Raw genomic sequence first — 71,817 nt, 5'->3', positions numbered from 1 at the left:
CAAAAACGGAATTACTAAAATAGAGCTCATTCTAAGGCGGGACCTGAACTCCACAGCCATTTCGTCACATATACAGACTACGTTGCAATGGAGGAAAGGGGTATTCATGTCTACTAGTTAAAATGGATACTAATCATGATGCATACCTATTCTCTCCAGGATCAGAGGAGCATGCCTATTACATTAGGTATTTTGGAACACAGGCAGGATAATGCTGCTGCAGTCGTTTGTGGGCTTCCTAGAGGCACCAGGTTGGCCACTGTGGTAACAGACTGATGGACTTGGTGGGCCTTGGTCTGATCCAGCATGGCCTTCCTGATGTTCTTATGTTATGTTTTCTCTATCAAAGAGACCTTGGGGCAGTCACTCTTTTGCTCAGCCTGACCTACCTGACAGGGCTGTTGTAGGATAAAATGGGGATGAAATGGGGATAATCTCAGCTCAATCAATAAGTATTTTATTTATTTTGAACATTTCTATGCTGCCTTTCCAGGAAACCTGCCCAAAGCGGCTTATAACATATACGCTATTACTACTCCTGCTTGGCCCGTGGGTACTTCCACACTGTAAGCCAATTACTGAAGGCAAGCAGGAGGAATCAACCACACCAGCATTCAGTTCACTTACCTGTTTCTCTTGGGCGGGGCTGTCGAAGTTTCCCATCCTGCCCAATTAACATCTGTCCATTGCAAGAATACTGAGAACATGCTTCCGGTCTGCCTGCTGCTGGATACTGTGCAATCAGACAGGCTCCCACTGTGCTTCCATCCCACTTGCTATCCATGTAAGCTTGGGCTCCTCTGAAAAGCAGCTGTTTTGTTTTTTCTGCGAATGGGCAAGAATATGTTAAGACAGACAACAGTAAACTGTTCCCACTTCTGAAGTAATCCTAATGAACATCAGCTTGCCTATGAAAAAAGAAAAGCCCTTTCAGGTCCTGGAATTGCCAACTCTGAAGCAAACTGGGGACTGCAACTTAACACCCCCTGACACACACCATTCCAGCTTAGGAGCCAGCATGGCATAGTTTTTAAGAGCGGCGGACTCTAATCTGGAGAACTGGGTTCGATTCCCCGCTCCTCCACATGAAGCCTGCTGCGTGACCGTGGGCCAGTCACAGTTCTCTCAGAACTCTCTCAGCCCACACAGAGGCAGGCAGTGGCAAACCACCTCCAAACGTCTCTTGCCTTGAAAACCCTGCGGGGTCGCTATAAGTCAGCTGTGACTTGACAGCACACACACACATTCCAGCTTATTTATTTACTTCCTTTATGCCCCACTTTTCTCCCCAATGAGCACCCAAAGTGGCTTAGAACACTTCCCCCTTCTCATTTTATTCTCACAACAACCCTGTGAAGTAGGCTAGGCTGAGAATGTTTCACTGACCCAAGGTTACCCAGTCAGATTCCATGGCAGAGCAGGGATTCAAACCTGAGTCTTCCAGAGCTCAGACCAACACTCTAACCACTGCACCACGGTAGCTTTCAGTGACAGTCCACAGCTGTGACACTAATGATGCTTCACAGGTACATTTTCTTCCACACACATGGAACATGTTCAGTGGTTCAGAACCCGGCTAAGACAGCGCGATGCCAGTACACCCCACTGACACACTTCCTTGGCCAGCTGCTAACTATGCACTCCCTTGCCATTCAACAAAATTATTATCCCCCTCCTGTTATATTAATAATGGCAACGGAATGGTAACCTGATGCAAACATACAGCAATACGAGTTGTGGTTAGGCGCCATCTGTAATTTTGTATTTTAAGTTTTAATTGGGATGTTATTGTTTTAAATTTAGATTTTTATTACTGATGTATTAATGCTTTTATATGATGTTACCCGCCCTGAGCTGGCTTCGGCCGGGGAGGGAGGGCTATAAATCACAAAATAAAATATATTTTTAATTGCCCCTGTGCTAAAAAGGGCCTCTAACTTCTTCCTCAAACACACCCTCTAAAAATTTAAAAATAAAAAAGAGACTTGCTTGTGATGTACCTAAGCCCCACACCAACTATCACTTCCCCTTTCCTTACTACAGACTGTTAAGAACTCTTCCCCGCCTGGCTGCACTGATTTATCCTGCAAGAAGCCTACAAAGATCTTTGCCACTATTTCAAAATACACTTCAGTATATGCAGAATGGAAATGACACTGCATGATGCTTTTGTGTGGGGGCTGACATATTGGTCATTTTAACTTCTAGGGAGAGTTCAGCTTGATTTGATCTAGAACCCACTTTTTGGCGGTTCATGGTATCTGTACAACTCTCCTTCAACACCATCTTTCCTTCCTCCCTCCCTCCTGTTCTTAGACCAAGGTCCTGAACAGTAAAACCATAAAACTTAAATAACACCCATCTCTAAAAACACCTCCCTTCATCTCATCTCTGCAGCCTCCAAAAAACGAGCAACAAAATAAGGACGCTGGGGACACCATATTTCAAATGAACCAACTTTCTTCTTTGTATAACATTCACACTCATACATACAAGCAGTTCATATACTAACAACATTTTAAAGCATCCCCCAGAGACAAAAAGAGAAACGAAATAAGGACCCAGGGAGAGTTGGGGCCTATGCCTCAGCCTACTTTTGGCATTTCATGGGAGCACTAAAAACAGCTGATGGCAAAAATGGGAACTGTATTTTGCATATGCTTTGTAAAGATTATATAACTAGAAAACGTTGAAAAATAATAAATAGTGTTGGGATTTGTGGTTTAAAGCTCTTTTGCCTAGATAAAGACTATAATATTAAGCTCTCTATAAACTACTGGAATATAGATGATAGGAGACAAAAGCGGTAGATAGATAGGTTATAAGCGGTAAAGTAAAAACAAAAGTATAGATATGATGTGATTGTAGATTGGGTCATAATTTTACACACAGAATAATTAAGAAAATATGCTCCTATTAGTAAAGTAGATTTTGGTATGCCATAATGTTAGAATTGTTTTGGTGTTCTGTCTGTGAGATATGTCGTTTGTTTGTTCGTTTTAGTGACTGCTTGTTAAATTTGTAAAACAAAACAAAGTAATGTGTATTATTTTGTCATGTCTGTTTTTGTTTGTACTATGTGGAACTGAAAACAGAAATCTATTTTTAAAAGTTATAAAAGCTGACGACCAGCCAGCTTTTGCAATTCTGAGAAAGGGCGGTGGGGAAAGAAGTAGAGCATTGAGGCAGGATCACATCCTGGCAAGACTAGGGGAGGGGGTTTTTTCCCCTAGCTTAACACCCCCCTCAAGGAAATGGAGCGCAGTTCTCGCGAGAACTAGACTAGCTGTCAACAGTTGGGGGGGGCTCTTGACCAAAGTTTTTTTTTCCCTCTCACCAGCTCTCGCGAGAACAAGACTTGCCCCCCCCGCCTCCGTCTCTTCCACTCCTCCCCCCCCCCGTTTCCTCACCGAAAATTTCCCGCCGGTACCTCTCGCCCATGACGCCCTGGCTCAACTCCCGCATCCTCACTCGGGTTTTCAGCTGCAGGGGGGCCGAGTCCCCGAACGGGCAGGGGCGCTTCGGCATCCCTTTCGCCACCCCCTCGCCGCCAACGGCCACCGGGTCCAACGGTTATAGCGCGCGGCCGCCCGCGCGGGAAAAACTCAGCGCCTTCAGATAACAGACCGCCACGCGCCGCCCTCCTCCGATACCCCGCCCCCTTACGTCATCGGCGCGCCTGCCAAACGGGGAAGTGGGAAGCCGGAGGGGCGGGTCAATGAAGAAGCGAATGGGACTTAAAGGCTGGTTTGGGCGACGTCATCGGACTGGGCGGGGAGGAGGGCGTAACCGCGCGACGCAACTAACTGAGACAGCCGCTCACGGCCCGCCGTCGTTTAAGACCGCCCACCCTTAACGTCATCGGCATGCCTGCCAAACGGGGAAGCCGGAGGGGCGGGTCAATGAAGGAGCGAATGGGCGAGGCCGGCTTGGCGTCACGGGATTTAACGGCTGGTTGGGTGACGTCATCGGACTAGGTGCGGGGGAAGGCGTAACCGCGCGATGCAACTAACTGAGCTAACCAGACTCATGGCCCGCCGTCGTTTAAAACCGCCTGCAATTTTTCTTTTATATGTATACTTTTTTTTTTTGGATTTATTATAAAAAAAAAGCAATAAAAAATTTATAAAAAAATAAAATAAAACCGCCTCTTTTTACGTCACCGGCGCGCCTGACCCAAACGTGAAACTGGGAAGCCGAAGGGGAGGGTCAATAAAAGAGCGAAGTAGGCGGGGCCGGCGCCACAGCATTTAAAGGCTGTGTGACGTCATCGGATTAGGCGGGGTAACCGCGTGATGCGTTGGAGTCCTATTGGTTGGAGGGGGCGCGGAACGTCACTCGCTCTGGAGCTTCCGCCTGCCTCTGCCACCCGAGCGCCCTTCGCTTTCCCAGTCGCTCCCTCGGGTTGTCCGTGCGGAGGTCGCCTCCTCGTTCTGAGCGAGCGCGCATGCGTGGGCCCGGACGGGGCTTTCTTTTCCCGCGCTCCGCCTGTCGCCGTGGAACAAGCCCGGGCTGGACAGAGAGGCGGCGGGGAAGGATGACAGCCCCGTGTAATATGGCGTCGTGGTTGGAGTGGTGAGCTGGGACCGGAGAGGCAGTGGTCCAAGACCCCTTTTTTCTGGGAAGCTTGCTTGGGTGACATGGGCAAGTCTCATCTCACTCCGCCTAACCCACCTGGAATCATACCCGAAGCTGCCTTCTACTGAATCAGACCCTTGATCCATCCAAGTCTATTCAGAGCAGCAGCGGCTGACCAGGGTCTCAGGCAGAGGTCTCGCACATCACCTACTTGCCTGGTCCCTTTAAGTAGAGATGCCGGGGATTGAACCTGGGACCTTCTGCATGCCAAGCAGAGGCTCTGCCACGGAGCCACAGCCCCTCCCCTAATCATAGAGCTGGAAGGGGCCTCACAGGCCATCTAGTCAACCCCCAACCCCACTCAACGCAGGATCAGCCCCTAGAGCAGTGGTTTCCAGACTTTTTTAGTCATGGAGCACTTTTCAGGAGAGAAGCACTAATTTTCACCTGTCTGTGTAAAGTGCCATCAAGTCGCAGCTGACTTATGGCGACCCCTTATGGGGTTTTCATGGCAAGAGACCAACAGAGGTGGTTTGCCAGTGCCTTCCTCTGCACAGCAACCCTGGTATTCCTTGGTGGTCTCCCATCCAAATACTAACCAGGGCTGACCCTGCTTAGCTTCTGAGATCTGACGAGATCTGGCTAGCCTGGGCCATCCAGGTCAGCACCTATATACTAAACCAAATGACAGTAGTATTTTTCTTTCCAATCTCTTCACGGAGCACTAGGAGAGGAAGCTGTTGGGACCTGTGCTGTCAACACCCTCCTGGTGGAGCGGCTTCCCTACTTGGGAAGCCCCAAGCAGCTGAGGGATGCTGTCTTTGTCCAGGAAGAGCTGTACAACAAGACTGCCTTGCTGGTCCAGTTGCTGCCCAGAGATTTCATCCCGCACCGGGAGATCTACACCTGGTTATGGCCCCCTGAATGATGTTATAAATGAGCAAATGGCCCTTGACAGGAAAAAGGTTCCCCACCCCTGTTCTAGTCGGAAGGGCATTTTCTGGTATTGGCTGGTAATTGCTGTTTCCTGAAGTGTAATCCTGCAGTTACTGCAGGCTAAGAGGGGTGGGGTCAGGGAAGAGAGGGCCAATTTGTTCTCTGCACTGAGCGTAGAGGAACGCCGCCCAATCTCCGCTGGGCAGGACCTCTTTTAGGGATGAGCCAAACTTACTTCCAAACCAAAACACCGAGCCCAGAACTCCTCCTCAACTCAATGGGTAAGCTGCCACCAGCCCCTATGCAAACATTTTAGCCCTAGGCAGAGGATAAGGGCAACCTCTGCCTGCTAATTACCAAATCAAAGTGTAACGCTCTCCCTGCAGAGTAGGAGGCCCGACGGGAGAGTTATGCCAGCAAAGGGTTTAGGTTTGAGTAGGTGGTCAAACGCACTAAGGCACTCAGATTTAGGCTTGGAACCCCCCAAGTCAAAAGACACGACCAAAATATAGGTTAACTTTTTATTCCAAAGGTTTGGGCTCGTTACAGAAGACAAAGGTTCGTGAAGCAGTTAGCAAGAAAACAATAAAGCTTAGTACTTCTAACTACACATTTAGGTTCAAAGGTTTGGCAAGGCTTCAAACAAGATTCCCAAGAAATGTTACCCATTCCACAAAGTTCTCAGCATCTCATTTCAGCATGCAGAGTTCCAAAATTCAGTCTGATAGTCTCCCCCTAGAAAAGGGTAAATCAAAAAAGGTTTGTGATGAAGCAAGGGGCCTGGACCAGCCATTCCCCAAGCAATCATAACTTGGCTATGATGCTGGTGTACTTTTATCGTCACAATCTCAATGGCGTGGGCCCACATAAGCCAATGAGACTGCGCAGAAGTCCATAAACCAGTAATTGATTGACGTGTCAAATCATTTGACCCTCAATTGCATCAGAATATGTCCCAGATGCTTCAAGCCTGCAGAACTACCTGCACCTTGGCTTACTCAGCAAGAGATAAGCCATAGCATGACAGTTTAGTTACCTTGGAGACTAATGGCCTTCAATTTAGGGAGGAAGGAAAGCTGTAAATTCCTCACAGCTTGGTGTTATCTATTTCCCCTACACAGATGAGTCCTTCAAAAGTGAAACCATTCTCATGCTGGTAAATTTGCAAGCTGGTCAGTTTGCATTCCAGCCTGCCAGAGTTTTAGTATCAGAATATAGCAGGCCAAAAGGCCTGAACCAGAGAAATTGTGAACCAAGGAATTGTGGGAGCACACTACCTTGACACTGAGCACCCTGAATGAAGAGCCGCTGCTGCTGCTGTTCAGCATTAGTTTTGTATCCTGGAGGCAATAATTTCCAAACATGTCATTAAAGTTGTGGCTAGAGTACACATGAAGCTGCCTTATACTGAAACAGACCCTTGGTCCATCAAAGTTTTGTCTACTCAGACGGGCAGCGGCTCTCCAGGGACTCAGGTGGAGAAAGGTTCACATCACCTACTTCCCTAGTTCCTTTAACTGGAGATGCCGAGAATTGAACCTGGGACCTTCTGCATGCCAAGCAGATGCTCTACCACTGAGCCACAGCCCTTCCCCTCCGAGAGACTAAAATAACATTGTACACGATGCTGCCCATCTAACTCCGCCCCCAGTTTTGTTTTGGCCGCAACAGAGTAATGCAAAGTGTGCATGTGAGAGAAAGATGTGTGAAGAAATAAATGGATGTGCAGAGATTTAACTGGCCACATCTGGGTTCCAGTTTCAAACTCCCTTCTGTCCATAAGTAGGCTGGTAACTTTGCTCGTCTTCATTACAAAGACTGTAAAATAATCTTATTGTTGTTCAGGTTGTAGATCCGCTGTGGGCAGTCCGACAGTGGTGAGAAGCAAAGAAAGGTTTTCTTCTGGATCTCCCGAGCTGAGTGACAGCATGAGTTCACGTCCAAGACCAGCGAAGAAACCAAAAACTTACCACTTTCATGATGAATGGGAGGAACAGTTTTTGTTTACTTTTGTAAAATCCAAGTGTGTGTGCTTGATTTGCCATTTTAGAGCAGCTGAGCCAAGGAAATGGAACCTCGACCGGCATTTCAGGACAAACCACAAACTCTTTATCGAACGCTACTCGGAGAACAGTCAACTGCGAAAAGCCAAAGTCAGGGAGCTGAAGGCTCGCCTAGTAACAGCCGCGGGTCCGGGGAATTCCGATTGCTCAAAGTCCAAGGCAGCCACAGTGGCTTCGTTCCGGGTAAGCTATCTACTCGCTCAACATAAAAAACCGTTTGAGGACGGAGAAATGATTAAGCAGGCGTTCCTCGAGGCGGCCGATTCATTGTTCGAGAAGTCTAAATACAAAGCTGAATTTCTCGCTTCCATCAACGACCTTCAGTTGTCCCGGAGAGCGGTGATGTGCCACATGGAAGCCATGAGCTCTAATCTGGCTGAGCAGCTGCAGAAGGACATCAAGGAGTGTGCCTGCTTCTCTCTGCAGTTGGATGAATCCACAGACGTGACGGACACCCCTCAGCTGTGTGTTTTCATCCGCTTAGCTCTTAATGATTTCCGAGTAAAAGAGGATCTGTTAAAAATCATTCCCTTGAAAGGGAAGGCTTGTGGGGCGGATATTTATACGGCTTTTAAGGGATTTATACAAGCGAGCAAGTTGCCTATCGATAAACTGGTCTCTGTCACGGCAGGCAGCGCTGCCTTAATGTCTGGGCCGAAAAGCAAGTTTCTACCTCTCTGCAGAGCCGACAATAGCTTCCCTACCTTTCTCTCTTACCACTGCATCGTCCATCAGCTGGCCTTGTGTGATAAAATGCTGCACATGAAAGACGTGATGGACATCACCATGAAAATAAGGAATTCCACCGGAACAAAAAGCCTGCGGAGGCAACTGAAGGAAGAAAGCCCGCTACAAGGAGAACTTCTGCTCCATGGTGATGTAAGGTGGCTAAGCCGTGTAAGATTTTTACAAAGGTTCAGGGACTTGTTGCCGGAGATCAAGGAGTTCCTTTCCTCTCGAGGTGACTGGTATCCTCAGCTTGAGAATAATGAGTGGCTTCTAGACTTGGCTTTTCTCATAGACGTTGCCACACACCTGAACGAGCTTAACTCGCAGCTGCAAGGGATGGGCAAAGGGGTTGTAGAAATGATTAGTTCCGTTAGCTTCTTCAAAAAGAAGCTGAACTTGCTGTGTTCCCAACTCCAGAGGAAAGACCTCAAGAACTTTCCGAATCTCACCCTTGCAGTGTCAGAAGAGACAAAAATTAAAAATCTGCACAAGGTAAGATACATCGAACAGCTGGAAAGCCTGGCTGCCGATTTTCAGAGGTGTTTTCAGGATGTTACAAGGCTGGAACCAGTGGTTATGTTTCTGTGGGCCCCCTTTGAAAATATCGATGTGGAAGATATTGCGTCAAAAATCAAATCTTTATTTCCCGTGGACTACTGCAGTATTGAAAATGAGATTCTGCTGCTTCAGTGCGATTTGCAGTTAAAGTCTAGAAGTTCTGATCCCAACTTCTTCAACTTACTGGATGAGGCAAAGTACCCAGGACTCAGAAAAGTAGCATTGTACATCACGTCTTTTTTTGGTTCTACTCACCTTTGCGAGTTTGCATTTTCTACGATGAACACCATCAAGTCAAAGTACCACTCCAGTCTAACAAACGAACACCTGGAATCATGTTTGAGACTGGCTGTCAGCAATTATATCCCCAATTACTCAAAACTTGCAGATGCAATGCAGTGTGAGGTTTCTGATTGAGCATGTGTACTGGTTAAAGAGTGGCGTAGGTTTCTGATTGAATATGTGTCGTGGTTAAGAGCCAACGTGGTGTAGTGGTTAAGAGCGGTGGTTTGGAGTGGTGGACTAATCTGGAGAACCGGGTTTGATTCCCCACTCCACCACATGAGCGGTGGACGCTAATCTGGTGAACCAGGCTGGCGTCCCCACTCCTACATATGAAGCCGCTGGGTGGCCTTGGGCTAGTCACAGCTGTCTCAGCCCCACCTACCTCACAGGGTGTCTGTTGTAGGGAGGGGAAGGGAAGGTGATCGTAAGCCAGTTTGAGTCTTTGGCACTTAAAATGTTTTTGCATTTAAAACAATTACATTGTTAGTAACATAAACAGGCCTTTGTATATTGGTGTTTGTGTACAAGGGTATATATTAGATGTACATTTTGTACCACCTCTGATCATCTCTTGCCTTGAAAACCCTACAGGGTTGCTACAAATTGGCTGTGACTTGATGGCAGAAAAAAAGTTAGCATGCACACTTATCCCACGACAGGCATAAATTGTGCTTACAAATCATGCATCCAACGTATAGTATGAAATTATATTCACGATACACAATGTGTTCATGTATTTGTATATATGGAAATCTAGTCAATAGTAACAAAGGTACATATTGCATTTGTAATACAAGTCTTACAAATTAACAACTTTTAACCCAGACTAAATACAAAATAAACGTTCTCAAACTTCTAACAAAATTACAGAAAACAAATCAAATTCTGAGGAAGTTAACCTCTATGAAACAAGTGAATCCTAGGAGTTTGTTAACACAGAATTATCCTGCTACATGAAGGAGGCAACTTGCTGCACATAATAGATGAAGAATTGTATAAAAGAAAGAAAAAGCAATGTAGCCTCCATTTATTTTGTATTGTCTGGATTAAAAGGTGTTAATTTGTAAGACTTGTATTACAAAATATGTACCTTTGTTACTATTGAATTGGTTTTCATGTGTACAAATACACGAACACATTGTGAGTCTTGAATATAATTTCATACCATAAGTTGGGTACCAGTTGATAAATTGTTTGTCTTGCACATTTAGTTCCTGACTCCCCCCATTATTATTATACAAATCAATCAATAACTTTAATACGGTTCAAGACCAGCAGATAAAAATATATATACAAGATAAAAAATATATACATACAAATAATGCATTACAGGGGTGAAACAGGCTAACAAATATAAGTAAAACAGGAACATGGGGCTGCCCCTGAAGATGATTTGAAAAGTGCGGTTGGGGCAACACAGCAATTTACTTGGATCTTCTTGGCACTCGTTTTGGGATCTGTGCAGGGGTTGCCGATCGATTTCCCAAGTCCACTTTGAGATGCCAATGCTTACCTTTAAAGCCCTTCGTGGCCGTGCACCCACATATCTGAAGACCCCCTCCCGGCAGGAGCCCAAGCAGCAGATTGCAGCTGCTCTGGCGTAGGACAGCCAGAAGCTCTTGTGTCTCTCTTGGCATTTCAAAGGGTCTGTAACAGAGAGCCCTTTAGAAGGGCTTTTGGCCGTGGGTGCTTTGGCTTATAAAGATTTCTGGCAGCTGTTCTAATTGTTGTTTTTAAAGAAACCCAGCATGGTGTAGTGGCTGAGAGCAGTGGACTCTGATCTGGAGAACTGGGTTTGATTCCCCACTCCTCCACATGAGCAGCAGAAGCTAATCTGGTGAAATGGATTTGTTTCTCCACTCCTACACATGAGGCCAGCTGGGGTGACCTTGGGCAAGTCATGCTCTCTCAGCCTCACCTACCTCACAGGGTGTCTGCTGTGGGAGGCGGGGAAGGGAAGGTGGTTGTAAGCCAGTTTGATTCTCCCCTAAGTAGCAGAAAAAGTTGGCATATAAAAACTATTCTTCTATTGATACCTGTCTTGAGTCCTGGTTACTGGGGAGAAAGGCAGGTTTATAAATGTATATTAAGATAAGCACAACTTATAAATAATGGATACATTGATTTTTAAATTTTAAAATGTATGTAACTTCGGAATAAAACTGTCCGTTAAAAGTTGAACAAATGAAGTGGTACGAAAGATGTTCCTTGCTTGGAATGTGCCTTTTGGCCTTGAGGCAGCCCTGGTAGAGCTCAAATGTGTTTGAAAGTGAGCAACATCTCCTTTGAAAGTAGAAGCCCTGTTCCCTAAGGCTTGTACTCACATGGCTTCCTGGAGCTGCCTTATAGTGACTCAGACCCTTTGTCCATCAAGGTCAGTATTGTCTGTTAAAGACAGGCAGCCACTCTCTGGGGTCACATAACGAGGACTTTCACATTACTTACTATCCTATTCCTTTAACTGGAGATGCGGGGGATTGAACCTGTGGCCTTCTGCATGCCAAGCAGATTCTGCCCGAGAGCCAGCATGGTATAGTGGTTAAGAGAGGTGGTTTGGAGCGGTGGAGTCTAATCTGGAGAACCGGGTTTGATTCTCCACTCCTCCACGTGAAGCCAGCTGGGTGACCTTGGGCTAGTCACAGCTCTCTTCGAGCTCTCTCAGCCCCACCTACCCCACAGGGTGTCTGTTGTGGGGAGGGGAAGGGAAGGTGATTGTGAGCCGGTTTGATTCTTCCTTAAGTGGTAGAAAAAATCGGCACATAAAAACCAACTCTTTACCACTGAGCCACAGCCCCTCCTCTACCACAAAGATATTTTCTTTTGACTATTGCAGCATGCCGGCCCTCACCCACTGCTGAGCAACCATAAGTCTTCTCCTAAGAACGGGCAGATTTTGCCTGAGGTGTGGACGACCTCACATTCCTCAATTGCTGTAAAAACCTTACGCTTAGCAACATCTCCTGCTGGATGGGCCTTCCCCCCCACCCCATTTGTCAGCCAACAACCAAAGTGACAAAATCTGTCTTGTCCATATCCACGTTTTGTTGTGTTGGCAAGACAGCATGGCATGATTTGCTAATCAGTTGTTACGTGCATATATTTCTTCCACACACAGGGTGCTCACAAGCCAGTGACCATGCACAAGCAGTGGGATGGGCAAGCACCCTTGTGCCCGTTCCCGTTACATGCGATGATTCAAAGGCCACGAGAACCAAACACTGATACAAACCTTCCTGCCCACATCTGCCTAAGGTCATAGAATTAGCATTGCTGCCAGATGGCCATCTAGCCTCTTCTTAAAAACTTCCAGGGAAGGAGCGCTCACCACCTCCCGGGGAAGCCTGCTCCACTAAGAAACCGCTCTGTTAGAAAATTCTTCCTAATGTCAAGATGGAAACTTTTAATTTAATTTCCACCCACTGGTTTTGGTCCGACCTGGGGCAACAGAACTCAGCACCATCCTCTATATGACAGCCCTTAAAGAAATTCAGTGGGATATAATGTCCTGTGAATCAAAACAAACAAAAAGGAACAGAAGGACAAATCTGGCACAACCATAAGGTTTTATTGAGCAAAGGGAAGATTTCTAGGATACAAGTATTAATCTCCAATATACAAAAATAAACACAGTGCATTTGTTAGGAAGTTTGTGCTTAGCTGTCTTCAGCAACAGCACCATAGAAAGCATCATCAGAACTTAGTCCTTTGTCTTCCCCCTGTAGCCCTTTGTGGGGTTATCCTCTTAAGACATTAGCTCTGCCCCTAAACCCAATTCAGTTAAAACGGTGTCTTGTTTCAGGCTATAAATCTTGACTTAAAACTTGTGCCAAGCAAAGCTATGCTAAACTATTACAACCACGTTCCAAAACAAAACGATTCTAAAATATGGAACAGGAAAAACAGGCACAATGGTAAAATACGTTACTCACTTCAAAAATATACTTCATATCAAAGTTTTGTGTCACTGAGTGAACTGTACAACTCTCTTATAAATTAGAAAGGAACACATTCCTGCTGAAATAAAAACAATTCAAGAAAATTCTCTATTGCTGTCAGTCACACAATACAATTACAGGAACAAAAGGTTTCATTGTGATTAAAAGGCCCGATGACAAATGGGCTCTAGTCCAATTGCCACTCGTTTCAATGGTTCTTGCATGGGAGAACTTGCACAAGGAAAGAGCTGCATGCAGTAAAGATTGTTTAACTCTCCCACTGACTTCAACTAGACTACAGCCCTTTTTATTTTTTGCACCAGGCCTTGAACAGTAGAAGCAGTGGTCATTTAACAGAAAACATGTACGGGTAATGCAAAGATAGGTTAAATCAAGGCAACCATACTTGAAAAACAAAGCTTCATTTAAGAGTTGCTGGCTATATTTTATGGCTTGTTTTCCTGGAGCTCCTGCCACAAACCCAACCTTCGTAAAAGCAGGGACACATTTGTCAGTTTTGCTCAACAGTTTTGCCAAGGTACCATAGCTTAAGGGAAGGTCCCAGACTCTTTAATGACAGGAACTGGAGCCTACCAGAAATGCAAATGATTAGTACCCCCACCACTACCAACTGCACTGAGCCAGGTTAATAACAATTTCCAAAAGCACTTTAAGAAAAATTATCTGTTGCAAAGACTGAGTCAACACAACGTTAGTTTTAGGGGAGGCCTGGGGGAATTCTGCTGAAAGAGATGTACGGGGCCCGTTTGGGTGGGAAAACAGCCTGGAAAGGTTTTATATAAAACAAAATAAGTATTCCAAAGGGGGTCTGAGTGCAGCCAAAGTAGAGAAGCTGGTGACACCTTTTTAAAAAAAGACTACCTAGTTCATCGTGGCTATACCCTACCTTGTATATGTGCCGGAGGTGAGCAAGTATTACCTGCCATGTTACCAACGCTGAGCCAGAGATATTGTCCAGGGCTTGAGAGAGGCCCATGGATGCACCTGCTTGAACACAAGGGGGTTTCAGTCCCACTACACACACACACCCATCTATAGCAGCAGTCCCATACAGAGCAGCTCTCTTTAGAAGGTTCAACTTCTCCCGCTGCTACCCCAGTCTAGAAGAGCTTCTCTGAACCTGGGCATTAAGTGATGTATGTCAGCGAGAAAGGCAGGCTAAAAATGAAGAAAATAAAAATGGCTTAAAATATGTACTGGTAACAATCCCCCAGTGTGTTAAGGGGACTTTCGCCAGCTGAAAGCCAACATGCATAAGCATGTTTAACTTGGCACCGGATAGTGACCCTTAAGCTGAAATCCAGTGACTTTCAGTGCAGATCTGGTTTCCAAGGTCATACCAGTTTTAAAGAACTAGATTGTAACCTATACCCCACTAAGGTAATTGTACTGCAACTAAGAAAAACCCAGAATCACATAGTGCATATAGCATACCTTGACTGATTTTGTTCAGATAATATTAGACCCTTCAACTGGTACTAGATCAAGGGCCACCATCTCAGAAACAAGTACGTTTTGCGATACGAATTTGGAAGCAAAATGTGGCTCTGAAAAAAGCAAGAGTCCAGCAGCACCTTGAAGACTAACAAAATTTCTGGTTGGGTATAAGCTTTCATGAGCCGTGGCTCACAAAAGCTCGTACCCTGCCAGAAATTTTGTTAGTCTTTAAGGTGCTGCTGGACTCTTGCTCTTTTCTACTGCCATTGACAGACTAACACGGCCACCCATCATGTTGTGGCTCTGGTTTTTGTGACCTTTACGAGAGCCCTGCCTTGTCTGAAAGTATAAACAGTTCGTATCTTCCAGATGCCCTGTCCAGGTACCATGATGCTTCCACATGTACCAAGGATTGCACATGTGACCTCTCTGCTCCGTTTGTTGGTTTTCCAGGGCAACTGGATGGCCACTGTGTGAAACAGGATGCTGGACAGATGGACCACTGGCCTGAGCCAGCACATCTCCTATGTTTTAAGGATTCCCTGTTAACTCCTGGGTTGACAACAGCTCTGCAGACACTTTTATTGGATGTGGAGTTGCCCTATAAAGGGAATAACTCAGTCTGCATAGGAGGTCCATGAGCACACCCCCAAGGTACCCATGAGCCTCTAGCTCTGGAACAAAGCTATTATCTACCATGCTCAGAATTCCAGCAGAGGCTCTTGTGCTATGTTTTCTAGCGATAACACACAGCCTGCGTGGCTCATGCTGGCCACGCCTACCCTAGATAAGACCATTACCAGTAGCGGGACAGAGGTAGTCTTTTTTTCTTCTTGCATGCAATATTTCCAAAACAGAAGTTGCTCAGCTTCGGAAGGTTCTGCCTTAAGAAGAGGAGTTGGTTTTTATATGCCGACTTTCTCCACCACTTAAGGGAGACTCAAACCGGCTTACAATCACCTCCCCTTCCCCTCCCCACAATAGACACCCTGGGAGGTAGGTGAGGCTGAGAGAGCTCTAACAGAGCTGTAACTTGACCAAGGTCACCCAGCTGGCTTAGTGTGTAGGAGTGGGGAAACAAATCCAGTTCACCAGATTAGCTTCCGCCGCTCATGTGGAGGAGTGGGGACTCAAACCAGGTTCTCCAGATCAGAGAAAATCGGCATATAAAAACCAACACTTCTTCTACTACTACAATGGAGCTGATGAGTTTTTTGTTTTGTTTTTTTGCTTCGACCGGTAGACTTGGGAGGGACTACTCCATTTTAGTTAGCTTTTTAAAAAGGCGCTGCATAACCAGCCTGATGTTATATGCAGCATATGTCTTATTCTGCCGTCTTTAACAGCTTCCTGACACAGGGATAGCAAACACCCCCATTTACCACCATCTACAATCTGGCATAAATCTCAAGTTTTAGCAGTAGCTGGGAGAAATAATTTCATATGGGGTTTGTCCTTCGTTTCAGGGGTGACCCTGAATTCTTCCCCCAACACCAAGATCTGTCCTGTTCCTATTTTGTGTTCCTAGTTTTTTAAAATACAAACATACATACACACACACACACACACACATATATATATATATACTTGAAAATACAAGAGATGTCTAACCAAAATCTAAAAATAATGCTTCGGTTTTAACAGCCTCTTCATTTCTGCTTGGAAGTCAGAAGGAGCAGAAGAATGCTTAAAAACAGCTTCTCATCAAAGTTCTTTGTTCATTTAGAAGAGCTGGATCATCGACTCTCTTGATTTTCCAACTCCGACCCACTTCACTGCGGAGGAGAGACATAAATAATTATTGGAACAATTTACTTGGAAGTAAACACCAACATATTTTAGGCTGTAATCTCAAGTGCGTTAGTGCCGACTCCAGATCCCCCACAGACTAAGAGACGATGAATTTAGGATTGCGGTTCTATAAAATGAAAAAGAAGAGTGCTTAAACTTTGCCGGAAATGGGCAACAAAACTAAAACGATGTCTATAAAACCCTATCAATGACAATTTATTCTAATGGTTTGGCTCCGCACAATTACACAGAGCATTTTAAAAAAAGCCAAACTAATTGAGCCATAAACATAGAAAAGCTACAGTGTAAAAGCCTATAGGCAAGGCATGCTTATGTCCTTCTTAGCTATACTAATCTTCCATAATGGTGTCATCTTGGCCCAGCAAGTCCTCTGAGACAAAGAAGAAGAGCTAGTTTTTATATGATGATTTTCTCTACCACTTAAAGAAGAATCAAACTGGCTTACAATCACCTTCCCTTCCTCTCCCCACAACAGACACCCTGGGAGGTGGGGGTTAAGAGAGCTGTGACTAGCCCAAGGTCACCTAGCTGGCTTTGTGTGGAGGAGTAGGGAAACCAACCCAGTTCACCAGATTACCCTCCGCCGCTCATGTGGAGGAGTGGGGAATCAAACCTGGTTCTCCAGATCAGACTCCACCGCTCCAAACCACTGCTCTTAACCACTACACCATACTGGTTTACAAGATACTTCTGCAAATCAACAACTTGGCCGTAGCGCTTTCTCTTCCCTCGTCTCCACGACTGCAGCACCCCAAGCCTACGCAGTCCCAAGTTTGGACTCTGCACTGAACCCCTCAGAATTGATCATCCAACCCACTGTTCCAGCAGCCCAAGCTTATTCCACCTGGTTGCTGCTCCCGTTACTCCCACCCCCACCAAATTCTCACCCTTGCACCCTTGTAGTCAGGATTAGAATCTGCAGTTTGTAAAAGTAGTAGCTGCCACCCCCTTTCTTATGCATGTGGATCCAGATGTTCAGAGATTAGAACTGACAGCTCTGATGGGCGCACTCCCATATACAAGGCTATCGTGGGCAGTTCTCCAGCACTGGACAGGGGGAAGATGTCCATCATTTATTAGGAGAAAAAGAGTTGGTTTTTTATATGCCGACTTTCTCTGCCACTTCAGGAAGAATCAAACTGGCTTACAATCTCCTTCCCTTCCCCTCTCCACAACAGACACCCTGTGAGGTAGGTGGGGCTGCGTGATCTCTACGAGAGCTGTGACTAGCCCAAGGTCACCAAGCTGGCTTCATGGGTAGGAGTGGGGAAACCAACCCGGTTCATCAGATTAGCCTCCACCGCTCATGTGGAGGAGTGGGGAATCGAACCCGGTTCTCCAGATTAGAGTCCACTGCTCTTAACCATTACATCACGCTATCTCTATTAGTCAGTTTCTTGAAGGATGCGTATCAGTTACTCTCCCTACCCCAACCATGATCACATTGAGTTTGGCCCTTGACAGAACTAGATCATTGCAGGGTGCTGGCCCCACTGTTTGAGAATCACTGATTTAACCTGAAAAAATCCTGACAGAGGCAACATTCTGGAATTCAGAAAGTAAGCGGTAAACAGTTTCAAAATAAGATCCTGAATGAGGGTTTGTCCTCAGTGCTTAAGGACACAAATCTAAAATGTTCCCCTATTTTCTTCCAGATACCCTTTAACGGTATTTTTTTCCCCTTGCCATATTATTTCCGCTGGTTAGAAATCTGTAAGTTTAAGATGAGCTTTTTTATTGGCCAGGTGTAACGCCTTAGTCTCAGCCGAGATGCAAGGGAGAAACAAGATTATTACAGAAGGCGGCAAATGCCCATTTTGTCCAGATCAAGTAGATTCCCTGGCTCACATTGTTTTGCCGAGTTCCCAAAACAATACTGGACGAAATAAATATATCACTCCCTGGAAAAAACAGTTAACGACACTTTCTCAGAAGCAGATATTGCATTATAGATTGGGGAATTGTGTGGGAGATGTGGCACTGGCAACTTTTCTCTTTATAATGTCAAGAAGAAATTAATATCCCTAGATTTAACAGTCATTAATTATTCAACCACCATTTCACACTATTTTAAAATAAATAAATAAATAAATATAAAAATAGAGTGAAATGGTGGACGAATAAGTAATGGCTGTTAAATCTAGGGAAAGGAAATTTCTGGTCAACAAGTCTTTCATGTATAGTCTTGCCATGGAAGCTCGCTGGGTGACCTTGAGCCAATTACACTCTCTCAGCCTAGCCTACCTCAAAGGGTTGTTGTGAGGATAAAATGGAGGGTGGAGAATGATATAAACCGCTTTGTGTCCCCACTGGGGAGAAAGGGAATATATAAATGAATGACATACATGAATTAATACAGAACTGGCTGCCTTGGAAGAGCAAACGGAACGTACCTGCCACTCCAACGTGGTTTTCCACAAACCGAATGTAATTTTGTGCCTTGGGTGGGAGATCCTCCCATTTTCTGACATTAGTTGTGTCCATCTTCCACCCTGGCATAGTTTCGTACTCCACCTCCACTTTCTGCAGTATTTCTTGGTTAGCTTTATTTTATAAAAAAGAACCACAATTTAACACTGAAAAACTATACAAACGTTTGGCATTATTATTAAAATGTAACTGGTTGGGATGCAGCAGCCGCTTGTTAGTCACTGTCAAGTAAAGAAACGTTATGCTGAAAGAGATGTCTTTATCCCTTCTTGTGGAGATTTTATTTTATCTAGCCCCACACTTCCAAAAATATTCCCAAGGGGCCTACAAAACCCACTGACACCACAAGAAAGTAGACCCAAAACTAGAGGAACTGCAGCAAAATGAATTTCAGAGAAAGCAGCAGTAAAACATCAAGCTAGTGAAATATATAGATAGAGGGGGGGGGGGCTAAAAACTAATTAATTACAGCCTCAATTTAAAATAGGAAATCACAAAGATGAGCGTTCTGTTCTCAAAATTCTGGAATCAGTGTTACAAATGTGTAGCTACTTCGCTAGGCTGATGGTTCACAGATGCAGTTTGCATGTGCAGCCAGCACCTAACATGTGCATAAGCCTCATTACATGGCATTTTGAAAAAAAAGGTTGCAGCAATGCTAAGGACTGGTGGTGGAAAACGCTGTCAAGTTGCAGCTGACTTATGGCGACCCTGCAGGTTTTTTAAAGCAAGAGAGGAACAAAGGTGGTTCGCTATCACCTGCCTTTTGTGTATCGACCTTGGACTTCCTTGATGGTCCCCCATTCAAGTACTAACCGGGGCTGACCCTGCTTAGCTTCCAAGACATGATGAAACTGAGCTAGCCTGGACCATCCAGGTCAGGGTTGCTAAGAGCTACAGAGAAGCAATTTCTTAAAAGGTACAAAATCAAGATAGGTAACAACATACCTGGAAAATACGGAATCCTTTTCCCTCCCAGCTTGTAAGCAACACCAACTTTGATCTCGTCGAGGACGTCCAGAATATCCAGCTTGGTTAATGCCAGACTGCCCAGAAAACATTCAATAGTTATATTTAAAGAAGATATTCAAGTTCATGCTTTAACTCCCTTCCCCTCCAGAACCTGTTTTTTTTCTATGCTTTTACTTATAAGTCTTTCAAAAAAAAATGACCAGATATAAAATATGAATGTAAATAATTACAGAATGCATCATGCACAAACAGTTGCATTACCAGGGTTTTGCATGTTCTAAACCCTCGTTTTTTTAAAAAGCAGATACGAACCACACTGTAGTGGTCCTAGGCACATATAGCTTAAAAATATATCAAATACTTGCAATGTAGGTTAATTAAAGTGAATCTCCTGCCTGGAAACTGGCACGAATAGTGATTAGAAGTTTTGGTTTCATTGAAGGCTAGGCGCTAGATGGAAGCTAGGCATTCAGCCAAAGCGGCCTCCGAAAAGTATCAACATGAGATAAGAACGTAATTTTTCTGTCTTTTTGAATTCTAGTGTGTGTGTGTGTGTGTGTGGTGTAATAGACACGCATTATACCGAGTTAAGTAGCTTTGTTTTCCACATTTCCTATGTAACCTTCTCTTCATATTATAATTAATTGGTTTAACATTGACAATTTTGTTATCTATCTACATATATCTATATCAATTCACCTTGCTAGACAACCTTGCTGATAAACTTGAAGGCTGATTTTTGTTGTGGATATTTTTAGATCCTAGAAGAAATGTACTGTAAAGATTAATCACAGATTAAGGTTCCCATGAAAAAAGGTATATAAGGGGTTAGAAACTGTCCCGTAGTCGGGAGTTCTTTGGCAGACTATGCTGCAATGCTGTCCATCTGTCTAAAGAATCTTCCCCAGCAGCATGGCCCATCCAGAGGTATGTGAACTTGGTATTTCTACTGTAATTTTTACTGAACAGACCTGCTTAAACATTGCAATATTCTGTTAGGTTTTTTCCTACAATGTAACTTTCATATATTTGTAACTGATGTGCTTTTTATGTTTTACCCTTACATTTTTTTTATACTAAAGTTTCTACAATAAAAAGGATTTTTTAAAATTTAAAGCTTGTATCATTACTTACGGATACTGTGGACTGCCAAAAAAACAAATCAGTGGGTTATAGATCAAATTAAGCCTGAACTGACCCTAGAAGCTAAAATGACTAAACTGAGGCTATCATATTTTGGTCACATCATGAGACGACAAGAGTCACTAGAAAAGACAGTCATGCTAGGAAAAGTTGAGGGCAGCAGGAAAAGAGGAAGACCCAACAAGAGACGGACTGACTCAAAAAAGGAAGCCACAGCCCACAATTTGCAAGATCTGAGCAAGGCTGTCAAAGATAGGACATTTTGGAGGACTTTCATTCATGGGGTCACCATGAGTCGGAAGCGACTTGACAGCACTTAACACACACACATCATTACTTAAGAGGTAACTGGTTAAGAAAGATAACGTATTTTCTAGTAAAATACAACATCTAGAAACCTATCACAGTATTGACCACTTCAACACAGTAAAAGATTAATCAAATCATAGTAATTCTTGAGTATCAACATAAAATCTCAGCTAAGATAATGTATTACTCATCAGTGTCTGGTTATTTTAAAAGCTATAGGTAACATAGATAGATATTTTCCCCACCCCAATTATTTGCATATTAAGCTCCCAAAACTTGCTGTCCCCTTCCAGTAGATTTCACTAGGCTAATGCACATATAATCTGAATCCCATCCCATAAGTGTGATTCAGGGGATCAGGGATTGATCCCAGAACCCCTCCCTCCCTCCACACCTCTCAAGCATGTATTCTTACCACACTTCACCATAATCAAATATGACAACACCAGACTCATTAACCGTGGTTTGGGCTAATCATGGTTCTACTTTACCTGGTTCTTCAAAAATTGGTTAATCCCCGCACCTTTTCCAGGCTATCAATCAGCAAGGCGACACAAGGGTTACTCCCACTCTGGGTGTTTGGTTCAGCCAGAATGTGAACGTGAATGTCTTTTGTGGCGCTTTCACACACTTTCTAGCTTTTCTCTCGATTTTCCTGTGATCTTTCCTAAACCTCCTTTTTGGAAAGATCTCAGCACGGCCGGGGTGGATGCCATGTGGACAGGGAAGCCCAGATCTTTCCTGGTCCCACCTTCCTCAGTTCCATTTTCCCTCCTCCTGCAGCCAACATTTTCAACTCCCCAGCAACCACCAAATGGCCTTTTTGTTGGGTTTTTAATATTATAACACCCACGGTAATATAACGATAACTGAAATTTATTTTGAAGGAAGGGCAGGGAAAACCTGGGGAAATCAAATGTGAGGATACTGTATTGCTGCTACAAATGGTCCTACGTTTTGCAGCAGCAATGAGGGACCTGTTGCCATGTGGAAGCAACCCATGTCAAATGCGGCTTCTGCCTGAGGCAGGGATTAGTATTCTCACAACAACAGGGGCAACAGTCTTTTGTCAATACACAAAAACACAATAACTTTGCCAGACTGCTCTTAAAAGTTACCTACATATTGGGTACTCCGCAGGGTAAAAAGCTATGAGTTCCAAGTGTAGCTCAAAATCTGTGATTGCTTACGCTGTGAATCCGTTGATCATATGAGCATATCTCAAAATGACAAGGTCTAGCCAGCCACAGCGCCTCTTCCTGCCTGTGGTCACTCCCCATTCGTGGCCTCGAGACTGCAGGAGGTCTCCAATTTCCTGCCGGGAAGCAAAGATATCGACCGCTGGGGTCAGGCATCAGGCGAGCAAAAGCGCTTATGGTGCAACCCTCTGCGGAGTTATTCCTGTCGAAGCCCATTGAAATGAATGGGCTTTAACTGGAGTAACTCTCCTTAGGATTGCACTGTTAACCACTTAGTTTCCAAAGGGCTTGAGAAGTCTACACACATGATGTTTTAAAAAAACCTAATGGTACATCTGCTCTGACCAAAAAGTTCATACTACATGGGATTCTTGGGTCTACAGTGTATCACATTCTACGCATTATTCAGCAAAATAAGGCTTTACATGATGGTGGAAAGTACCGACCCTGTAAGGTTTTCATGGAAAGAGATGAACAGAGGTGGTTTGCCATTGGCCAGCCTCTGAGTAGCAAGCCTGGACTGTATGGCTTGACCCAAGTTAGTCTGCATAGTAAAAATGTCCCTAAAAGCTTGGTTTGGGGGAAGAGAAACCTCTGAAGGATATTTGCCCAGCACTGCCTTCAAGAAAATAAAAACTGAAAAGATAAAACTGATATTGTGGTCTTGAATGCCAAAGTAGGAACCGGTATGTATTTAAGCTGCTTCAAGAATGACATGAGGCAACAAGTAAATACAGTAGATCAGTTGCTGGGGGGGGGGGGTTTGCCATGAATTTCTTCCCTGGGGAAACAAATCCAGTTCACCAGATTAATGCCCGCCACTCATGTGGAGGAGTGGGAAATCAAACCCGGCTTTCCAGATCAGACTCCACCACTCCAAACCACCGCTCTTAACCACTACACCACACTGGCTCCTTAAAGATAGAGAAAAGCAGGGTATAAAAACCAACTCTCCTCCTTCTTCCTCTGCAGTAATTTAGGGGAACATGGGGAAACTCCTGTGTGTCTCATGCAACTCGGGCAGTACGATACTGCCCACCGCTCTTCTCTATCAACCTAAGCCGAACTGAGCCCCACCTTTGGGGGGAGGGAGAGCAGGATATAAAAACAAATAAATAAATATCATTTCTTGGCTTTGGGTAGCATCCAACCTACATTTATCTGTTCCGTGGGAAAGGCTCCAATTCCCACTCTCGTTGTGTAGGCCTTCACTACACCGTACACCTCTCCGATATACTGAGGAGGGATACCGAGTCCGGTACACACGCCGCCCACAGTGCAGTTGGAAGAGGTCACAAAAGGGTACGTGCCTACAAAAAAAAACAAACCCCAATCATGTTTGAGAATTATGCACAGAATATCAGCTGCTTTGCTCGGTTTATTTCAAAACAACCTCTCACATGCACCATTATTTACTTTGAGGGGCTTTGAAAAGGCTAGAAGAGCCTTGATTACAACAGCAGAATCATATGGGGGTGAGGCAGAGGGCTGGCACAGGAAAGAAGAGTCTGTGAAGGGGGATATTGGGACAGAAAAGCAGAAACAGAATCTTAATTTTATAAATGGTATTTCTCAAGGATACACTATGGTGGTGAAAAGTGCAGCCGACCCTATAGGATTTTCGAGGCAAGAGACCTTCAGAGGTGGTTTGCCATCGCCTGCCTCTGTGTAGCTACCCAAGACTTCCCTGGTGGTCTCCCATCCAAGTACTAGCCAGGGCCGACCCTGCTTAGCTTCTGAGATTTGGTGAGATCGGGCTAGCCTGGCTTATCCAGATTAGGGCGGGATCTACTTTTTACTTTTTAAAGAAGAAAAAGATACTTAAGAGCTCATTCACAGAATTCCCAATAACACATCTTATTTGCCCTCAAGTCAGCATACAAATGAGAGGAGCCTCGGGGCTGTTTCTAGTATCCGACTTAAGAGTCAAAGAGCAAACAAGCACACATGTGTATTTCCCTAACGAAGACATGCAATTTCCTGGCCAGTATGAAGAGTCTTCTGTCCACTGAGTGCACATTTGTGGATGGGAAGCAAATGATTACCCCTTCCCTACGTCTGCACGCATTTTAAAAAAACGAAGTCAGGAGGAATTTTTTTTAATTCACACCTTTATGGAGGAAGATAAGCATATTGCAGAAGGTGGCTTACCAAAATCGATGTCCAGCAGAGCTGCATTGGCCCCTTCCACGAGGATTTTCTTCGGGGAGCCGTGCAGCGCTTCGTACATAAAATAAACCCCGTCTCGGACCATGGGTCTTATTTTTTCAGCGTACCCCTGCAAGAGTCAATCCACATATGAGTTCAATCAGATATTTCTGCCAGACTGGCTACGAGACAAAAACCTACCAAAAGCCAAGTCAGGACATCAACTTTTTTAGAAGGTTGGAGGAATACATAAGGATTAGAATCAGGGTAATTTAATGCAGGCTAATTTGCAATTTCTCTGAGGATAGTAAAGATGAGTCCACCCTCAGGGACAAGACTCCCCAAAGTTAACTCAACAGAGCAGTCTCCTAAATTGGCAAACTTTCTCCCCAATTTATGCTACATTCACCATTTTATCTAAAATGATGAACGACTGAGCCACTGCCTTCTACAATATGACACCCCTAGGGTTGCATCAAATAGAGGCATATCCGTCTCTGTCATTCTTACAGCTGGAAGACACTATGCAGGAAGCTTTCTGGGATCCTACAAAACACAGGCAGCTCCTTCCTATATATTCCTTTCACACACCAGCTCTCGGCGACTGCTACGAAGTTTGCCAAGTGTCCCAGACTTAACTGTTTGGGCTATGGACTTCGAAATGGAAGCAACAGGCTCAAAGCCCATCTCGCAGTCAAACCTAAATGTTTAGCAAATGTTCAGACCAGCCACACAAATAAGCAAGCTCCTTTACCGTTCTTAAAAGCTGCTGCCCTCAGACTTGGTGATGTGAAAGAGGAAAAATACATGCGGAAAAATACATTGTTCACTATCTCAGCCAATGATTTTCCACTAAATGAATGAACGGCTACCCTTCAAAAGCACCATACTTGACCTGCATTTACAACATGGCTATCACTGGGTGCTGACGTCAGCAAGTGATCACCAAGTACATGTGAACTCGGACATGCTCTTGCTTAACTCCCATTTACTTTGGGGGGACTTCAGGCAGAAAGTCCCAGTAGTTTCAAAGAAATAAAAGCAGCGATATCTTCTACTAGATCACCTTATTTTTAAATTTCTCCCTCTAAGCTACGATGCTGTCCTACGCTGGTCAGAAGTCACTGGCAGAAGTTTGAGATGTTTACCTTTAGTTTCCGCAGCTGTCCCTCTGCGTCAACTTCTAAAGAAGGAAACATTGACTTGTACTGGTGAGCCAGATTCTTGAATCTGTAAAATACCAACCATTGGAACAGGACACAATGTAGAACTTTTACACTGCATCTCCTTGCATTAACAATCCTTGGCTTCTGTTCATAGAATGCCTCAAAGAAAGGGGTTCCCTAACAAAGGTGCATGAAGTCCACATTGCGATCGCACAATGGACCAGTTCTCAACTGGTGCAGATGGTCTACAGCTATTCTTGTTAGACCCAGTCAAAGACTGGGTTGAACCATTTCCCCAAAATTCAATTTGTTTGAAAATTGTGTGTTAAAGCGCTGTCAAGTCGCTTCTGACTAATGGCGACCCTATGAATCAATGTCCTCCAAAACGTCCTATCTTTAACAGCCTTGCTCAGGTCTTGCAAACTGAGGGCCGTGGCTTCCTTTATAGAGTCAATCCATCTCTTGTTGAGTCTTCCGCTTTTCCTGCTGCCCTCCACTTTTCCTAGCGTGACTGTCTTTTCCAGTGACTCTTGTCTTCTCATAATGTGACCAAAATACCATAAGCCTCAGTTTAGTCATTTTAGCTTCTAGGGTCAGTTCAGGCTTGATTTGATCTATAACCCTCTGATTTTTTTTTTTTTTTTGGCAGTCCACGGTATCTGTAACACTCTCCTCCAACTCCACATTTCAAAGGAATCTATTTTCTTCCTATCAGCTTTCTTCATTGTCCAGCATTCACACCCATACATAGTCATAGGGAATACTATGGCATGAATTAACTTGATCTTGGTTACCAGTGACACATCCTTACACTAAAGAATCTTTTCCAGGCTAAACAATAGTTCTGTAAACGATAGTTCCCCTATCCCCGCATCCCACCTCCATATATTTAAAATGTTTGCTAGAAAGCATTACTGTATAAGAGTACAATTCATTTTTTTAAAAAGGTTGCATGTTTTATCAGAATACCTTGAAGAAAATTCGTCAAAGTCTGAGAGAAGGTCGCAGACCCGAAGCCCCGTCCGTGCAGCTTTGGAAGAATACGTTGGTCCAATTCCCTTCTTTGTTGTGCCAATACTAGCAAAAAAACCAAAAATAATAAACGGTGTCAACAGTTGGGAAAGCAAATCTTATAAGATGGCTTTAAATATAATTGGAATTGCTCGAAAAAGGATAACTTTTCACTTTGTAACTAAAACTCCTGAAATAAAGGGTTTCTCCCCTCTTAGATGTCATCTGAAATTTCGGGGCGGGGGGTATAGAAGAGGACCGACATTCAGCTGCTTGTGTGCAGAACCTGAGCGAAAAGCAGATACAAGGAACTCCAAAAGCACATGTGGCACAAAAATATTTGGGGGGGGGGCTACTCCCTTGCAGGCTAACCAAATGGCACCACTGATCTTATCATCTCCTTGCGCACCCTACCTTGAAAGGGGCCCTCTATTTTAATAACCAAGATATATTTCTACCAACCCTGACTTCAGTCTCCATGTTATTGCTGTCACTGGCAGTTTCATGACAGATCTGCAGTCAGAGATCGCTACAAAGTATCCGCCGTTTCAACGGGTTCCCCTTGCGGTTCCCTCACAAAGTTCACACGGGACTGGAAAACGGTGCATGTGACAAAAAGTGAATTTCATGCCAAGGGGTATATTCCCGTCTGACTGTTTTTCCCGCCTCGCTCCCGCATCTTTCAGGGCTGTTCTAATTAGGATAGCCAAGTATCGCTTTCCACTTCACTGACCTAGTTAAACCCAGCATACAGGGCACGGCGGGGGAATACTGGGAGGAAGAGAAGCATGACAGTTAGGATAGAATTAGACATTTACTAAGTCACTAGAGATGCTGCCAATATGTGGGGGTTGCACACATTTTTTTTGGTTCTTCCTGGTAAAGGAGGAATCTTCCCTGCCACTGAACAAGTCAGACAATGGGATCCTGACACAGTATAGGCTCTGCTGCCCGATTTGTGCAGATGTGTCAAAGGAGGGCAGCTGTGACTTTCGCTATGCTTCATCCAACCTGTAAGTATCCCTTGCAGTTAGTCTCTCCTGCCACAGGAGTGGAACAACATGGAAAGCTTTTTGTGGAATTGCTTATGATTCCTCAGGCTAAGTGCACAGCATTATTTCTACAGACGTTTCAATGCTATAACCTTAACAGTATTGGTATCCTGCTCAACATGCATTTTCCAGTTAGGAACACTCTCATTGTTTCTCTGCTGCAGAATGAGGAAATGGGTGCCATGTTCCAAGATGCGTGGTAAGCCAATGCGACATAGTAGACGGGTGCGCAATCAGAACCTGGGATTGAACCCGGGTCAGTCACCATATCTCAGTCCAATCTACCTCACAAGGCTGTTGAGGGGAATCAGAACCCTCTTCTACACAAGTGTCCTGAGCACTTTGGAGGAATGGCAGATTACAAATGCAATTCAAATGCAGAAAAAGATGTTTGCTACATCAGTTTTCAAAGCACTGACCCCCAATATTTGGGACACAGTTCTATATTATGTGGCAACCTGATAGCCCAACCTAGTCCAAAGGGGAGGGGCTGTGGCTCAGTGGCAGAGCATCTGCTTGCATGCAGAAGGTCCGAGGTTCAATCCCCGGCATCACCAGTTAAAGGGACTAGGCAGGAAGGTGACGTGAAAAACCCCTGCCTAAGCCTCTGGAGAGCCACTGCTGGACAGTACTGACTTTTATGGACCAAGGGTCTGATTCAGTAGAAGGCAGCTTCATGTGTTCATGTGTTGTCAGAGCTTGGGTGCTAAGCAGGGTCAGCCATGGCCAGTACTTGGATGGGAGACCACCAAGGAAGTCCAGGCTTGCTATGCAGAGGAAGACAACGGCAAACCATCTCTGCTCATCTCTTGCCTTGAAAGCCTCATGGGCACTGGGGGTCGCCATGAGTCAGTTGTAACTTGACAGCACCCAACTAGTATCATTAGTCTATACCATACGCAGCAAGATTTATTTTCTTTACAGTCCTACGCCAAGTCTAGTAGCAACAATTAAGATATATAATTACTTTTTCCCCTCTTGTGCTTGCCGCTGAACTTCTTGAAGTCCATCAACTGCCTGGTGAAAATCAAACACTGGCACAGCAGAGGAAAAGCCACGGGAAGGAGAATCAAGGGAGACAAAGAGAGAGTTTGGTTTTTCAAAATATCACACACACACATTTGCAATTTGAGAGGCCAAGCAACTAAGGGGGGAAAGCAGCATCTGCCAGAGCAATTGCGATTTTTGTTTACAGCCCTGAGTAAATCTGAGTGTGGGTTACTTACCTCCTAGGTAAGAAAGCCCGAACAATGCAAATAATAAGCTGGAGTGGTCAAAACAAAACCCTCGCAACTCAAAAAAGGGCCCACGAACTCGCTTGTGTAAGTACTTTTCTCCATCCAACTAAAACTCACCAATATGTGCTCTGTCGGATATGATCAGTCTTTTCTCCCAATCTCTTAAACCTGTTGGGGGGAAAATATGCTGCCAGTTAAGATGATTTTTAAAATCCTCAATATATAAACTATAAACTGCCTTTACCTCAAAAAGTATTCAGAGGCCATGTACCAAAAAATCTCAACGTATGAAATAAATTTTAAAACCACAAAAGTTGAAGTCATTCGCAAACAAAAACGCAAAAGACCTCCAAAGATCATGTCAACCATGATTTTGTCATTAAAAAAAAAAAAAGAACTCTTTGAAATAAAACTGCTTTAAGCAATCAGGGAGGATGTACTCTGTATCTCTAGTGTCCTCCTGTTTCATAAAAAAGGACTATAACAATAGCTCCCAGCTGCTAAATTACTAATTTTTATAGCACCAATGTGCTATAAAAGCGCCACAGTTACCAAGACAATTCCTACTTCTGTTCTATGGCAAGTTCTAAATCATCCCCAGAAGTCGAACAGCTTAACTGGTGAGGTCAGTTTTGTCAAGGTCAAAAGCTGACATAGCAAATAAGCTTGATCCATGGCTACACCCAGTGAACAAAAGCACAAAGGTCACCTGAGCCTGCCTTAAACTGAGTCAGACCACTGGTCTATCAAGGACAGTACAGTCTCCTCTGACTAGCAGCGGCTCTCAAATGCCTCAGATGGAGGTCTTTCATGTCTCCTGTTATCTGCTACTTTTAACTCGAGATGTCAGGGATTGAACCTGGGGCTTTCCGCATGCAAAGCAGATGTTCTACCACTGAGCCATGGGCCCTGTTCTAGCTCCCAGAATCCAAAAAACTAGGAGGAGGACAGGGTGTGTTCACATCTTGAATCAAGCTTTCAAGTATTAAGATCTTTTACTTCCCTAACACACTTTGGGGAACTGCAGTCATGGTACCATTTTGCATTTGAAACATTCGTACATGATTTGCAGCACTTGAGGCTGAGAGGAGTAGCAGCATTTCTACACAATTCACAGATGTCCTTGTGCAACAATTAAGGAGAGCTTCGCCCAGCTATTGCTCTGCGGGAAATAACGTCACAAAATTCAGGGGCTTGTTTCCATGGTGAAGTTCTGACCTTGAAGCCAGTGTGGTGTAGTGGCTAAGAGCAGAGGTTTGGAGCAGCGGAGTCTGATCTGGAGAACTGGGTTTGATTCCCCACTCCTCCACATGAGCTGCAGAGGCTAATCTGGTGAACTAGATTGGTTTCCCCACTCCTCCACATGAAGCCAGCTGGGTGACCTTGGGCTAGTCACAGCTCTCTCAGCCTCACCTACCTCCCAGGGTGTGTTGTGGGGAGGGGAAGGCGATTGTAAGCCCGTTTGATTCTGCCTTAAGTGGTAGAGAAAGTCGGCATATAAAAACCAACCCTTCTTCTTCTTGATGAAACCCATACAGTATAGAACTTGGGGAAGGCTGTTCAAGCTCTGCTCACAATTAAACAACTCTTGAATGGGCTAACAGAGTTCGCTGAAAAGCAGTGATCATCTTTCCTGCAACGCATCCATTGCAATTTGGAGGTCACATATATATTGGTGTGTGGTAGAAAGTGCCGTCAAGTTGCAGCTGATTTATGGCAAGCCCATAGGATTTTCAAGGCATTTTCTGGGTATCAACCCCTGGTGTCTTTGGTGGTCTCCCACCCAAGTATTATAAAGGGCCTGGCTTAGCTTCTGAGATCAGGCTAGCCTGGTCCATTCAGGTCAGGGTATATAGTATACAGTCAACATATTACTGTTTGCACACAACTGGGCTATTCTCCACCCCTTTCTTCTGGCTAGGATCCAATGAACCGTGCAACTAAGTTCTGCATGCCCAAAGATGCTTTGGCTTGTATTTATCAAAATACCCCCCCCCCCATTGGACTTCTATTTTCAGCCTGAGAGCAGGGACCAAACCTGGGGGAGGAAATTGGTGTATATAACTTTACCAGGGTGTGGAAGGCAGACCAGGATATGGTCTACAACATCATTTTTAAAAGAGAGATTTTCTTTTAGGACTCATGAGACGGTATGGACAGGATGTGACTGGGAGATGCTGGCTACTCGTTTGCATCAAGCCCAGATAAAAATTATTATTTGAACCCCACTGTTCCAAGAAAGGGAATAAAAATCCACTGGGTATACTCAAGTCTCTGGACACACCTAAAATAGCATCCAGCATTTATTTGCCCAGCTCAAGAAATCTGATTTGAACACAGAAACAGTTGTGTGCATGTTAAGTGCTGTCAAGTCGCTTCTGACTCATGGAGACCCTATAAATCAAGGTCCTCCAAAAAGTCCTATCCTTAACAGCCTGGCTCAGGTCTTGCAAGTTGAGGGCCGTGGCCTCAGTGATCACTGATAACATCTTTGAAGGGACAGCATCTTGCCTTGGGCAATTCAGACAACCCCTAAGCCTGGGTCTAGCTGTGCCCTCTACTTATGCACTTATTTATTCTACTGAAAATCATTAAGCCCCAAGTTACCTGTCAATATACCAACCTCCCATTTTCATAGGTACCCAAATTATTTAATACAAACCTTTTTTCTCATTTTTTTCAGCTTCTTCGAACAAGCCCGGTAAATGTATAACTACCCCATTACCTAAAAACGATACACAATAGATCTGTTATAAGCCAGGAAACCAAACTGTCAAAATAGCAAGCCAAGAGCACACAGAGCCAATTGGCACTGGACTGATCCGATCTCAGACACACATACAAAATGTTCCTCCGCTGGTTTTTCAATGGTGTGGCTTCTGATGTCAGACCAGGATTTATGGGAGCTTATTAATTGGGTCTGACATAACTGCAGAACACCAGATACTAATTGACAATTAACCAGTTGATTGGTTAATTTGATTGGTTACATCACCTGTTCACTGGCCCCAGTGGTCAGTTGACTTACATTATAGGGCCTACATTTGTTGCAGTAAAAAGTAACAGGAATCTTGTGCCAAATTTTATTGTAACATACACTTTCGTGGATCAGAGATTACCTTGTCCAACGGGGGACCACAAAAAGTTTGTGCTAGAATCAAAGTGGTGGTCTTGAAGGTGTCACGTGATGCCTGTTTATTATCCAGGTTTATTTTACAAGATTTATACCCTTCCTTTCTATCCTCTCAAGGGCTACCAAGGTGGCTAACAAATGAAAACACACACAATAAAATTGTATCTTTAAAAACTTTAAAACCAACAAAAACACATTGTTAAATCCAGAGCAGAAAATACATACAAAAACATAAAGCAACAATTAAAATTTTAAAAAGCTGCCACTGCTTATGTCATGCCATAGAAGCTCGCTGGGTGACCTTGGGCTAGTCTCAGCCTAACCTACCTCACAGGGTTGTTGTGAGGATAAAATGGAGGAGAGGAGAATGATGTAAGTCGCTTTGAGTCCCATTGGGGAGAAAGGCACGGTATAATGAATGAATGAATTAAATAAAAAAGTTTCATACAGCAAGGGACCTAAAGTCCATTTAAGCAATTTTAGATAGTTCAAAGTGTCTATTGTTTGCCTAGCTTCAAAATACTACTTAATACAATCCCACTTCTAACATTGTGTTAGAATATGTTTTACATCTTTTCACCCAATTTTAAAATGGAAACAAGCACTTGCGGACATAGAGGAATGGAAAGAAAAATAAATAGAATAGGCTACTATGGCTAAAATGACTAATATGGTAATGTCTCACAATCACAAGATAAAAAATACAGGATTGCCATACTATGAATATCTAAAACACAGGGCTAAAAAATAAATACATCACATTGGAACACCAGCACAATAACCAAAGCACGCAGTACAAGCTTTCTTAACCAGCATTTGGTTAACCAGAGAACCAAGGACTGGGAAGTGGGGGCTCATCCAGCATCCTTCTTAGCCTGGCTGAGGGAGTCACTTATGCGGGGGCCATTTGGCCCAGTGGTGGCAAGAGGGCCAAAACACAGAGCAGGCAGAGGTGGAAAGGGCTGTGCGACACAGCCAGGTCCCAGGCACGGCTGCCGCCCACTCAACGCTGCTATTCTTTTGCCACCGGATAAAAGTTGATCACAAAGCTTTTCCGGTGCTTTAATTAAAAAACACACACACACAGAAATGACAACAGAAGCACAATAAAAACACAAGCGTATGGCAGGAGTTGAAGGCCCTGTCCTGATCAGTCACATGCCTCAGCTGGCAGATGCGAGATCTCTGATGATCTCGGAGAATACGCAGTGCGGCTACTTCCTCATATAGCTCAGTCCCAAATCATTCAAGGCTTTAGAGCTTAAAACGAGCATATTGAATTGCATTCAGAAATGTCCTGGAAGTCAGGTGCGATAATTTCAAACAGATTGTAGCTTTTTTTGGTCATGGTATGTATTATGTTTCTCCTAAATTGCCACACATACAAGTCGAGACAAAGGCTGCAACCTGTTAGCATTGATTTAGGGCATAACTGTACAATATGCACAACACGCGTGTGGGTCAAATCTACAATAACTCTCCCCCCAAAAAGGGCAGAGGTACAGAAGGCTGCTTAAGGAAGGATCAGGAGTGTAGAGACAGGTGAGGGCGGCTTCCCTCTATCGCCTCTCCTCCGTGGAATGCTGGTCCAGGAGACAGGAGGCAGGGTACTCAGCCGAACTTGTAGGCATATATACATCAGGGGAAACTCACCTTAAATTGTTTGTTTGCTCGGTGCTGTGAGGGAGGAGAAAGAACTTCTGGTTTCCCTCTCAGATTTTCCCAACATACTTATTTCTGCTGGTGAAAACGGAGCGAGAAAAAGGAAGCTCCTTCTCTGTCTTACCAGTACCGAGCAAACTAGTGCTTTTGAAGGCGAGTTTCCCCCAATGTACATCTGATTGCAAGTCCGGTCATGCATCCGAGACCCAACACACGTCAGGCAGATGATGTAGTGTGGCCCTTAGTCGCCTCAAGGGGCTGTGGCTCACTGGTAGAGCATCTGCTTGGCATACAGAAGGCCCCAAGTTCAATCCCCAGCATCTCCAGTTAAAGGGACCAGGCAGGTAGGTGATGTGAAAGGCCCCTGTCAAGACCCTGGAGAGCCACTGCTGATCTGAGTAGACAATACTGACTTTGATGGACCAAAGGTCTGATTCAGTATAAGGCAGCTTCATGTGTTCAAGTTTCTGAAGCTAGAAAATCTCAGGTCTGCTTTTCCAAGTTTTCACCAAATCCTGTTTATGTAATTGCCACTCCTTCTCTATGCTCTCAGCTAAGGGAGCTGTGAGGTTCCGTTTTGAAACAGAGGTACATCAGACTGACCTCCGGCCTTCACATATGCAGTCAGAAACAGCTGTCGTCTCACCTCCTTACCAGAAGTCACACCTCCTCCCCCTGTTCTATCCAGTGCCTGTTATATCCACAAGGCATTCTACACAGACCTTAAGATCATGGCCTGAAGCCTCTTTATTTCTCCCTTCCCTTTCCTGGTGTAGTAGTTAAGAGCGGTGGTTTGGAGCGGCGGACTCTGATCTGGAGAACCAGGTTCGATTCCCCACTCCTCCACATGAGTGATAGAGGCTAATCAGGTGAACTGGGTTTGTATTTCCACTCCTACACATGAAGCCAGCTGGGTGACCTTGGGCAAGTTACAGTTCCCTTAGAGCTCTCTCAGCCCACCTCACAGGGTGTCTGTTGTGGGGAGGGGAAGGGAAGGTGAGTGTAAGCCAGTTTGAGTCTCCCGTAAGTGGTAGAGAAAGTCGGAATAAAAACCAACTCTTCTTCTTCCTCCTCCTCCTTTAACATTTAGCTCGATGCAGAGTTCTGGGAGAAATCAAAAACTCACACACTTTTGCATGTCATTTTGGTTCGCCTTAGTAAAAGGTATTATGTGGCTTTTTTCTTTTTCTTTGTACAGACACCGCTACTTAGGAGAAGCTTTCAATGGCCTCTGGTAGATCAACAGAATCAGCTCCAGTGCAATGTAGAGACCAGATCAGCACCGCTACCTGATATTCCTAAATTTTGTGGGGGGCCCTAGTGATGACAAGCCCCGTGGCACAGAGAGATAAGCTGCAGTGGTGCAGTCCAAGCTCTGCTCATGACCTTTCGATCCCGACGGAAGTCAGTTTCAGGTAGCCGGCTCAAGGTTGACTCAGCCTTCCATCCTTCCGAGGTCGGTAAAAGGAGTACCCAGCTTGCTGGGGGTAGAGTGTAGACGACTGGGGAAGGCACTGGCAAACCACCCCGTAAACAAAGTCTGCCTAGTAAACGTCGAGATGCGACGTCACCCCATGGGTCAGGAATAACCCGGTGCTTGCACAGGGGAATACCTTTACCTAGTGATGAAGGATCTATTTACAACGATTACTCTCTGAGCTGGATGTTTAAACTTACCAATGAAAGAAATTGCTTTTGGATTGATGATGCCACTAGGAAAAAGGTGAAAATCATATTCTTTTCCATCAACCACCACTGTATGGCCCGCATTATTTCCACCCTGCAAAAAAAAAAAGGAAAAAATTAAACACACGCAAGATGTAAAAGATTAAAAGTGTCAGTAATCATTTTAAGATTTAATTTGCATGGACTGAAATTGTGCCAACTTCTGTAAAAACAATTTGCTGCTTCAACATACTTAATCTACAATATTTACTCAAATACGGTACATCTTACTGCAAGTCGGGTCATGCATTCGAGACCCCAACACATGTAGGGCTGATAATATAGTTTGGCCCTTAGTTGCCTCAAGTTTCTGACCAGGAGGGCCAGCGTGGTGTAGTGGTTAAGAGTGGTGGGCTCTAATCTGGAGAACTAGGTTTGATTCCCCGCTCCTCCACATGAGCAGCAGACTCTAATCTGGTGAACCTGGTTGGTTTCCCCTCTCCTACACATGAAGCCAGCTGGGTGGCCTTGGGCTAGTCACAGTTCTCTCTGAACTCTCTCAGCCTCACCTACTTCACAAGGTTTCTGTTGTTGGGAGAGGAAGGGAAGGAGTTTGTAAGTCACTTTGAGACTCCTTAGACAAAAGCAGGTTATAAAAATCAACTCTTCCCGGGTTTTTTCCTGGCATGCTATACAAAAAAGATAATCTTACATTCATTTACAAGTTACAGCTATGTCAAGTAATTTGTATGTATGTTTTTAACATTTTTAAGAGGGTCGTCTTATATTCAGGTTTGTAAATATGGTATGTTCAGTATTCACCTGTATTATTTCTTGCCTTCAATACTCAGCGGCTTCCCGATTTGCATGCTGTTTGAATAGCTGTCCCTTCCCACAGATTTATTTCCTTGAGTTTTATTTGTTTTCTAATAAGGATTTAAATTGCAGGCGAGCCAACCATCCCATAAAATAACGCTGCGTTTAGAGAACAAGACCGAGATCCTACCAGAAATTTTAAAAAGTGGAGCTACAAAATGGTGATATGGCATCTTCATTATCTTTACCAGGCACCATCTTTGCAGAGGTGTTAACGCTTAATTATTATGAGCAGAGTTAATTTACAGGCAGCCTTCAGGGTCCCTTCCCTACTTAACTTCCATTGTCCCCACTGGTTTTCCCTAAATAGTTATGCAGCGCAACGAAGCATGAACATTTTATTAGTAAAATAGTTTGGTTGTTATCCAGGACATAGAAACATCAGCCAAGAATCAACGGTTCGGCTAAATATTTAACAGTGCCATCCTAAGCAGTTATACCCTTCTAGGTCAATTGAAGTCAACAGGCTAAGGAGGCAACAACTTTGCTTAGGACTGCACTGAAAATTCCTACACAAGCAGGTAGAATAGGGTGCTGTCAAAATTAACAGGCCTTTCTACCCCAGTAGGATCTGGACGGTGTTCATAAGAATGCATAAGAAGAGCCCTGCTCGATTGGACCAGAGGTTTGTCTAATTCAACATCCTGTTTCCCACGGTGGCCAGTCTCTTACTATGGAAGTCCAACAACAGGGTGGAGACACCAAGGCCTTCTTCCCCTGATGTTGCTTCCTGGCACTGGTATTCAGAGGGTTTACTGCCTCCGATAGTGGAGATTCCCTTTAGTCACCCTGGCTAGGAGCCACTGGTAGACCTCTCCTCCATGAATCTGCCAAATCCACTTTTAAAGCTGTCTGTGCTCCCGCCCATCACTATATCCTCCAGCAGCGAATTCCACATTTTAATCACTCGTTCCGATTAACGCATCAACGCATGCTTTCTGTTTTAAATGCCTGGCTGGAATGTTTTTCCGGCCTCATCCGCTTAAGCGGTCTTAATGCGGTCGTATAAAGGAATGCAACCCTTCCCCTTCCTAACTCTACTCCTTCACACTGCGATTCTTTTCATAACACTCCTCGGTTCTCATTAGAGGTCTCTCAATTTTAAATGAGCAGCCTTTGTAATGCATGCGTGACAGGGAGAAGCACATGTTTTTGGCTTTTAAAGGGAAGCACGCCAAACATCCTCAGCAGCAAACAACTTTATTGAACTCTTGGTGCACGCGCTTTTATCAAAAGGTTACACAGTCCTTGCTTGCAGAGAGCAAACTAGCTGAGACAATAATGCCAAACTTAAAGCTCTTACACTGCAGGGGAAAGTCTGGACCTACACTGCACATGTAACAAGATATTCATTTTAATCACCGTAACAGAGGAAGCAAATAGTCCCAGAGGCCCAGGCACTGCCATGCCGGTAATTTTCCACAGATTGTATGTGCATGGCATGTGGTGGAGAGGCTGTGCCTTAGTGGTAAAAGCATTTGCTTTATATGCAGGAGATCCCAGGTTAGATCCCTATTTTTAAAAAAAGGATTACATAGGTGGTGGTAGAATCATAGAGTTGGAAGGGGCTGTACAGGCCATCTAGCCCAACCCCCTGCTCAATGCAGGATTAGCCTAAAGCAGTGGTTGCCAACCGTTTTTCATTTGCGTACCCGTTAGCAGCCTATTTCCATAAATTGTACCCCTCATTTTACCAAAATGTTTGTAATTAATATAGCTGCTGTTATTTCAAATACATTTTCCCACCGTTTTCGTTTTTTTCACGTACCCCTAAATATCTTGGTTCTTACCCCTGGGGATACATGTACCCCAGGTTGGGAAACACTGGCCTAGAGCATCCCTGACAAGTGTTTGTCCAGCTGCTGCTTGAAGACTGCCAGAGAGGGGGAGCTCACCCCCTCCCTAGGAAGCTGAGTTCACTGCTGAACTACTGTCACTGTTAAAAAAAAAATCCTAGTGTCTAACTGGTACCTTTCTGCTCGTAATTTAAACCCATTATTGCGTGTCCTATCCTCTGCTGCCAACAGGAGCAGCTCCCTGCCCTCCTCTAAGTGACAGCCCTTCAAATACTTCAAGAGAGCAATCGTGTCCCCTCTCAACATCCTCTTTTCCAGGAGTGAAAGATCTCTAGACAACATCCTAGAGATCAGTTGCTGGTCAGAGAAGACGACCGAAGGTCTGACTCTGTCTGAGGCCGTTTCATGTCTGCAGACTACGTTGGTCAGCAACGTCCCATTGATTACCAAGTCCAGCTAAAAGACCAACTGGACCAAGTCCAGTAGCACCTTAAAGACCAAATAAGTTTTTTTTTCAGGGGATAAGCTTTCAAGAATCAAAGCTCCCTTTGTCAGATACCAAATGATTTAGCCTGGGTTGGCTGGGGACTGAGAGTGGGCTAGAAATTAAATAAATAATAATTATTATTGCCAAATGGCTCTTCTCTGCTTTCACTCACGAACTAGCTTCCACAAAGCCTTTCAATCTAAAAAGGTTAGGTTGATATTCTTAATAGTGCAGAATCACTAGTAAGAGTGCCTCAGTTCCCTTTCACCAAATTACAGCAACATGTCCCAAGGGAAGTGAACATTATCCAAGGGTGTGATCTTTGCCCTTCTCTTGCCCACTCATATCAGACAAAACAAGTGACGAAACGGGCAACGCAAGCACCGTTTTGAACTTAAGTTTTCGATTGTCTGTTTCTGATTGTTACCCGGGGATCAGTAAGCTTAGATTTTCCCCAGGGCCCTGGAAGCCAGACTTGTTTTCTTCCAGAGCGTCGGTAACTTTAAACTTGACCTTCTCGTACATTATTTATAATACTGGTGATCCTGGAGTGATTTTTTTCCAGTGCCCAGAGGAGAAGCCTGAGTTTAAAATAGCAACGTCACTGTGAAGTATTATATCTTTCACTGATACGGGGGCTCCCAGATGTCCAACCCTTTCTTCAGATGCAAGCAAGTGCCTAAGCGATGCCCTCTAACTCAGTTTTAATCAATATATGAATCTGGTTTGGAAGAGTTTATACGAAAAAAAATGGATCTTTTCCACTACAGGAATAATTTCCCATCTGCCTGATTCCCCCCCTTTTATTAAGAGAGCTGTTTATTAACACCTTGGCTTTATTTATATTCTGCCACAGACTCCTTGATGTAATTTAAAAAAGAGATTTAAGACAGATACTGTTGCAGTTGATCGAAAATAGAAAAGACATCAAGTATAATTTTAAAAAATCAACTTTTCACAACAGCTCAGCAGTAAAAATCAGTAAATGTTAAATTAAAGCTCATTGGGTATTTGAAGTTCCCTCTGCTCAGAGGAAGGCATTAACTAATGGTGCATGTTTCCCACTTCTGAGAGGTGGGATTTCTGGGGATTGTGTTGCTGTGTTTCATTTCCATTGGATGAGAAAGAATATTGAAGACTTGTTATGACATGGCTTAAAGCATAACAACAAATCGTGGTTTATTATTTCATGAATGAGCCAGGCGGGCATTCAGGCTCACTAGCTTCCCCCCCATACATACATGCTCACAGCATGATAATGAAATGCTTTCACAGCAAACTATAGGGTGTTTTTTTTTTTTTTTTTGTAATTTCAGAACCCAACAATACAGGCATACTTCATTTTATTGCATCTCGCAGATATTGCTTTCAAACAAGTCTGTCAACGCCATTTTTCCAACAGCGTGTGCTCACTTCGTGTCTCTGTGTCACACTTTGGTAATTCTTGCAATATTTCAAACCTTTTCATTATTACAGCATAATTTGTTTAGACATAAGGCTATTTCACACTTAATAGACTACAGTATGAAGCAAACATAACTTCTGTATGCACCGGGAAACCAAAACATTTGTGTGACTCGCTTTATTGCGGTGGCCTGGAACAGAACCAGCACTATCTCTGACGTATGCTTGTAGCTTGTTTTTCCAAGTCAGAACTAAAACTATGGTTTAGAGCAGCGGTTCCCAAACTTTCTGAGTCATGGAGCACTTTTCAGGAGAAAAATGTGTCACTAAACCGAATGACAGTAGTATTTTTCTTTCCAATCTCTTCACGGAAAGCTAAGAGATGTTTTGCGGAGCACCAAGTGCTCCATATAGCACAGTTTGGGAACCGCTGGTTAGAGGGAAGAGAATAGGGATTCAGATGCCGCCACTAACTGTATTTTGCTGCAAAAGTGTTTTAACATTGAGCCACGCACAAAGGGGCAGGGACCACATAGGTTTATCAATACATCTGAACCATGCCAAAGTCTCTGACTCATTAACGGATAGGCAAGTGGAGGAACATTCACTCATAAGCAGACAGCATAGTTGCTAATCCTGCAACAGGTTCCCGCAAAGCGCCATGAGAATTTAAAAACATGCACCAGCTTTCAAGTAACTTCACAGCCAAAGGTGGTCATAGAATGAATTTATTTACAGCAATAGCCAGCACAACTCATCCAATTATAACCTATAAAAGAGTAAGACATCTCTTGTTTAAAACTACTGGAATTTAAAAAAAAACAGTTAAAACCAATAAATTACCAGTTAAAATTAACCAATCCCAATGATAACATTAGTCTTTCTCATACGAATCTTAATTGCCACAGAGCAGAATCTGGCAACTTGAGAGAGACAACAAGCGTCCCAAAGTAGAAATTTCATTTCATCTTCCTCCGAGCCGGAGGAAAATATCAGAATTTAAAAAACAGTTAAAACCAATAAATTACCAGTTAAAGTTAACCAATCCCAATGATAACCTTATTAGCCTTTCTCATATGATTCTTAATTGCCACAAAGCAGAATCTTGGCAACTTGAGAGAAACAACAAGCGACCCCGTCCCAAAGTAGAACTTTCATTTCATCTTCCCCCCAGCCAGACTCATGGTCATTGACTGAAGTCAGTGGTCTTTCCAGTTTGTGGCCAAATCCCTAGCTAGAGTCCGCCTGCTTCCCAATGATAATTTTCAGGATTCACTGAGAATGTCCTGTTAACAGTATAATCTGTGCTCCATGTTCAGACAGCCAGGGTACATAGAACGGCCCTCTCAGATAACTGCCCACGGCTCCTCTCTCAGGAAACTTGCCAACTCCAGAACTCTGTAAACTTTTGGAAGCGTTACAAGGCATTTCTGAACCAGGCAAGGCAAAGGAGGGAAGCAAAACGATTTTAAGCAGGTAGCTTGAGATGTTTATGCTGCTTTATTAGACTTGGATTAAAAAAATAGTCCCTGTTAGACAAGTTCATCTACAAGCTTGAATAAGCATACCCATGATGTACCCAGCCCTGTGTGTAAAGTGCACCTCTGGTATTCCTTGGAGGTCTTCCATCCAAATACTCACCAGGGCTGACCCTGCTTAGCTTCTGAGATCTGAAGAGATCGGGCTATATCATGCTGCTTTCCCTCCAACCCAGCCCTGGACCAAGAAGAAATCTAGATCGGAGACCACACATCTTGAGAGGAGGGCTTCACCATCTCATTCCATCTAAATTTTATAGGGACAAGATTAACATTCTTGTTTGTGAAGAAGATTCATGCTATGCAGGAGTTTTAGGTTAGGTGACTCTCTTAGACAGGAGTCCCCAACATGGTGTCCGTGGATGCCATGGCGCCTGCTGACATCTTTTCTGGTGCCCACCAAGTGTTTTTAGGAAGTAGATGAGGCCAGGTAGGGTTTTTCCCAGCAAGGCTTCTGATTAACTATTGGAGATTTTTATCGGCTGCCAACACAGAACAAAAATCTACACTGTTACTGAAGTTAAGCTGTGGCAATCATTTTGTGGCGAGCTCTGCCTCCTTTGGCAGCCATTTTGTCGCTGCGCCCACAGTGCTGTGGCCAAACTTCCAAATGTGCTCGCAGGCTCAAAAAGGTTGGGGGGCCCTGCTCTAGAACATAAGAAGAACCCTGCTGGATCAGATAAATGGCCCATCTAGTCCAGCACCCCGAGGCACACGGTAGCCAACTAGTTGCCCTGGAGGGCCAAAAAAACAAGGCACAGAGGCCAAGGGCATCCCCTGGTGTTGCCTCATAGCTCTGGTACTCAGAGGTTTGTTGCCTCTGCATATGAAGGCTCCCTTTAGCAGCCAGAGCTAGTAGCCATTGATAGAACTCTCCTCTATGAATCTGTCTAGCCCAGGGCTTCACAAATCCTATGAGCCAGGATGCCTGGAAACTTTATTGTGGCACCTACTGTTTTCAACAGCCTTTTTATTGTAAGTGCCTCTTGGTGATTCTCAGTAGAAGCACAAAGGTTATTTAGGTGAGAGACAGAGGTTAGCTTGTAGTTGGGATGACAACCAGGGTTACCCCATATTTGTTTACCTGCTTAACGTTATAGCTTCAAAATAGAGACAAGAAACTGTGAAAAATTTAGGATTAGGTTTTGCAGCAAATTATAAAAAGTATGGTAATTAAAATATAAACCCTGAAAGCTGAAAAGTAAATCTGGCTGCTAAATTTTGGGAGTGGCTCATAAAGCATGTAATATGGGCATGATGCTGTAACAACTATTCCAACCATACCTACATAGGAAACTGAGCGCCAAAGCTAGAATAACAATTACAGCGTGGTAAGGTTTTATTATGTTTTATAATGTTTTAAATATGTATTAGATTGTTTTATTTATATATCAAGTAAGTGTTATGCATATTTCATTGTGTTAGTAGCCACCCTGAGCCCGGCCTGGGGAGGGCAGGGTATAAATGAAAATGTATTATTATTATTAGAAAGAAAACATGTCAAGGCCTGGTCTAACCCCTTTTTAAAGCCCCCTTATACTCATGGTGCCCTGACCTGGATAGCCCCAGGCTAGCCTGGTCTCATCAGATCTTGGAAGCTAAGCAGGGTCGGCCCTGGCCAGTATTTGGATGAGAGACCACCAAGGAAGTCCAGGGTCTCTGCACAGAGGCAAGCAATGGCACACTACCTCTGAATGTCTCTTGCCTTGAACACCCTACTGGGTTGCCATAAGCCGGCTGCAGCTTGACAGCAAAAAAAATGCTCATGGCCATTGATATATTGACAGAAAATCCTACCTTTAAGGGAAGCAAGGCATTTCACTGCTGCCGCTGTACAGCAAGCTGTTGCCGTCCACAACCACTGCCTGAGCGACTAGGATTCTGCCCTCGGCTTGGAATGCAGTGGGCACAGCCAGCATTGGTGGTTGCAGGTATTTCAACAAAATAAATAAATCCGTCTCACTCAAATACTATTGACTGGCTGAATGAATCATATCATACTGCCTGACACAGAGTCAGGACACTAGCCCGGCTATGTTCTCTAAAGCAGGTGGCTCCCCAAAACTCCCAGCAAAGTTTTTCCCAACGACTGCTATCCAAGACCCTTTTTAAAGTGGATATGTCAGGAATGGAAACCTCAAGAGACGAACGAGAGGACACGGTAGGAGATCTAAAATTGGATCACTCAACGGTTTTTAGAAGTTAAAACCAGTAGCTCTTCACCCCCACCCAAGCATTATGAATTGGGACCACAGTGCTGACAGCATATGGGTTTGACCCATTCCCATGCAAACTGGGGTAGGGGGGCAGGATTTGCCATTACCCCCACACACACACTGCAACACTGTGGCTTTTTTACCTTTCAGAAAACTGCAGAAATATGACCACAAATACCTCTGCATTTCTAGTTTGAGCCATATTTTGAAGATTGGCTACATTTGGTATTGCTTGCAGAAATGAGAGAATAATAAAGATTGATTAGCTTGGCAGAAATGAGAGAACAATAATGTAGATTGATTAACTTTCATTAGCATAGACAGAGCTTTCGAAAGGCAAATATCACACTGTACCCTGGATCCCTTTTTTAAAGATAAATAGCTACAACGCACTTCTGGTAAGGAATGGTTCTAGAGAAATGTTGAAAAAAGACTGCCACAAATTTGAATGAATTATTTTTTCCATATTTAGCAACTCTGTCACATCTTTGTGGTTTAATAGCCCAGCCAGCCACTTCCCTGGCTGGTTTCCTGCTCCCAATTTACATAAAGAATTTTTTCTTACTGTGCTTGTCTGAAGGTTTTTAAGCAACGGGTGACTTAAGTTTTCTCCTCTTGTTCCTCGTCATCAACTTAAGATTTGCTTGGACAAAGTTTATTTGATGAATTTATATCCCACTTTGCAGCCAGACTGGCAACCAAAGCATCCTGTAATTAAAATCTAACACACTTTTTAATTTAAGTCAGTTAGGTACATCGCCAAACATACAAAGAAAGATTTTTCAAATACTACGGCAGCTGCTGGGACTTGGCAAGATGAAGGGACTATCCTTTGGTAGAAATTATGGGGGCGCATCCTAGATGCCACTTTCCAACTGCTGGTGGTTGCTCACAGTGTCCATGCCCAACAATAATGCTGTACTTCTCTTGGAAGTACGGCCCAAAGAAAATAAATCGATGACTTTCCTCAGCAGAGGTCTAGGAAAGAGCTGGGATTTAAACCTGGGTCTCCCAGATCCTGGTCTGACACTCCAATCACTACGCCACAGCTGGTCTCCAAATGCTTTTGTCAAGTTTGTGACACGCAGGGAACAAACAAGTCCGAACTTCTGCGACAAAGCCAATCCACTAAAAACTCTGTTTTACTTCCCTGGTCACCTTCAGCAACCTTTCTTCCAAGAGGCTGTTACCCAACACCAGAGCAGAGATCTCTCCCCACACGTAGACAAGCCAATGTCCAACCACTCCTGGCTCAAGCACACTCCCGTCTGGACCACGGGATCTTGTGTCACTTATCACCAAGGGTCAGCTATTTGTATTTTTAGCAGGGGACCTTTCTTTCTCCCACCTCTCCCCAAGGATCTCCCAATCCCCACCCCAAGCAGCAGCTACTCAAGAAAGGAACAAAGGAAAGAAAGGAAACTATGAGAGCTAGGGCAAAGAGCAAAGAAGGGAAAGGAAAATATAGGGGGGGGGGAAATAAACAGAAAATGCAAATGTAAAACTCGTTAAAGTGACCATAGTTGCCTTGAACAGGTGTCTGGATAGGGAATACATAAATTTTCTAAATGAGTAAATAAATAGAAAGGTATAGATTGGGGATAGGTACAACACAGAGACAAAGGAGCAGGGTTCAAATCCCCATTCTGTAATGAAACTTGCTGAGTAACCACAGGCCAGTCACCTCCAGCTAGAGTCGCCAACTTTGAAAGTGGTCCCTCTAGCTGTCCTTTTAATAGCAGTTTGATCTGCAGCAGTTATTGGGGAAGTCATTTAATTCTATGTAAAAAAAAAAAGGTTCAACTGCCCATTTCTACTCACTGAACCTCTGTTAAAGAGATAGGGCATTTCCCCCCCACATCGACTTTCCAACCCTATTTGCTCTAACCCACCTCACAGGGTTGTCGTGAGCATCAATATACTTCATCCTAAGGCTCTTGGGCATGGGCTAAAAAAAAATAAAGGGGGTGACAAACTGTAACAGAAAAGGAGAGGAAACTCACACAAAAAGTGGGACAGGGCAGACAATGTGGGGGAAGAGGGATTGACAGGATAGCAACCAGTATAGAAGAAGACAGAGAAAATAGTATCAAGGGGACAGGGGAGGAAAGGGAGGGACGACAGAAAAAGGGATTTAATCCAGACAGGTAGCAGCAAAACTAAACGGGATTCTAGTGGCGTTTGAAAGGCTAACAAATGCTATCCCAGCCTCATCTCAGAAAAAACAGCTTCATTAGATGCAAGAAATAAGAGTGTATGTGTGTGTATATATATATATATATATATATATACACACACACATTATATATATATTTATATTATATAATATATTATATGTGTATATATACATACATATATGTGTATGTAGATATATATATATATATATATATATATATATATATATATGTGTGTGTGTGTGTGTGTGTGTCTGTATCAGTTTATTGATACAGCAATTGACAGCAAAAGAGGGTTAGGAGGCAATATATATATATTGCCCGTGTGTATACATACACACACACACACACACGGGCAATATATATCTATATTGCCTCCTAACCCTTATTTCTTGTGTTTAATGAAGCGGCTTTTTCTAGGATGAGGCTGGAATAGCATTTGTATAGCATATACGTATATCTATATATCCTGACAGAGAAGTCAGTTTAAGGAAAAAACGCCTCCACAGAGGTTGCCAACTTCCCCGCCAGCTCTTGTCGCTCTGCTTCTCGCCGCGCCTGGATTCGGAGCCCTCTCCAAGCCCCCCCACCCGCTTCTCGCCTCGGCGGGAAGCCAACCGGCGCGGCCTCCAGGAGGCAGAGGCGCGCCAGGCGGCCGCGCCGTGGGCCACCGCGGGCAGAGGAGGCGCGCCGCCGCCCTCCGCCACCCACCTGGCACCTGCAGACGACGTCGGCCTCGGTGGCCAGCAGGTCCACCACCTTGCCTTTGCCTTCGTCCCCCCACTGCGCGCCCAGCACCACCGTCACCCGGTTGCCGCCGGGCTCGCTCCGCAGCCGCTTCAGCCCCACGGCGGCCCCGGCCGGGTGAGGGGCGCGGTGGTCGTTGGAGGCCGCGGCCGCCGTTGCCGCCCGGGTGCCCGACATGACTCTCCGCCTCAGGCGGGCTTCTCTTCCCCTCACGCCCGCGCCGGGCCTTTTGAGGGAGCCCGCGGCCAATCGACACCGCCCTCGCGGTGACGGCACAGGAGGCGGGGCGTCGAGGGGGCGGGGCGGGGGAGCCGTTAGCGCTGGAGCCGTTCTGGCTCGGAGGGGCGGTGTGGCCTAGTGGGTAGAGCGCAGGGCAAGAAAATTTTGGGGGCAGCCAGGCTCCAATGAAGGACACTGATAGGGAGAAAGTAGATCCCTTCGAAATGTGGCGTTGGAGGAGAGTAGAAAAGGGCAAGAGTCCAGTAGCACCTTAAAGACTCACAAAAATATTTTCTGGCAGGGTGTGAGCTTTCGTGAACCACAGCTCACGAAAGCTCACACCCTGCCAGAAAATATTTTTGTGAGTCTTTAAGGTGCTACTGGACTCTTGCCCTTTTCTACTACAGCTAGAATGTGAATCCATCTGTCTTTAAGTAGAGGAGAGTGAATTCAGACAAGCATTAGTATGTAAATGTGAATAGCAGGCGTGATGGGATTAGGTGTGATATGCAGAAGAGTCTGTGATGTCCAGGGGAGAGTTGGGTGTGGAGTTTACTTACTGTTAACCGTTTACATACTGTTAACATTTACATACTAATGCTTGTCTGAATTCACTCTCCTCTACTAAAAGACAGATGGATTCACATTCTAGCTGTATCTGTGGAAAAAATCAGCATATAAAAGCCAACTCTTCTTCTTCAATCTGAGCTGGGTGAACCCACCTGAAAAGACATAGTAAGACGCTCGGGAGAATCTCTGCGGTGTCCTCCAAATATACCATATGTCCTGCTGGGCTTAAAATGGATCCTCCTGAATCTTTTTTGTGGCCCTCAAAGATTCAAGAAGAAGAAGAAGATTTTTATATGCCAACTTTCTCTACCACTTAAGGGAGACTCAAACCAGCTTACAATCTCCTTCCCTCCCCACAACAGATACCCTGTGAGGTGGGTGGAGCTGAGAGAGCTGTGACTAGCCCAAGGTCACCCAGCTGGCTTCATGTGTAGGAACGGGGAAACAAATCCAGTTCATCAGATTAGCATCTGTCTCTCAGCTGTTATGAAGTGAGCAAGAGTCCAGTAGCACCTTAAAGACTTTACAAAATTTCTGGCAGGGTGTGAGCTTCCACAGCTCACTTCTTCAGATACTCTATCTGAAGAAGTGAGCTGTGGAAGCTCTCGGAAGCTCACACCCTGCCAGAAATTTTGTAAAGTCTTTAAGGTGCTACTGGACTCTTGCTCTTTTCTATTGCTAGTGACAGACTAACACAGCTACCCATCATGAGCTGTTAAGACTGTTTACCCTGTTCACTTTTACCAGAATAAGCCTCATGGAATCCAGCAGGCCTCTTAGCCTCCAGCAAACACGCCTAAGGGATTGGTCTATAAGCATATGCAAGGAATTAGAGTCCCTTGCTGTGCACAGTAAGCAATTTTCAGAAAGTTATTACTTTGCAAGAATTCTGAGAGTTCATATAATTGCCCTAAAGTTATTCCCTCATAATTAAAATCACCCTAAAAGATATTTTCTTTCTCCTGGTAATGTTTGGGTTTGCTTATGCTGATCACACGGTGCTTTCATCACCAGGTAAAGACACCACACCAGGATGCTGACATCCGCCCTGCCCTCCCCGAGGTGCGTTTATGCTGGTGTCAGCGAGAGAACTAGTTCAGTTACACAGCCTCCCTAATTACAAAGGAAAGCCACTAGCTGAAATCCTGTTGCTAATGGCATTATTTGGCTCCCCTGCCTTTTTGAATCGAGTTCCAGACTCGGAAACAAAAGCAGGATTCAGATCATTTCTGGGATCTTGTGTGGTTTAGAACAGTCACAGCAATATTCTATCTAAAGAGCCTGATTTTAAAGATGGTTGACTAAGGAGGCTGAAAGTAAAGGGCCAAACAAGACACCATGTGGAACAGCTATGATTAGGATCAATGACATGCTTCAAATTAGTTTTCTGCTGTGCTTCTTCCCTAAGGTCGCCAACAGTCCTGGAGGGGGGGAAAGGGCTGGTCTTTTTTAACAAGATGCTTCTCCCTTGCTTAATGGAGTGTTATTTACCTCCACGCCATGAAAAGATTCAGCTGCCTGTTTCCACGCATGAAGTCTTTGTTGAAGGGCCAGGGATTCTTTCTCCAGGCCGGTTGGCTACCCCATCACCATCAAGCCTAGCCACCTCCAGCAGGACTCCGGAGAGACAGCATACAAATCTATGGAATAAATTGTAGCTGAGCCTCCGCCCCACCCTTCCTCGCAGGTAATCTATTAAAGCCTGAGCTGGCCCAGGCTGATGGGCAGGATCCCCCTCTTTTTGTTTTTGGGAGCACCCCAGATCTTCTGTGAAATGCTTCTTTCAGGGTTGCCAGCAGGGCTAGAGACTAGTGTCCCACCACTTTAATACAGGCTCAATGCAGCAAACATGGGCAGCTGATACTTTTTGGGGCAGAGAGGTAAACATACCATTAAGCCTCTATTAAAGAGGCAGGAATTTTTTTCTCCAGGCCTGCTGGCAAGCCTACTCTCTCCCCCACCCCCCATGCTGCATCTGTCTCTGCACCACCCACAGCAAAGCTAATTGCAGCTTGGGAGGGATCTGGCCATTTTTAAATTGGAAACCCTCCCCTAGTCCTAATTGCTTTCAAGACTGCTACCTTGCTTTTTAAAAACCCAGTGGCAGAGTCTACTCCCAGCGTGCTGGGCTTGGGGCGGCCTCGGCTTGGCCGCTCTCTGCAGGCGCGCTTCCCCCCTCGCACTCCTCCAAACGCCGCCTGGGGGGCTCTGTCCTGTGAGCCTGTGGCCGGGGGAAGAAGAGGGGCCCGACCCCCCCCCCCGCGCTCTCCCCGGTCCTGGCAGGAGCGGAGGGGAAGAGCTGTGAAGTCTGCGCCGCCCTTCTTGACCGCTGCAGGCAGACTCAAAGCGGATGACAACCGCCTCCCCTCCCCACAACAGACCCCCTGGGAGGGAGGTGGGGCTGAGAGAGCTGTGACTAGCCCAACGTCTCCCAGCTGGCTTCGTGTGGAGGGGTGGGGTTCTCCAGATCAGAGCCCCCGCTCCAAACCGCCGCTCTTAACCACTACATTGGTAAGGCTACTTGGCACTACTTGCCGCCGACTCCAGCCTCTGTGCGTGCGCAGAGCGCAAGGGAGGGCGGGTCGGGCCGGGGGCGAGGCCGCGTCTGCCGGGGGCAGGCCGAGCCCCAGCCGCAGCACGAAGGACAGTGGACTGGCCCCCCGTTTAAAAAGTGGGGGGACCCCCTGCTTTAATGCCGTGGCCTGCCCAGCCGTGGAGACTCGCGGGGACCGGAGGCCCCTCGGGCAGCTCGATGGAAAAACGCTCCAGCGTTGTCGAGGGGCGGTATCCTAGCAACCGCTCTCTCGCGCGGGAAGGAAGGAAGGGGACGGCCGGTCCCCGGCGAGAGACTACAAGTCCCGTCATGCACTGCAGCAGGCTTCCCTCGGTTCAGGTGACCGGGCTCCTGCATCTTTAGCCGCGTTGCGTCTGGAGAGGTTTTTCCAGCCGGGAAAAAGTAGTTTCTCTTTTTCAGCGGTGAGAAAAGCTGCGCCTTCCAACAGCCCCCCCCCCCGCCTTGACTCAAACATTAAATATACACTCTCTGTTTTACCGAGAAGAGGGACTCTCGTGGGTCCAACGTTACAGCCCCCTAGCTGATCTGCAAGGGTCGCTGCTCGCTTGCTTCTCCGTCTGCTAATATAGGGCGTATTTATTTCATCTGCAATAAATACCCCGTGTGGCTTTGGCTGTGTGTTAATGGACGAGTGACATGCTGAAAAATATTTATTTACATACTCTTGCCTCATGTATACCACACCTTTGTCCTCGATGCAGAACCCAAACCTGCTTACTACATCATTCTCGTCTCCATTTTTAGAGCTGCCAGCTCCTGGTTGGGAAATATTTTGGGGGTGGAGTCCGAGGAGGGCGGGGCTTGGGGAGGGGAGGGGCTTCAATGCCATAAAGTCCCATTGCCAAAGCGGCCGTTTTCTCCAGGTGAACTCATCTCTGTCGGCTGGAAATCAGTTATAATAGCAGGAGATCTCCAGCCACCACCTGGACGTTGGCAACTCTATCCATTTTATACTCACAACAGCCCTGCAAGGTAGACTAGTCTGTGAGTATGTGACTGGCCCAAGGTCCCCCAGCAAGCTTCCATGGCAAAGTGGGGATTCACACCCAGGTCTGCCAGATTCTATGTCAAAAGGGTGAACAGTTTTTTGGGGGGAGTGCTAGAGCGTCCCGGGCACTTCTGTGTCAACACAGAAGTGATGCCATCGCACCAGGGATGCTCATTGCTGCCCCCAGCCCCGCCCCCTGGTAACTCCTAAGCTATTGAAGGTAATGGGGCCCTTTATATGTCCAGCTGTCCTTTGTCAACAATAAATTGTCGCTGCTTTTTTGTGTTGGTAATTTATGGACCTAATAGGTATCTAAAGCCATTTGCACATAACAAAATATGTATTTTATCAAAGTAATTGATATTTTAGGGAGCAGGCTAGCAGGTGGGGCTCATTACTTACATCATAGGAGCCTACACAAAACAAAACACTGTTGCTGTATGTAGGTTTTATTTTATTTGTTTTTAATCTTATATTTTGGAAATGTACATCCAGTTTTTTTACTTCCTTTAAAAAAGTTTGGGGCCCCCAAGAGAGTGGGGCCCTAAGCTATAGCTTGTTTAGCTTATACGTAAATCCGGCACTGTTTGTGGGACAAAACAACATTGTTCTAAGCTGGCATAGTCCGGCTCTATGGTTTGGTCATTGTCAGCCGCCACCGAAGCCCAAAGAGAACGGCCACCTGAAAGATACATGGGGCATTAGCTCTGGCTAACGGACACAGTTGGATTCTTTATTGGTTGCTTTAAATGGTGTAGTGGTTGTGTAGTTGTTAAGAGTGGTGGTCTGGAGCTGTGGACTCTGATCTGGAGTCAGGTTTGATTCCCCACTCCTCCACATGAGCGGCAGAGGCTAACCTGGTGAACTGGATTTGTTTCCCCACTCCTGCACACGAAGCCAGCTGGGTGACTTTGGGCTAGTCCCAGCTCTGATAGAGCTCTCTCAGCCCCACCTACCTCACAGGGTGTTTGTTGTGGAGAGGTGAAGGTTTGATTCTGCCATAAGTGGTAGAGAAAGTCGGCATATAAAAACCAACTCTTCTCCTCCTCCTCCTCCTCATGGAAAAAAAGTGAAGCGGGGGAATCTCCAGGAAGAAAAAGAGTGGAGGAAAAAGAGACACATTTACTGCAGGTGAATGTTATTAATTGAACAATCAATGTTCCTGAAGACAAGGCTTACTAAAGCAGGGGGAATCTTCAAATTATGCTATTAAATTGTACATCTATGGTGAGACCACACTTGGAATACTGTGTACAGTTCTGGCCACCACACTTAAAAAAGGATATTGCAGAGCTTGAGAAGGTGCAGAAAAGAGCAACTGAAATGATCAGGGGGCTAGAGCAACTGCATTATAAGGAGCAGTTAAAACACTTAGAAAGAAGGTATTTAAAGGGAGACATGATAAAGATCCATAAAATTATGCATGGTATGGAGAGAGTGGACAGGGAGAAGCTTTTCTCCCTCTCATAATACTAGAACACGGGGTCATCTGCTGACGCTTGAGGGTGAGAGATTCAAAACAGATAAAAGGAAGTAGTTCTTCACACAATGCATAGTTCAATTGTGGAACTCCCTGCCCTAGGATGTGGTGATGGCTACCAACTTGGAGGGCTTAAGAGGGGAGTGGACATGTTCATGGAGGAGAGGGCTATTCATGGCTACTAGTAAAAATGTAGACTAGTCATGATGCCTACCTATTCTCTCCAGGATTAGATGAGCATACCTATTATATTAGGTGCTTTGGAACACAGGCAGGACAATGCTGCTGCAGTCGTTTTGTTCGTGGGCTTCCTAGAAGCACCTGGTTGGCCTCTGTGTGAACCGACTGCTGGAATTGATGGACCTTGGTTTGATCTCAGCATAGCCTTTATTAGGTTCTTATGTTTAAATTAGCCTGAGACAGCAGCCTGCACCAAATAAATGTGATCTGCTTCCTTTTGCTCTGGCAGATCTGTTAGAATACAGGCCAGTTGTCAGGCACAGGAGATGCTCATGTCTAATTAGGGCTGCATACAATAGACTCCCAAGTCTATTCATCCATGCTTCTTAAGGATCATGTTGGCATCACCAAGGGACCTTTGTATGGGAAATTAGACACATTTGCTGGTCGCCTTGTGAAAGGTTAGAGACCCGCCTTCTAATCTGTTAAATTTCGGAGTTGCCTTGGAGAACACATTACACCTTTTTATTCTCCAGTTCAAGCCAGTGAAATAATGGAAGAACCTTTGCCTGTGATGTGCTCTCGTGTTCACTGTGTTGCAATTACTATCTTAAAACCCACAAACTGACACTCAGCTAGTTTTTCCAGCAAAACTGTCAGCTTGAATCTCTAGAGCAGAGCATGTATTGTAACAACATTTGGTATGCTTCTTGAAAACCTCACCCCCCCCCCCCACAAGCCATTTAAGGCTGCAAAAATAGATTCGCAGAGAGACTTTTGTGTTATGTCAATGAACACATGAAGTTGCCTTATACTGATTGCACTGTTAGACCTCTGGCTGCTTCAATGGCTACATTCGAATTGGAAAATGTTATTTAAGCAGGTGAGTTGTTACTGGACTGTAGTAGCTAGGAGCCGCCAGCCACCAAAGCTAATTACAGAAATATTTCTGTAGCTACTTACCATCTCTAGGCTTTTGTTTAGCTATTTCTTCATCGGAGAGGGGCTGTGGCTCAGTGGCAGAGCCTCTGCTTGGCATGCAGAAGGTCCCAGGTTCAATCCCTGGCATCTCCAGTTAAAGGGACTGGGCAAGTAGGTGATGTGAAAGACCCTCTGCCTGAGACCCTGGAGAGCCACTGCCGGTCTGAGTAGACAACACTGACTTTGATGGACCAAGGGTCTGATTCAGTATGTGAAGGAAATGGAGTTTTTCTTAAGAATGATCCTGAGTCTGATTAAGGACTAAACAAAGTGAGTTTATTCAGAAATCACAAACTTGGTAAACGACTGAGAGACAGGCTTATTTCTAACTAGGGTCCATAACTAACAAGGCAACATGCAGCCTGTTGCTCCTCTCTTTCACTGTAACTAGAAGGAAGAGGAGGGGTGCATTATAGGAACGAACAAGAACACAGGAAGAGAAGGGAGAAGGATCACAACCTTTCTATCTAACTCTCACACTTGCTGCCCCCTGCTGATCTTCCTTTCTTTAATCAATCTTTGTGCATTAGACATTGTATTTCCAACAGTATGAGGCCACTTCATGTGTTCAATCAGTGTCGTCTCAACCGTTCCTATCCTCCTACACCACCATCAACTGGCAGAGGCGCAGAAGGTGGTAGCAAGAGAGCCAATACCCACCATAGGGACCGCGGGCCAGATCTGAGCTACCAGGAACCTCCCCGTAACACGGCCGGTCCCACAACAAGCCAAGTAGTTGTAGAAACACTCACTGTTCACAACATCCAAGGGTAGTGTCTGCCAGTTGAACGGCTTCATTCTCAGTGTTGGGCGTGTCCCCTTCTTGGGGCAAGACTTGCAGATTCGGAAACTGGATCGTCACCATTTTTGGACAGCAGCTGAGACCGTGGAGGCGAGGGGCTCTCACTGGGCACCAGAAGGGGAGGAGAAGGTATCGTTTTCTCTGCATTTGGCAGCAGGGGCAGCGGTGGAGGTGGGCACTTCTTTGGTGAAGGAGGAGTGGTCGTAAGCTGGAAAAAATGCAAGTCTTCAGATGTTTTCGGCGCCCCGGCAGGAGACTGTCCTTATCTCAGATAAGCAGACTGTATCAGGACAACTTCAAACTTCACATAGGGATTCTTCTCCCAAGTCCATATCAGCTTGAATGCATTTATCAACTGTTGCTCTAAGATGGTTTTTGCCCACGCGGCTCTCAGCAAAAGGGTTTTCGCTTGAAGAAGATCGTTCCATGGCTCCTTCTGTATTTGCCTCCCTGCTTTCTAAAGGAATTTTGTTTTTAAGACATCAGGATCAAGAGAAACACTCAAAGGACATCAGGATCAAGAGAAACACTCAAAGTATTTCTTTCCAACAGAGCATTTTCTCGACATCCACAGAATTACCAACATCACTTCTGAAAACACTACTTATGATGGTAAGAGGGTTTTTTTAATCCTTTGCAATCACAAACCCAAGACATTTCTAACAGCTTTAAACAGGCGTCTCTGTGTGTGAATGGCACAAATTTATGGGCTACATATAATCAGCGAGCAAAATCGTACCGCTCGAGCATGAAAAGGCTGCTGAGTGAAGAACACAGAATTTTGAGAATATCCATTCAGAGGGGAAATAAGGGTAAGGGAAACCAACAAAACACTCTCAGTAAAGGAAGGGATGGGGATTAAATAACTAGGAGATAAATAGTGAAGGGGAGGAGGCCACCAAGATGGAGACCATCGCAACCACAAAATGGCCACCGTAGCAGGCATAACCACCTACAGAGTGTCAGGGAGTGAGATTATGCACAACTCTAGTAACTCTTTAATACTGCAGGAAGAAGCTCTGATCAACAGGATGCCTTTTAAAATAAACAGACTGTTTCAAATTATGGTTGTTGCATACACACAGTTTACCTATACTCACTTAGTGAAAATCCTTGTGCTGTCATGGTGGCAGCTCCCAAAACTACGTTTTTAAAAATCTGCTTAGCCGATCAGACCTCCAAGGGCCAATCAGAAGCCTTGCAGGGTAAAAGCCCCATCTGGCCCCATCCACTTTCTGAAAAGGCTTGCCAGGCACCCTGCACCCACAGGCACCACGTTGGGGACCTCTGACCTCTAACATTACCTCCAGTGTTTGTGTGTGTGTAAAGTGTTGTCAAGTCGCAGCCGACTTATGGCAACCCATCATGGAGTTTTCAAGTCAAGACACTAAGGTTGTTTATGCATGGGTACCTGGACTCACATTCACCCTCGGACTGACTCAGTTGTTCCTTGGAGTTATGCATGAGTTTTCTGTCCATTAGAAATGGCATCACAGCCAGCCCTCACAAATCCCGAGTCTTTTGTTGCTGTTAAATCCTGATTCTTCAATGTCTCCTGAGATTAGTCCGGGTCAAATCATTCTCTCCATGCATAATGCAAAGCACGGGACAGTGGAGCTGGGGTGTGTGTGACTTTTTTTTTTTTTTACAGTAAGCACTATTGCCAATTACAAAGCAGCATTTCAGGGGGTGGGGACTCAAATGCTTCCTGCTTTTTCATCTCCTAGCTAGAGTTTTTTGTCACACAAAAATGGGTTTAAAAACGACGCTTGGGTTCCCCCCCCCCATTCCATTCCTTTAACAGAGCTCCTTTTTGTGAAATAGATTTTACCACAGCACTTGGGTTTCCACAGGGGGGGAATGGGCATTTTTATCACAGTAAGCACTACAGCTTACAAAGCAGTGTTCTCAAGGGGCGGGGAGACGCTTCCAGATTTGAGCTTAGTGACTTTTGCCGGTGCATAGCAATTTTTGAATTCGAAAGAGAAAAGCGTGGGTCGAGCGAGCATCGAACCCCAGGTAAAACTCCCATGCATGAACAACCTAACAGAGGTGGTTTGCCATTGCCTTCCTCTGCATAGTGACCCCGGTATTCCTTGGAGGTCTCCCATCCAAATACTAACCAGTGCTAACCCTGCTTAGCTTCTGAGATCTGACGAGATATACAACACACAAAATCCAGGGGAAGGACTACTCTGTCGGCATAAAGCTTTATCTTTTTACAGCCACAAGATGGCATGCTTTCATCAGACTCCTGGCTTCAGAATCTTGACAGCTTGCCTTCTCCTTGCATGACAATTCCTCCCTGTGTCGTAACCTGCAGAAACCAAGAACTAGCAAGGCTGCTTTTGCCCATGGTGAGTAATGGCACGCCGCGGCTGTACGTAAAGGCCGTTGTCATGAGAACATTCTCAAGCCGAAAGACTGGAGCCTCTCCGAAGGCACTGGCTGGGCTGGATCCATTCTGAGCCCGTGGGCCGAGGACAAGGAAACACCCCCCCAAAGAGCAGGGCCATGCTGACACCCCCCTACCAGGCTGTCTTGGTTTCCACCAGGCGCCATCGGCTCATAGCAAGGCATACTGTGCCAGCTGGCTCCCTCCGTTCTTCTGGCACAAGAAAGGTCCTGCCTCCCCGCTCTTATGCTTTTCAATGGCAGCCCGGCACATAGAAAATAACATTTCTTCGGGTGCGTTTGGCAAAGAGGTGATGAATAAAAAAATAAGCAATGCTACATGCGCCAACGAAAATGTTTCCCGTGCCGATCTGCGAGCCACGAAGAGTTTCATATTTCACAACATTTAAAAAGGCACAGGAACATGGGCGATTCGACAGAGAGAGACCCCGAGCATGCTCCGCTTCCCTGGGTCTGACGTTGCTGTTCCCGACCCCCACTGCATAATGGGAGGAGAATGAAGAAGAAGAAGAGTTGGCTTTTATATGCCGACTTTCTCTACCACTTAAGGAAGAATCAAACCGGCTTACAAGCACCTTCCCTTCCCCTCCTCACGACAGACACCCTGTGAGGTAGGTGGGGCTGAAAGAGCTCTGGGACTAGCCCAAGGTCACCCAGCTGGCTTCATGTGCAGGAGTGAGGAATCGAACCCAGTTCTCCAGATCAGAGTCTACCGCTCCAAACCACCGCTCTCAGCCACGACACCACGCTGAAGAATCTTACAGCCTATAAACTCCTGCCCTCAAGAGTGCAAGTTGGGGCATGGCACGGCCTCTTTGAAGGGCTTTCATGGCCGCAGGGAAGGGCCCAGACCACTCAGACTTCCCCTCACGGTTTCCTCCCGCTTAAAGGGTCGATAGGGTATCTTCTGCCAGCACTAAAGTTTGGGTTTGGCTAGAGGAAAGTATCTTGGACTTCCTCCTTTCCTGTTTAAACTACTAGGCCCAGGTAGGGTTGCCAGGTCCCTCTTCGCCACCAGCGGGAGGTTTTTGGGGCCGAGCCTGAGGAGGGCAGGGTCTGGGGAGTGGAGGGACTTCAATGCCATAGAGTCCAATTGCCAAAGCGGCCATTTTCTGCAAGTGAACTGATCTCCATCGGCTGGAGATCAGTTATAACAGCAGGAGATCTACTGCTAGTACCTGGAGGTTGGCAACCCTACAGGTCCCCTCCTGGCCACTAGCACTGGATGGGGGATAGAGTTGCCAGCTCCAAGTTGGGAAATCCTTGGAGATTTGGGGGTGGAGCCTAGGCGGGGGGAAAGGGACCTCGGTGAGGTACAGTGCCACAGAGTCCACCCTCCAAAGCATCCATTTTCTCCAAGGGAATTGATCTCTGTGGTCTGGAGATTTTGATTCAGCTGAGCTGGGGACTACAGGCAGGGGTGAGTTTGAAACTTTGCCTTTTTTAAAACGCTGGGAAGCCTAACTAATTTATTTGAGAATTTAATTGAGGTTTGCTGGGAGAGGGTTGTGATTGTTGTGCTGGGGAGGGGGGTGATTAAGGTTGATTGCTGCCTGAAAGCTTGATTGTTCCCTTGTTAAGTGGGGTTGTTGTGATTAGAGCTTGTGTCTGAGAGGTGGGGGCTGAGTGCATTTAAATTCCAAGGCTCCTGCTCACCAGAGGCTCTTGCTCTGTGGCTCTTAGCCTATGGATCGTGACTGGGGATCTGTAGGTGAGTATAAAATCTTTTTATCTTAGCAGAGTAACTCTCTTCATCCGGTTGGAGTACCGAGCAACTTGAATATCTATGTGAATTAGCAGCAGATAGCTGCAGGGCAAGGAACTTCGGCACTCAGTTCTTATTTGGTACAGGAAGGGTACAAGAGAGTAAAGGGCATGGTTACAACACCAAAGAATAATATAATAATAAATTTATAAAATACCAGTTATGAAGGTAGAAAGCCAGCAGGGGTCGGGGGGCCATCCAGTGTGCTGCATGGAGTGTCACATGTATGATTATCTGCCTGCTGGACAGAAGTCGTGGGTGTGCGCTCGGTGCAGGGAGCTCCTGGTTCTCAGGAAGCTAGTTCACTTCCTCGAGGCCAAGGTAGCTCAACTGGAGGAGCTGAGGCAGGCAGAGAGAGAGGTGACTAAGGACTTCGGGGATGAAATAGTCACATCCCAGTCCCAAGGTGACAGCAACCTGCCAGTCACGGATGATGGAGCCCTTGGGGAAGGAGGTAGGGCTTCACTGAGGTAGGGGAATGTGGTACCTTGGAAGGGACCTCTTCCTTGGTGGATGAACAGATATCCTCTCGTACCAAGGATATGCCTCAGAGGGGAGGGGGGCTTCTTGTAGTGGGGGATTCAATCCTTAGGAATGTAGATAGCTGGGTTTCTGGTGGGTGCATGGACCTCATGGTGACTTGCCTGCCTGGTGCGAAGTTTGCGGACATTACCCGTCATATAGGTAGTCTGGTAGGTAGTGCTGGGGAGGAACCAGTGGTTGTGGTGCAAGTTGGCACCAACGACGTGGGGAAATGTAGTCCGGAGGTCTTGGAATCCAAATTTAGGTTGCTAGTGTAATAGCAGACTTTAGGAGTTAGATTTTCAAACACAAAGACTCAAAGCCAGCTCTGGAAGAATCAGATTTATTATTTCAAATAGCTATTTGAGTCTCCAGACTCTGCCCTTCAGAGGCTTTTAAAGATGGAGATGGAGCCCTGAACATAACTGTGTTCAGACTTATATAACCTTTTAATTAGCTCATTATAATATTCTAACTACGCATATTACATAGTAACTTGTCATTGGCTCAGAGTTCTAGGGAATGATTCCATTGGCTTATAATACAAATCAGAATAACTTCCATTGGTTAAAAAAATAAGGAAAATCGTTGGTTTTTAGAAATATAAGAATAATTCCATTGCTTTAGATAATACTTGTTTAAAGCTATTGTTAGTGCACCCGGTATTTTTATCTAGTTACAATTAATCTTTTACTCCCTTGACTTCCCCGCCAGAATGGCGCCCTCCTTGTTCATTCTAGCCCTAGTCAACCTTGAGCTTAACAAACAACACTGCCTGGCTTCAACTGTAATCTCTTTTTGGCTTCTGCTGTCTGTTTCTAACTTCTAAATATATTTCTCCAGAGGCCCTCTGATTTTGGAGTTCAGTAATGCTTTCTTATTTATTTATTTTTATTGTTAGAGGCCTGTTGGTTTTCTAAAAGCCTGCTACATCACTAGGCAGGAGACTAAAAGCCAGGACCTCCAAGGTAGCTTTCTCAGAAATGCTACCTGTTCCACGTGCAGGACCAGCTAGGCAGGCACAGTTGGTGAGTCTCAATGCGTGGATGAGACGGTGGTGCAGGGAAGAGGGCTTTAGATTTGTAAAGAACTGGGCAACATTTTGGGACAAGACGGGCCTATACAAAAGGGATGGGCTCCACTTGAACCAGGATGGAACCAGACTGCTGGCGCATAATATAAAAAAGGTGGCAGAGCAGCTTTAAAACTGAACCTGGGGGGAAAGCCGACAGGAGCTGAGAAGCATCCGGTTCAGGCAAACTCAGTGCACATGGACAAAGGGAAAATTGCTTCAGATTGCCCACATGGGAACTGCTTGGACATGAAAGGGAATGGGGAAAAAATGATGGATAGCCACTTAAAGATGCCCAAAGGCACATGCCAGGCAAGTTGAAAGAGAGAAACAGTGTGGAGGTGTTTCTATGCTAATGCTAGAAGCATAATGGGGGAATTAGAGTGCATGGTTTTAAGGGAAAACATAGATATAGTGAGCATTACAAAAACCTGGTGGAGGGGAGAGAACCAGTGGGATACAGTCATCCCTTGTTACAAACTGTATAGAAATGACAGGGAAGGGCGTATTGGAGGGGGTGTTGCTATGTACATCAAGGAAGGCATAGTGTCTAATAAGCTAGAGACCATAAAAAGGGCAGACTCGTCCACAGAATCCTTATGGGTGACGATTCCGGGCCCCAAAGGAGATTTAGTACTTGGGACGTTCTACCGGCCCCCTGACCAAATGGCTCAGGGTGATCTTGAGATGGAGAATGAAATTAGGGAAGCATGTCAAGGTAATGAAGTAGTAATAATGGGAGACTTCAACTTCCCTCATATTGATTGGATAAATGTATGCTCCAGTCAAGCCAAAGAGATAAAAAATTTAGACATCCTAAATGACTGTGCCCTCGAACAGTTGGTCATAGACCCAACCAGAGGGGAGGCGATCCTGGATTTAATACTCTGTGGTGCTGCCAGTGATTTAGTGCGGGATGTGGATGTAGTTGAGCCAGTTGGCAACAGTGATCACAATGGCATCAAATTTAATGTATATGTAAGTGGGAAAGTGACTGGGAAATCTCACACAATTACCTTTGACTTTAAAAGAGGAAACTTCTCTAAAATGAGAAAACTGGTAAAGAGGAAGTTGAAAGGGATAGTTAGGAGGGTTAAATCTCTTGAAAAGGCTTGCGGGTTACTCAAGTCCACATTACTAGAGGCTCAGCTAGCTTGTATACCGCAGGTCAGGAAAGGTAGTAATAAGTCCAAGAGGTCACCACCATGGCTAACAGGTAAGGTGAAGGAAGCAATTAGAGAAAAAAAGTCTTCCTTCAGAGACTGGAAGGTTTCCCAAACGAGGCGAACAGAAGCAAACACAAACTTGCACAAAGGAAATGCAAGCAGATAATTAGAGATGCCAAAAAAGATTTTGAGGGGCTTATTGCTAAACACATCAAAACAAACAATAAGAAATTCTTTAAGTATATTAGGAGTAGGAAACCAGCTAGGGAAGCGGTTGGACCATTGGATGACAATGGGAGTAAAGGAACTCTAAGGGAGGATAAAGCGATTGCTGAAAAACTAAATGAATTCTTCTCATCTGTCTTCACTGTTGAAGATACAAGGCAGATTCCTTCTTTTGAACAGAGATTTTGGAGAGGGGAAAATGAGGAACTGAGGCAAATAGTGGTAACAAGGCAGGAAGTCCTAGAACATCTAGACAAACTGCAAACTAACAAGTCACAGGGACCAGACGGTATTCATCCTAGAGTTCTTCAAGAACTAAAAAAAAAAAAAGAACTCAAATGGGAAATTGCTGAACTTCTAACAAAGATATGTAATATGTCCCTTCGATCAGCCTCTGTACCAGAGGACTAGAGAATGGCCAATGTAACACCCATTTATAAAAAAGGTTCCAGGGGGGACCCAGGAAATTACAGGCCAGTTAGCTTAACGTCTGTTCCGGGTAAATTGGTGGAAAGCATTCTTAAAGATAGAATTGTCAAGCATATTGAAGGGCAAGGTCTGCTGGGCAAAACCCAACATGGCTTCTCTAAGGGTAGGTCCTGTCTCCCTAACCTATTAGAGTTTTTTGAAAGTGTCAATAAGCATGTGGACAGGAATGAGCCTGTGGATATTGTGTATTTCGATTTCCAAAAAGCTTTTGACAAAGTCCCCCACCAAAGACTGCTAAGAAAATTTCATAGTCATGGGATAAGAGGACAAGTCCTCTTATGGATTGAGAGCTGGCTGAAAAATAGGAAGCAGAGAGTAGGAATCAATGGTCAGTTCTCACAACGGCGGGATGTGAGCAGTGGGGTGCCTCAGGGAACTGTGTTGGGACCGGTGCTTTTCAATCTGTTCATCAATGATCTGGAGTTGGGGTTAAACAGTGAAGTAGCCAAGTTTGCAGATGACACCAAATTATTTAGGGTGGTTAAAACAAAATAGGACTGTGAAGAGCTCCAGAAGGATCTCTGCATACTGGAAGAATGGGCATTAAAATGGCAAATGAGATTCAATGTGAGTAAGTGTAAAGTGATGCATATTGGGACAAAAAATCCCAACTTCACATATACACTGATGGGATCTGTGCTGGCAGCGACAGACCAAGAAAGGGATCTTGGGGTGGTAGTGGATAGCTCAATGAAGATGTCAACCCAGTGTGCGGCTGCTGTAAAAAAGGCAAATTCCATGCTGGCTATAATTAGACGAGGAATAGAGAATAAAACTGCTGATATAATACTGCCCTTGTACAAATCTATGGTGAGACCACACTTGGAATACTGTGTACAGTTCTGGTCACCACACCTAAAAAGGATATTACAGAGCTTGAGAAGGTGCAGAAAAGAGCAACTAAAATGATTAGGGGACTAGAGCAACTGTCCTATGGGGAGCAGTTAAGACGCTTAGGGCTGTTTAGCTTGGAAAGAAGGAGGCTGAGGGGAGACATGATAGAGGTCTATAAAATTATGCATGGTTTGGAGAGAGTGGACAGGGAGACGTTTTTCTCCCTCTCTCATCATACTAGAACGCGGGGGTCATCTGCTAAAGCTGGAGGGTGAGAGATTCAAAACAGATAAAAGGAAGTATTTTTTCACACAACACATAGTTAAATTGTGGAACTCCCTGCCCCAGGATGTGGTGATGGCTGCCAGCTTGGAGGGCTTTAAGAGGGGATTGGACATATTCATGGAGGAGAGGGGTATTCATGGCTGTTAGTTAGAATGGATATTATTCATGCTGCATACCTATTCTCTCTAGTATCAGAGGAGCATGCCTATTATTTTGGGTGTGGTGGAACACAGGCAGGATGGTGCTGCTGCACTTGTCTTGTTAGTGGCTTCCTAGAGGCACCTGGTTGGCCACTGTGTGAACAGACTGCTGGACTTGATGGGCCTTGCTCTGATCCAGCAGGGCCTTTCTTATGTTCTTATGAGATGAGCCGTAATTCCAGGGGTTTCCCAGATCTCACCTGGAGGCTGGCATCCCTAGGCCCAGGCCTGGCTCCCTTCATATCAGGTGTGCCAAGTAGCTAACAGCTGGAGCAGCCTTCAATGAGACAACCCACACAACCTTGGTCCCTCCTCCCAAGGTGATTCACCAAGCAGAACTGGGTAAACACGATTTTATTGAAGAGAGGAACTCGACAATGTGGGATAGGTAATGGGGTCAGTTCAAACAGAACCGGTAATGAGGTTTTTAGAGACTGTGGTCCAAACTATGTTATGTTTTGTAACAAGCCCAGGGACCCTAGACCTGCAGGGTTGCCAACCTCCAGGTACTAGCTGTGGATCTCCTGCTATTACAACTGATCTCCAGCCTACAGAGATCAGTTCACCTGGAGAAAATGGCCGCTTTGGCAATTGGACTCTATGGCATTGAATTCCTCCCTTCTCCAAGCCACGCCCTCCTCAGGCAATGCCCCAAAATCCTCCCGCTGGTGGCGAAGAGGGACCTGGCAACCCTACCCTACTCCTATGCATGAAGCCTGCTGGGTGACCTTGGGCCAGTACTGTTTCCCAGCGTATTATTAATACAACAGGAGCTTTAACCTATGCACACTAGGAAGTCTACTGCCCTGCCTGGGGGCAGCACACTTCCTGCCTGGAATTCCATACACAAGTGCATACAGATTCCCCATATTCACCATCCCTGACAATGGTTGTTTATGCATGGGTACTTTCACTCACATTTGCCCCTGGTCTGTCTCGGTTGTTCCTTGGAGTTATGTATGAGTTTTCCTTCCGTTAGAGATGACCTCACTGCCAGCCCTGGCAAATGCCAGGACTTCCCATTCCTCTGTTAACCTGATTCTTCCCTCTCCCCTGAGCTCAGCCTGGGTGAAATCCCCGGGCATAAGGCAAAGTGCGGGACACACAAGCTTGGTTTCTCTCACAGCCAATTACAAAGCAGCATGTGAAGAGGCGGGGATTCAAATACTTCCTGCTTCCTCGGAGCTCTTTCTCAGCAGAAAGGCTTTTTAAAAACAAGGCTTGGATTCTCCTCCCCCCTTCCTTTCACATTGCTCCATTTTTTGTTCTTAAAATGCTTTTTTATGCGGTAATTGGGTTTTGGGGAGGATTTTCTCTCACAGTAAACACTACAAGTAAGCCAATAACAAAATAGCATTTAAAGGGGCGGGGACATGGTTTGAGCTTGGAGACTGCTGGTGCAGAGATTCCCAACAGGAAAGTGTGGGTCCAGCGAGCAACGAACCTCAGGTAAAACTTCCATGCATAACCGACCAACTGCTCCCTTCAAGGCCATTTGATCGGGTTTATTCCTGCCCCTTGAAAAGCTTCACCTGCTGATTTCAGCATAATTTGATATCTGTTAAAGGCACAACACACACCAGGTTAGAAATTTAACACACAAAACTGCCGTACACCAAGTTAGACCATTGGCTTAAGGTTGCCAAGCTGTGGGTGGGGCCTGGAGATCCCCTGGAATTACCATTGATTTCCAGACTACAGAGATAAGTTCTTCAGGAGGAACTGGCTGCTTTGCAGGTTGGACTATATGGCATCACATCCCTGCTGAGTTTCCTCCCCAAATTCCACCGTCTTCAAATCTCTGCCCCCCAAACTCTAGGAATTTCCCAATTCCGAGCTGGTAACCCTACATCGGTCTATCCAGGTCAGTGTTTCCTCCACCTGGCAGAGGCTCTTTAGGGTCACAGGTTGGGGGTCATCCGCATTATCTATACTGTTGACTTTTTTCCTACCTGGAGACACCTGGGATTGAACCTGGGACTTCCTGCATGCAAAGCAGATACTCTACGACTAGGGTTGCTAGGTCCCTCTTCACCACTGGTGGGAGGTTTTGGGGGTGGAGCCTGAGGAGGGTGGGTTTTGGGGAGGAGAAGGACTTCAATGCCATAGAGTCCAATTGCCAAAGCGGCCATTTTCTCCAGGTGAACTGATCTCTATTGGCTGGAAATCAGTTGTAATAGCAGGAGATCTCCAGCTAGTACCTGGAGGTTGGCAACCCTATCTATGACTGAGCCATAAGCCCTTTCCCTCAGATCAGCAACCTGGCTGCCCATCTACAATTCACCTCCTGTGTGTTCAAAAGTATTAAAATAAACATACGTTGTAATAAATTTAAACAGAACAGAGTAAATGCAGCCAGGGAGAAGAGCTCTGTGTGAGACAAAACCTGGCTTGCGGCACGGCAGACCAAGAATTCGCCAAACAGATATCATTTTACTCATGGAACGAGCCTGCTTTTGAGAAATCAGACCATTTACTAGCTTCTTCTAATGCACAAGGGCTCAACCTTTCCCTTTTTGTCATGCATCTATAAACTCAGAATCCAAGAGATCTATTCTGGTTTGTTTGTACCGTTTCTTTTAACCACTGTGTTTGGTTCTCTCGGTTAGGTTTTCTTTTTCCTATTCCCCTCTGCTTGGTCATTTATCACTGCTTCTGCCTTCTCCCTGCTGCTGCAGGGCACCCCTCCAACCTTTCAAAGAAGAAAACCTTCTTGCAACAGCCTTGTTTTCACAGCAAGACCCTCTTCCTTAGCCCCTCCCTGCCCCTTAAGGCCTCTTCCCCGCCCCCATTATCCACATAGTCCCAAACAGTTGGTTCTGCCCTGGCTTCCAAAGCAGGGTGCGACGGGCAAGGGTGCTGGGCGAAAATTTTTAGAACGTCCCCTCTCTGCCTGTGCTCAAGTTTCTGAAATCGACACCTTTCCAGAAGCACAGAGGTTAAGCACTTTGACAGCCTTTTCACTCCCTCTCCAGTCTTTCCGAAAGGCACAACAGAGACAGTGTTTTGCCAAGGAAAGGGTGCCACAGCCGGGTGTGCGCTAATGCAGAGGGGAAGGAGGAGATTTGTCCTGCGCTGACCTGGGCAGAGCGCCTCTGTTCTTCCCCCCCTGCTGCTGCCACTGCGCACGGTACCACAGTGTGCTGGCATGTTGCCTGGAGCGTGCTTCTTTCCCCTCCTCCAGCTAAGCCTTTTCTCTTTTCCCGCTGGCACCGGAGACCAAAGCGACGGAAGGTCCTTTTCTGCTTGCAGCCCAGTGGCGGTCCCACAGATTAAAACACACACAAACCGAAATAAAATCACGTTCAGCTCGGGAGAGCAGCCATAATGGACTGCCCCCCCCCCCCCGAAGGCCATGGTTCGAAATGAATGTTACTTTTAGGATAGGTCTAATGTAGCAGCTTTCATGCACTGCAGCTGGGTTGGGAAATTCCCGAAGATTGTGGGGGTGGGGGGGAAGCCTGGGAAGGGAGGACCTCAGCATAGGGTTGCCAACCTCCAGGTACTGGGGTAAGAAGGTCTCACAAAAAACTGTAAAGTTAGATTGCAAAAGGACTCACAAAAACTGTAAAGTTAGTTAACTCCATGAGAGAAGCCGCCTGTCTGGGGAGCATATGAGCTATTGCTGATTACAGATTGAAAATTCAAGCTTGTTTGGCTGAAGAAGCCACTTTTACGTGGCGGAAGCGCTGTGAATACCTGGGATGGCGTTTCCTTGATCACCTATGCCTGATACTACCAGGCAATCTGCGACAAGCCAAGCCGTTTATGTTTTGGAGTGAGCAAGTCCACTCCTTAACAACTTTGTTGAGCTTCTGTTGGCTGTCAGCTGTTTCTGATGCTTGTTCACCTTTTGTATTCATTGTAATATTGTAATTTTGTATCCTCCTTGCTTAGTGATATTGACTCCTTAGGAGCGCTGTTTGAATATATCTTGTTGATTCAGATTTCTACCTGAATTGTGTTCTTATTTGTCATTAGAACGCTGAGCCTACTGCTGTTCTTTATTGCAACTTCCAGGTACTAGCTGGAGATCTCCAGGGATTACAACTTATCTCTGGCCAACGGAGATCAGCTCACCTGGAGAAAATGGCTGCTTTGGACGGTGAACTCTATGGCGCTGTACTCCATTTAAGTCCCTCCCCTCCAAACCCTGCCCTCCTCAGGCTCCACCCCCAAAATCTCCAGGTCTTTCCCAACCCAGAGCTGGCAACCCTCCCTCAGCGGGGTATAGTGCCATAGAGTCCACCCTCAGACACAGCCATTTTCTCCAAGGGAACTTTGATCACTGTTGTCTACGGATCAGTTGTAATTCCAGAAGATCTTCAGGCCCCACCTGGACGTTGGCAACCCTAACTGTAGCACAGGGATGCCAAACTCCAAGGGGGGGCTGGAGATCTCCCAGAATGACAACAGATCTCCAGGGTACAGGGGTCAGTTCCCCTAGAGAAAATGGCTGCTTTGTAGGATGGACCGTATGATATCATGCCCTGCTGAGGTCCTTCCCCGAACCCCACCATGTCCAAGTTCCACCCCCAAATTGCCAGTAATTTCCCAACCCGGCGTTGGCAACCATACTGTAGCTCCACAACCAGGAGCACTAGCAGCATCCAGAGAAAATGAGCACCGGTGTGGTGCGACAGTTAAAGCATTGGACCAGGACCTGGGAGACCCAGGTTCAAATCCTGATGTGTACTGTGATGAGGCTTTGGAGAGGAGGCTGTTGACCTCAATATCATTCAGGAACTAGGCAATGTGAATAAGGAACTGGGAACCAACTGGGATGGTGCCGAGTTGTTTTCTGTTGCCCCAGAAGGTCGGACCAGAACCAACGGGTTGACATTAAATCAAAAGAGTTTCCGCCTAGACATTAGGAAGAATTTTCTAACAGAGTGGTTCCTCAGTGGAACAGGCTTCCTCGGGAGGTGGAGAGCTCTCCTTCCCTGGAGGTTTTTAAGAAGAGGCTACGTAGCCATCTGTCAGCAATGCTGATTCTATTACCTCAAGCAGATGATGACAGGGAGGGCATCGTGGCCATCTTCTGGGCTCGGAGTAGGGGTCACTGGGGGTGTGGGGTGGGAGGTAGTTAAGAATTTCCTGCATTGTGCAGAGGGGTTGGACTAGATTACCCTGGTGGTCCCTTCCAACTGTATGATTCTATAACCAACTTCAGCCTCCTGCTTTGGAGATAGATCTCTCTCTCCCTCCTACCCCACAAAATGGAGAGGGAACTATATACATACAGAATGTTCCTTGAAGAAAGAGCAAGATGTAAACACACAGACTGGCAGACATTCCTGGCAGAGGCAGATACCTATAACAAAGAGGTACCAGTTTGCACCCTGGAATAGCCCAATTAGAGATTGCCAGGGCCTAATTGATAGATGCGTTCTCAGGAAAAGAATAAATATTCCACGGGCCAGTCTCACAAGAAGCAAGGTAAGCTATGGACATTCTTGTGTGTGTGTGTTAAGTGCCGTCAAGTTGCTTTCGACTCATGGTGACCCTATGAATGAAAGTCCTCCAAAATGTCCTATCTTTGGCAGCCTTGCTCAGATCTTGCAAATTGAGGGCTGTGGCTTCCTTTATTGTTGGACATTCTTATCTGTGGATAATACATACTATCAGCTTTGTACCTCTTCAATGCAGAGGCTCTTCCCAAGGAATCCTGGGAACTGTTTTTTGGGCAACTTGCAGAGAATTAGAGATCTCTGAGGACTTCCTTTCCCAAGCCTACAATTCTGATGGAAGAAAGATCGCTATAATTTAAGTCTATAGTGTAAATAGATCCCCCAAATATAACTCAGTATTTATTCTGAGAAATTCCACACTTTCTCCTGAAACCAGCCCTTTCCTAATTTTTCCTGATAGAAGCAGAGAATCCTCCTAGCTATTAATCTCAGATCTCTTGAGACTCCAGGGCAATCTTGCTAATCTCATATAGATAAAACAAAAGATATTTCAGCACCGTTCCAAACAATCTGCAGACAGTAAATGTGCCTCTCTATCTCGTTTATTATACACACAGTGCTTCCTGTATGTCTGGTATGGGGATATCATGTTTTTCTAAGCATAGAAACTTACAATATTTTTGTACAGAAAACACAAGCCTTTATTGATAATTTAGTGCTACCCACTTTAACAAAAAATGAATCAAAAAATGAATCGTATCAAACCTTTTAACAAAAACAAAACAATGCATGCCGACTACAGAACAGAAGGATACAACCCAAACACTAGTATAAGAAAAGACAACCAATCTAGTATAAGAAAAGTAACTTTAAATAGAAAGGGTAACTCAATTGATCCCCCCCAAATCCAGAACAACCAATAAAACTTTGTTTTCAATTATTTATAACTCGTAAATCTTTTCCACCCTGACCCGGATAGCTCAGGCTAGCCTGATCTTGTCAGAGCTCAGAAGATAAGCAGAATCAGCTGTGGTTAGTACTTGGATGGGAGACCACCAAGGAACTATAGGATTGCTATGCACAGGAAGGCAATGGCAAACTACCTCTGAACGTCTCTTGCCTTGAAAAACCGACAGGGTCACCAGAAGCTGGCCGCAACTTGATGGCAATTAAAAAAAAAAAAAAAAGGTTCCCATGACCTTAAGGAGATCAACTATACTGCGCTGTCAGTCCCATCTATGATTTTTTAAAAATAAGTTGCTGTGTATATGTAAATGGTGTGGATGTGTCATTTTTATCCCCTTTTTATTGAATGGGAAAGTGCATAGCACATAGGGTCATATTGTAGCTGCAATCGTAAGGATTCTTTTCTAGCGAGCCTCTCCATATTGTCTTGGCTTTCTTGTAGTTCTCCCTTGGCATCTCTGTCACTATTCTGTTACTCAATGTGATGCTCAATAACCCCCCACAAAGGTTCGTTTGTTTGCTTTTCAAATTTGCTGCCTGTTCAACCCAGACACTAAATTAACAAAGTACATCTAACAAAGTACATCTTCTGGGCGTGGAGTAGGGGCCACTGGGTGTGTGTGGGGTAGTTGTGAATTTCCTGCATTGTGCAGGGAGTTCAACTAGATGACCCTGGAGGTCCCTTTCAACTCTATGATTCTACATTTGTTCTTTCAATCAAGCATCTGAAAATTAAAATAGGTAACGTTTCACAGATACAAACTATTATCAAACTCACCTTACCTATCTTTTCACCCAAAAATGTTCCTGTTGGTGGGTTTCTAGCTTTTAAATGCTGTGACAGCCTAATAAACAAAAAATTCAACAGCTGAAGCTTTTTTTTTAAAGGGGGAGAGGACAAATTAGGCTTTGTCTGTTTAAGGGCACAGAAGCCAAGCCATTATTTTTAAAAGCTGGCAAAGTTAAGTTTTTGTGCATGATGTAATGAGCGATGAACAATGACCCCATTTCTCTGCTCTCCCATCTCTACAGCAATTTGTGAGCCTTGATTTTTGCAATGGATACTAGTCATGATGCATACCTGTTCTCTCCAGGGTCAGATGAGCATGCCTCTTATATTAGGTGCTGTGAAAAACAGGCAGGATGGTGCTGCTGCAGTCATCTTGTTTGTGGGCTTTCTAGAGGCACCTGATTGGCCGCTGTGTAAACAGACTGCTGGACTTTATGAACCTTGGTCTGATCCAGCATGGCTTTTCTTATGTTCTTATGGTTAGTTTGCACATCGGAGATCCTTGTAGACATCGGTCTGGTGCGCTAACTGTACTTTGTACAGGCTGCAGCACAGTTTAAACAAGACACCGATCCTATGCAAAATGGCAGAGGGGAGCTCTTTTTGCCTTGTCAGCCAGTATTTTAAATCAAAAAAATTAAAATTTGGGGAGGAGCTCAGTTGTAGAGCATCTGCTTGGCATGCAGAGGGTCCCAGGTTCAATCCGTGACATCTCCAGTTAATGGGACTAGGCAAGTAGGTGATGGGAATAGACCTCTACCTGAGACCCTGGAGAGCCGCTACTGGTCTGAGTAGACAATACTGACTGTGATGGACCAAGGGTCTGATTCAGTATAAGGCAGCTTCATGTGTTCAAAACTTTCATGTAGGGTTAAAGGGGAAAGAGGAGAAATTGAATTACCAGTAATCCCTACCAGTGTGCTGAAAACTTCCCAAACGGTCCATAATAGTTAGTTATTGGGATTGTGCCCTCTAAGCCAGGGCTGAGGGATGCCTCAGCAATTAAAGAGAAGTGAAGAATGTCTCTTGTGGCTGGTTTGTAGGCAAAGAGTGGGGAAATATGGTGGGGGACACAGATAATGCCCTTATGATTAAATAGTCTTCAGCTCGCTAATGCTTCTACGATAATAAATCTGTTAGTCTCCAAGATGCTACAAAATGT

General features: G+C 45.2%; 2 protein-coding genes across 2 annotated transcripts in view; both read right to left on the bottom strand.

Annotated features, from left to right (window-relative positions):
- SIVA1 (SIVA1 apoptosis inducing factor) overlaps positions 1 to 3,529 on the bottom strand; it is a 7,474-nt gene extending 3,945 nt beyond the window's left edge. Inside the window, exons 1-2 of the mRNA XM_056851788.1 lie at positions 3,411 to 3,529; positions 628 to 825 (exon numbers count right to left, since the gene is read on the bottom strand). Of these exons, the coding sequence (XP_056707766.1) occupies positions 628 to 825; positions 3,411 to 3,528 (316 nt within the window). The 5' untranslated portion in view covers position 3,529. The remainder of the gene's footprint in view (positions 1 to 627; positions 826 to 3,410) is intronic.
- Positions 3,530 to 16,131: 12,602 nt separating this feature from the next.
- Positions 16,132 to 46,897, bottom strand: ADSS1 (adenylosuccinate synthase 1). The gene is made up of 13 exons (XM_056851050.1): positions 46,685 to 46,897; positions 35,495 to 35,597; positions 31,685 to 31,747; positions 29,140 to 29,190; positions 28,752 to 28,818; positions 26,691 to 26,798; positions 25,704 to 25,785; positions 24,559 to 24,685; positions 23,563 to 23,717; positions 22,399 to 22,523; positions 19,733 to 19,830; positions 18,748 to 18,897; positions 16,132 to 16,317 (listed from the first exon to the last, which is right to left on the bottom strand). Exons 1-13 carry the CDS (start codon positions 46,895 to 46,897, stop codon positions 16,265 to 16,267), a joined length of 1,395 nt encoding a protein of 464 aa, XP_056707028.1. The 3' UTR covers positions 16,132 to 16,264.
- Between the last annotated feature and the right edge of the window lie 24,920 nt (positions 46,898 to 71,817).

The sequence above is a fragment of the Euleptes europaea genome, chromosome 6 (assembly GCF_029931775.1).
Source record: "Euleptes europaea isolate rEulEur1 chromosome 6, rEulEur1.hap1, whole genome shotgun sequence".
Taxonomy (NCBI): domain Eukaryota; kingdom Metazoa; phylum Chordata; class Lepidosauria; order Squamata; family Sphaerodactylidae; genus Euleptes; species Euleptes europaea.
This window is presented reverse-complemented; position numbering and strand designations above follow the sequence as displayed.

Excerpts from the sequence above, each read along its gene's own strand:
- ADSS1 (XM_056851050.1), bottom strand. The coding sequence starts at position 46,897 with ATGTCGGGCACCCGGGCGGCAACGGCGGCCGCGGCCTCCAACGACCAC. Across the intron at positions 22,524-23,562 it reads TTCCCACGGAACAGATAAAT|GAAATTGGAGACCTCCTGCA; the intron begins GTAGGTTGGATG and ends GCTTCCCGGCAG. Across the intron at positions 16,318-18,747 it reads AAACCACGTTGGAGTGGCAG|TGAAGTGGGTCGGAGTTGGA; the intron begins GTACGTTCCGTT and ends TCTCCTCCGCAG.